The sequence below is a fragment of the Mus caroli genome, unplaced genomic scaffold, assembly GCF_978045245.1.
Source record: "Mus caroli unplaced genomic scaffold, Mus_caroli_1 scaffold_5, whole genome shotgun sequence".
Taxonomy (NCBI): Eukaryota; Metazoa; Chordata; class Mammalia; order Rodentia; family Muridae; genus Mus; species Mus caroli.
Genome location: NW_028227260.1, coordinates 126,093,626 through 126,165,714, shown reverse-complemented (window position 1 = coordinate 126,165,714; position 72,089 = coordinate 126,093,626). Strand labels below are relative to the sequence as shown.

Genomic DNA, 72,089 nt, shown 5'->3' with positions numbered 1-72,089 from the left:
CAATCTTCTGCTATATATGTGTCACGGGCCTCAGACCAGGAAGCATATGCTTCCTATTTGGTGGCTCAATGTCAAAGATCTCAGGGGTCCAGGTTATTTGAGACTGCTGGTGTCTACCTATGGAGGTCACCCTCCTCCTCAACTTCTTCCAGTCTTTTTCAATCACAGGGGTAAATCAAGGATAAAAGAACCTCTGGTGGAATCACCATGCCTGACCTAAAGCTTCACTACAGAGCAATTGTGATAAAAACTGCATGGTACTGGTATAGTGACAGACAAGTAGACCAATGGAATAGAATTGAAGACCCAGAGATATACCCACACACCTATGGTCACTTGATCTTCGACAAGGGAGCTAAAACCATCCAGTGGAAGAAAGACAGCAATTTCAACAAATGGTGCTGGCACAACTGGTTGTTATCATGTAGAAGAATGTGCATCGATCCCATTTGTCGATTCTTGATCTTACAGGACAAGTCATTGCTGTTCTGTTCAGGGATCTTCCCCTACGCCCTTATCTATGCGGCTTTTCCACACTTTCTCCTATATAAGTTTCAGTGTCTCTGGTTTCATGTGAAGTTCCTTGATCCTCTTAGACCTGAGCATTGTACAAGATCAGAATGGATCAATCCGCATTATTCTACATGCTAACTGCCAGTTGAGACAGCACCATTTGTTGAAGATGTTGTCTTATTTCCACTGGATGGTTTTAGCTCCTTTGTCAAAGATCAAGTGACCACGGGTGTATGGGTCCATTTTCCGGTCTTCAATTCTATTCCATTGATCTAGCTGTCTGTCACTGTACCAGTACTATGCAGTTTTTTTTATCACAATTGCTCTGTTGTACCACTTGAGGTCAGGGATGGTGATTCCACCAGAAGTTCGTTTATTGTTGAGAATAGTTTTCCCTATTCTAGGTTTTTTGTTATTCCAGATGAATTTGCAAATTGCCCTTTCTATCTCCATAAAGAACTGAATTGGAATTTTGATGGGGATTAAAATGAGTCTGTAGATTGCTTTCAGAAAGATAGCCATTTTGACTATATTAAGTCTGCCAATCTGTGAGCATGGGAGATCTTTCCGTCTTCTGAACTATTCAATTCATTTCTTCAGAGACTTGAAGTTCTTCCCATACAGAACTTTCCCTTCCTTAGTTAGAGTCACACCAAGTTATTTTATATAATTTAGACTATTGTGTAGGGTGTTGTTTCCATAATTTCTTTCTCAGCCTATTTATCCTTTGTGTAGAGAAAAGCCACTGAATTGTTTGAGTTAATTTTATATCCAGCTTTTTCACTGAAGTTGTTTATCAGGTTTAGGTGTTCTCCGGTTTTCCAGTAGAATTTTTGGATATATATATATATATATATATATATATATATATATATATGCTTGAATTCCTGATCTTTCCAAGTCTATTATCATGAAGGGGTGTTGGATTGTGTAGAATGCTTTCTCAGCATCTACTGAGATGATCATGTGGTTTTTTTTTGTCTTCCTTTTCATTTCTGATTTTGTTAATTATGACACTGTCCATGTGCCCTCCAGGTAATGTGGCTAAGGGTTTATCAATCTTGTTGCTTGGTTCTTTGTATAGTTCTTTTTGTTTCCACTTGGTTGATTTCAGCCCTGAGTTTGATTATTTCCTGCTGTCTACTCCTCTTTGGTGAACTTGCCACCTTTTGTTCTAGAGCTTTCAGGTGTGCTGTCAAGCTACTAGTGTGTGCTTGCTCCAGCTTCCCTTTGGAGGTACTCTGAGCTATAAGTTTTCCTCTTAGGACTGCTTTCATTGTGTTTTTATGAGTTTTGGTATGTTGTGGACTCATTTTCATTAAACTCTAAAATGTCTTTAATTTCTTTCTTCATTTCTTGCTTGACCAAGTTATCATTGAGTAGAGTGTTGTTCAACTTCCATGTGTATGTGGGCTTTCTATTATTTGTGTTGTTATTGAAGATCTGCCTTAGTCCATGGTGATCTGGTAGGATGCATGGGACAATTTCAATATTTTTGTATCTTTTGAGGCCTGTTCTGTCACCAATTTTATGGTCAATTTTGGAGAAGGTACCATGAGGTACTTAGAAGAAAGCATTTCCTTTTGTTTTAGGATGAAATGTTTTATAGATATTTGTTTAAAGCATTTGTTTCATACCTTCTGTTAGTTTCATTGTGTCTCTGTTTAGTTTCTGTTACCATAATCTCTTCATTGATGATAGTGGGGTGTTGTAATCTCCCATTATTATAGTGTGAGGTGCAATGTATGCTTTGGGTTTTTGCAAAGTTTCTTTAATTAATGTCTATGCCCTTGAATTTGGAGTACACATGTTCAGAATTGAGAGTTCACCATGGTAAATTTTACGTTTGATGAGTAAGATGTGCCTTACCTTATTTATTTTGATAACTTTAGGTTGAAATTCAATTTTATTCGATATTAGAATGGCTACTCCAGATTGTTTCTTGGGACCATTTGATTGGAACATTGTTTTCCAGCCTTTTACTCTAAGGTAGTATCTGTCTTTGACCCTTAGGTGGGAATCCCATATGCAGAAGAAAAAAAAAAAGTTGGGTCCTGGTTATGTAATATGTAACCAGTCTTTTAGTCTATGTCTTTTATTTGGGAAATTAAGTCCATTGATATTAAGTGATATTAAGAGATATTAAGGAAAAGTAATTGTTGTTTCCTGTTATTTTTGTTGTTAAAGTTGGCATTCTGTTCTTGTGGCTGTCCTCTTAGGTTTGTTGAGGGATTACCTTCTTGTTGTTTCTAGGGCGTGGTTCCTGTCCTTGTATTGGTTTTTTTCTGTTATTATCCTTTGAATTGCTGGATTTGTGGAAAGATATTGTGTAAATTTGGTTTTGTCTTGGAATATCTTGGTTTCTCCATCTATGGTAATTGAGAGTTTTGCTGGGTATAGTAGCCTGGACTGGCATTTGTGTTTTCTTGGGGTCTGTATGATATCTGCCCAGGATATTCTGGCTTTCATAGTCTCTGGGGAGGAGTTAAGTGTATTTCTGATAGGTCTGCCTTTATATGTTACTTGATCTTTTTCCCTTACTTCTTTTAAAATTCTTTTTGTTTTGTGCATTTGTGTTTTGATTATTATGTGACAGGAGGACTTTCTTTTCTGGTCCATACTATTTGGCATTCTGTAGGCTTCTTGTATGTTCATGGGCATCTCTTTCTTTAGGTTGGGGAAGTTATCTTCTATAATTCTCTCACCACAGAAAACCTTCCCCTACTTTGTTCAGCTAGCATGTGAAGAAGCTCACCAATTTCACTCTTCCTGATTTCACATCACATCAGTTCAGATGACATGTCAAGCTGAAAATAAAATCTCACACTTTTGATTCCAAATTATAAAAAGAGAGAAACTGTTAGTTGAAATTTATATAGAGTTCATGCCTGTTCCAATTATGTGTGGTCAGGATGACAGTGTCATGAAATACCAACATGTAAAGTGTGTGGAAAGACTGTTTTTGAAGAATAATGACAATACATTGTGGATCTGTGGATCCTAGAAATGCTGGATTATTTTGGCATTTTGTCAGAGCAGAGAATGTGTATATCACCCTTGCTTTTTTTGTTGTTGTTGTTTGTTTTTCAAGACAGGGTTTCTCTGTGTAGCCCTGGTTGTCCTGGAATTCACTCTGTAGACCAGGCTGGCCTTGAACTCAGAAATCAGCCTGCCTCTGCCTCCTGAGTGCTGGGATTAAAGGTATGAGCCACCAGGCTGGCTCACCCTTACTTTCTTGTGAGGGAATTTACTTCCAAAATCTTACAGAAAAAAAATATTTTCTTTTATCCAAATCTATCATCAGCTTAATCTCTGGACAGGTTATACTTTTGAAAAATCAAAATGTTATGAACATTTAAATATGCCTTCTGGCCACAATTTTGTCCAATACAAGTGACAATATATCAATTATTGCCCAATATTTTGCCATATTACCTAATACAAAGCATCAAACTTTTGTTCAATTTTTCATATATTTTTTTTTATATTTTGTTCAGAGAGCTTTTTCATTCATGAATAAAGATACCCCTTGTGCTACTGAAGCTACTGAAAGAATGTTTATTGAAGTCTCTGCATCAGTAGTGATGGCTATTTACTATCTTTTGATGCCTGCATTGTCTCTGCTTATAAGCTCCTAGGAAAAAAGGGTTGCAGTCTAATTTTAATCTTCAATTTTCAAGGCAATGTTCATTCAATTTATGCTGCTGCACATTCAGAAAGTCAATTTATCAAGAATCTCTGATCTTAGGCAATAATTACACTGTGCTCCCTAGAGTTACATGTCTTTCATTTGGCTGCTTGTTTAAACTGGCAAGCCTATGTTATTCTTTCTTGAATCTTCTTGTTTTGTTTTATAAGTATAAAACTGCAGGTGATTAAAGAGCTAGTAGGCAGAGTTATATCAATGATAATACATAATTAGAAGGAATATGCACAGGTTTTTGTCTGAAAATAAACTATAACTATATTGAGTTACAGTCTAGTTTGTACAGTTTTTTTTTTTTGTTGTTGTTGTTGTTTGTTTGTTTTTTGTTTTTTTGTTTTTTTGTTTTTTTTTTAGATAACATGACTGATCCACGGCTGAGTAATTCATGGATTAGAATATCATATCAAATGCATTGCATTTAGAAAGTGTTTACATTCAGTTTCATTCATAGCTAGTGACTGAAGTTTAATGCACAATTGTTTCATTGGTGTTTCAAAGACAGGTATTTGTAGGTGTATTTAAAATGGTCACTATTTATTCAACTTCAGCTACATTCCATATAAACTGAAGCATTACCAGTATTAATACTGCTATTAAATTTTCTGGGATGTGTGTTAGCTTAACTGAGTTTCCTCAAATATTTTTAACTTTTAGTCAGAAGTATAACAATTGTCAACTGTTTCTATCTTTTTTATTTCATTTGTTTCAGACTAATATGGACCACTGAGTTTTGCTCCTGTTTCTTCTGGAAAGCAAAATAGCTGAGTCTGAATAATTTATACAGAAAATAAGTTTGTTTTGTTTTACAGTTATGAATATTCAAGAGCGTAGCATGCTATTTTTCTTGGCTCTTGATGAATATCATGGTGGGAGGGCAAGTGTGTGTATATGTAAGAGAAGTAAGAAAAAGGAGTACAGAAGAGCCAAATTTATTGCACAAACAACCACTCTTATAGTAGCTAATCCATTCCATCAACTTGCTCTCTTAAAGATACAATCACCCATTTTAAAACATCACCTCTTAACATTGCTAAAATGGCAGATGAGTTTCATTATAAGTTCTGGAGAGATCCAATATTCAGACCAAAACAGTAAAGGGATTTATTTTCCTGATAGGCATTGGTGGTCTATGCTTATAATCATTGATGGATTCAGAAAATGCAAGAGGAGGTTTACTACAGGTTCAGGGTTATCCTAAATTATAGAGTTACTGTCAGACCAACCTGGGCTACAGAGTGAAACCTTGTCTGGAAAATATATATTAACTGCTTTATTACTTATCCTTTCATTTCCATATATTTGGTTAGGCACTAGCACTATTCAGTGAGGTCCTAGCAGATTGAGCTACTGAAGGTGTCACACAATCAACAGTCCATTGTTTCTCTTTTTGTCTCATTATATAATGCCCATGCATAAGATTAAGATAGTAAAATCCTAACTATGAGACATATATTCTCTTTCTACAGAAATAATATATGACAGTAACCTGCACACACTAACATTTTACTCTAAAGAAGACAGTTAAAATTTCCAGAGTGCGACAAAGAAGGAGTATGAAAGCCCATTTTATATTTCTCATAAACTTAGACCTTTCCATTTAAAATGCTTCAGGTATAATTTTTTTTTAATTTTTAAATTATACCCTTTTGTAAAATGGCTTAGAATCAGGGATAACTATGAAGTTTCTATATTTAACACTTTCTTAGTCAAGAGGAAAATTTCCAAGACAGGTAGTAACACTGTACAGTTTTTGTCCTTGTCCTTGTTGATGATGAGACTTTCTCTGTGGGTTAGGTCCATTAATCTTTTCTAGCCACTTCTTTTGTGAAGAATAATATTTTTCTATGATATTCATCTGTATTAATATGCCCGTCATATCCAACAATCCTTAATCTCAGTTTATGTATAAGCTATCAAAGACCAATGGATCAAAAGGGTTCTTCCTGAAGAAATGTCATAGATTGCTGCCAAGTACTATGAACCAATGAGCAAGTCAGAATCTGGAGACAAGGTCAGGCTTCTAGGTACAAGCACTATAGCAGACAAATCTATCAAGAACTAGATTAATAAAGCCAAGAGCAAGATGAACATGCACAGTAATAGAATATGGACAAGTTCCTACCTGATTATTTTCATGGGGGTTTCATATTCCAACTCAGAGAAATGCTGCTAAACTAAATAAACTTGACATCAAAGACTATTTGTTGTTGTTGTTGTTGCTGCTGCTGTTGTTGTTGTTTTTGAGACAGGGTTTCTCTGTGTAGGCCTGGCTGTCCTGGAACTCACTCTGTACACCAGGCTGGCCTCAAACTCACAAATCTGCCTGCCTCCGCCTTCCAAGTGCTGGGTATAAAGGTGTGCACCACCACTGCCTGGCCCATCAAAGAGATTTAAGTTATATGTAAATATCCAGGAAATTAGAATTTTTAAAAAATGTTTAAATCATATGATCACTGAGATTTGGGGTAAGACTCAAAATGTTATATGTGAGGGATCTGGAAATATTAGGTAGGCAATATTTGCTTCATATGTTTTAGCATACTAATCATCTGTTTTTGAGATTGAATTGAAGATAAATCAGATTACTATGGTTCATAGATGTTAGTTATATTTGATAGTTAAACAAGTAAATACAATGTCCTATTTTTGTTTTCTACTATATTTCTCGATTATGTTTCTATTAATAGTTTCTTCCACATTATCTGCCTTCTTGGTTTCATTTGGACTATTATTTAGGTTAAAATTATCTAATACTCTCAAAATCCAGAGTTATTGCCAGTGTTTCATATGTGATTTGGCATTCATGACATAAGATGCTTTGTGTTTATTGAATAAACCCAACTTTCCAAAATTTCAATTACTTACTTTAAGAAACACAGAAAGCTTTTTTTTTTTTCAGCTAAAATGCAGATTAAGGGAAGAATTTCACCTAAACTACTGTTGAACCTTTTTTTTTTTTTTTTTAATTTTTTGCTCTGTTTCAAATTGAGGAACTGCATAATCCAAATGCCTTTTCTTTGTTCTATTAGCCTATAAACATGTGTGTATGTTTGTGTGTGTGTGTGTATCTGTCATTCTGTCTGTCTCCATCTGTCTGTGTCATGGAGAAGTGGTTGATAACATTATATAGAAAATATCTATGAAATGAGGAAATCTGAACAAAGGTGTTCTATATAATATTCCTGCTTCTTCTTCAATAGCTTTTTCTATTTTATCTGTTGTATTCTGTTAATCCCAAATTTTGGATGATGAGTTTATCAAATACATTATAAGACTGGTAGCAATGAGTAAGGAGGATTGAAATTTCTACTTCTATTCTTTCCCAATTGTAAAAATTCTCTTTTGGAGTAAATAAAGTAGCTGGGATTGTGACACCACTTTTTATATTTTTGGACACTTATATTACTTACATTTGATGTTTTCATTTTAGGTTATTAACATAAGCAAGAAGCATGTCAGTATTATATTGAAGGTACCTTATATGTCGATAAACATGCTAGACACAAAATGTAATATAGTCAAAGAAATATACATTGAGATAATCTTTGCCCTTAAGGACATTAGAAAAAGCTTTTATTAAATAATTCTAAAATGTTGTAAAGTCAATTTCACATGTATTTATTAATACCATGAGATCCAACTAAACCTTGATGATGGGTTGAAATAGAACAGGTGACTGTTCTTTCTGAGATCTTAACAGTAAATAGAAACTTAAACAGCCAGAGTATAAATATTTAAATGCCACATATGTGTAGCATGTAGTTTCAACTACCCTACTTTAAGCTCCAGATGGACGATGCTACAAGTCCTGCTCAGATTCACTTAGATCCATGGATGAAACACACACACACACACACACACACACACAAACTTATTTTTACATGTTTTTAGCTCAATGGCCAGGTTCTTCTAAGCCTTTCACAGCCAGTGTGCCATTGTTTTCACTCCCAGATCAACACCTCTAAAATCTTCCCTCATCTCAGTTGCCAAGTTACCTTCTCCTGCTCATCACTCGAAATCTGCCCTCAGTTTAGTTGCATTTCTAATCTCCCAGCAGCTAATCCAGGCTCAGTAGGGGGAAGCAGCCAATGGCCACTCCACATTAGATCTCACATGGCTAGTAGCCCTCTCTCCCTCCAAGGTATGGTAAAATCTTTTCCTTCCTGCATATTCTAGCCTGCCTGTGGGAAGCTAGAAGACCTGACTCATCCAGCCAGCCATTGGCTTCTAGCATCTTTATTGATTGATCAAGAACCAATTGGAGAACAAGATCTTCAGCATTCACATGCAGACTTGTGATCAAAGTAACAGGACCACTGGGCAGTGTGGCACAGCACTTGGGAGGCATAGGCAGGCAGATTTCTCATTTGGAGGCCAGCCTGGTCTACAGAGTGAGTTCTGGAAAGCCAGGGCTACACAGAGAAAACCTGTCTAGAAAAAAATGAAAATCTAAAACAAAACAAAACAAAGCAACAGAACCACCACTGGTTTTGTATACATATACATTTATAATGTATATAGCTGTATATGTTTGTACAAAATGCCCACATAATTGTGTGTATTTTGATTTATAAATATGTGTTTGAGACAGATAATGCCTATTTTATTTATTTTACTACTTTTTTTCAGTATTTTAAAATTGTTTACTTGTATTTATTTAGCACATAAGTGTTTATCACTCTTATATTATTCATTCAAAAGGACTCTAAATGGCAATTTTACAAACCATCATAATGATAGTCTTTAAGTGTTGTTTTACAGATTTTTTTCTCAAACCCAAGTGTAATTGAAACCACTGGGTTTAAACAGTTCTTTTGCCCAGAATTTGTTAATGTCAAGTTTCCTCTATCTAGCTTGAGTTACAAAAGGCAAAATATATCTAGATATATGAGTACAAAATTCAGCTAAGCTAATGGATCTTAGTCAATTCAGAGCTGTGAAGAAAACCAATTCTAACCTGGGAAATCGATTGGAAATGTGGGAAAGTCAGACGGTAGGAAACCACTGACCAAAGGCACTTAAATTGGGTTAGAAATGGAATTTCAGACTACAAAATGCTTGAAGATTTGGAGGAACTAAGCAATCGTGATTCTGGTGATTCTGCTGGGGAGAAGTGTTAAACTTCCTGGCTACGGAAGGGTAGCGTATCCTGAGGGAAATTATAATTAAAGCACAACAGATTGTAGTTTTCTTTTTCAGAGAAATTGTAAAGAGCAAGATGAATTCAGTGCAGCCTCCCAAAGGACTGTTCAAAGATCTCCAGGTAAAGAAAAATCTGTTCTGGAAACAGGGGAAAAAGAAGAAAATGGAATAAAATAAGAGTCTGCTGCATCAGTTAAGAATTTTAGAGAAAAAGATAAAAGCAGCAGGAAAGTAAAATGATTTCAAGCTCACAAGAGCAGCCAGAGATTAAAAGGGGTATACAGGTAATGGGAAGTCTTTGTTATTATATCATAGAGAGATCAGAAACAAAATGGATTGCCTAATACATTGAAGTAAGTACAATTAAAATGACTATTAACTCTGCCTTTTCATGTCTATATTTAACAGTAATAATGCATTTCTTTTCTAAGAGCTATTTGGGCATGTTGGAAATAATGGAAACTGAGCAAAAAGTGAACAGCCAGAAGCTAGTCATTAAATGAGGAAAGAATTACATTAGGGAATAGAAACTTCTGGTTTGGACTCTTATGTCCTTTTTATTTAATGCTCTAAGTTTTGCCTCCATAGATCAAATTTAGATCTGTTTCTAGGAAGATAAGCATTGTGAGGAAATATCAGTAAAATCAGTTATATCTGTGCTTTAAATCATAGTATTTAAATACAGTTATGTTATAGGGTAAGTTTTTAAATTTTTGTTATGAAACAGACACATAAAAGAAAACAATTGAAATTTCAACTTGAAGGAATAATCATTGGCTGTCTGGCTATCTTCAAAGGATGGCAAGAAATATTTTTCTCAAGTTGACACCCACAAATTGCTATACTTAAGACAGAGAACATTACATTAGACACATTTTTATCTTATATGTTTTGAAATAGCTCAAGGCAAGATGATAGAAAAGATAAAATTGCAGCTGTTTTTACATTAGTTGATTTTTGCATTTGTACCATTTGAAAGTAGTTTTCCATTAACTTCTCTAAACACGCTCTTTATCTAACTCAGATGTACATGTTATATTTATGATAGATTTTAGTTGACCTGGACATTTAATAGAACAAGTTATTAGGAAGGTCTAATGTACTTAATTCCCATAAAGTAATGCTTTATATATTAATATGGAGGAAAATATGTCCATATTCAGATAACCCCTGATATGAAGCTTCTGGATAATAAGTTACAGAGTTAGAACTTATAATCTCATATATCTTGTTCTAGATTCTGAGTTTAAATCATTAACCTTAATTGGTAATATCTTGTACTGAACTGGTATGAAGTTAATAGAAAGTGAATGAGACACTTTCTATTATATAGGATAAGGGAGACATATCTGGTATATCCTTTATTCTAAATGATTTGCATGTATAGGACTAATAACTGTACAAATAGGATTGGTTCTATGTCCCCCACATTATACAATCTTATGCTCAGATTAAGAGCTAATTGTTGACACGGATGAGAGTGTGCACTACAGAAGCTAACAGCTTCTGGGACAGGCAAGAGCCACAGAGCTTCTGAGTCAGCCCCCTTTTTGGACTCCAGACATCCAGCCACCTTCCTGGCCAGAGGACAGGTGTCTGCCCGGCCCGGGAGAGCTTTGCCTCAGCATCAGCAGGAGACATCTTGGACCTGGGACTCCTCCAAAAGTAGTCTGCACAGGTGAGAGTGTGCACTACAGAAGCTAACAGCTTCTGGGACAGGCAGGAGCCACAGAGCTTCTGAGGCAGCCCCCTTTTCAGGCTCCAGACATCAGGCCACCTTCCCGGCCAGAGGACAGGTGTCTGCCCGGCCTAGGAGGGCTTTGCCTCAGCATCTGCGGAAGACATCTTTATTCTGAGACTCCACTGAAAGTAGTCTGCACAGGTGAGAGTGTGGACTACAGAAGCTAACAACTTCTGTGACAGGCCAAAGCAACACAGCTTCTGGGACAGGTCCGGTTTTGGGCCTTCATCTTTGGCCAGGAGGGAGGTCTGAATGCCAGATATCTGTGCACCACCCTGTAAGAGGAGAACTTGCCTGAAGAGAGTGCTCTGACCACTGAAACTAAGAGGAGAGAGCTAGTCTCCCAGGTCTGCTGAGAGAGGCTAACAGAATCATCAGAGGAACAATCTCTAACCAGAAACAACTATAACAACTAACTCCAGAGACTACCAGATGGCAAAAGTAAACATAAGAATATTACTAACAGAAACCAAGACCACTCACCATCATCAGAACGCAGCACTTCCACTTCACTTAGTCCAGGGTACCCTGACACACCCGAAAAGCTAGACCCGGATTTAAAAGCATATCTCACGATGATGGTAGAGGACATCAAGAAGGACTTTAATAACTCACATAAAGAAATAGAGGAGAACACTGCTAAAAAGGCAGAAGAACTTAAAGAGGAAGCACAAAAATCCCTTAAAGAATTGCAGGACAACACAACCAAACAGGTGATGGAATTGAATAAAACCATCCAAGACCTAAAAAGGGAAGTAGACAGAATAAATAAAACCCAAAGAGAGGAAACTGTGGATATAGAAACCCTAGGAAAGAAATCTGGAACCATAGATGCGAGCATCAGCAACAGAATACAAGAGATGGAAGAGAGAATCTCAGGTGCAGAAGATTCCATAGAGAACATCAGCACAACAATCAAAGAAAATGGAAAATGCAAAATGATCCTAACTCAAAACATCCAGGAAATCCAGGACACAATGAGAAGACCAAACCTACAGATAATAGGAGTAGATGAGAATGAAGATTTTCAACTCAAAGGACCTGAAAATATCTTCAACAAAATTATAGAAGAAAACTTCCCTAACCTAAATAAAGAGATGCCCATGAACATACAAGAAGCCTACAGAACTCCAAATAGACTGGACCAGAAAAGAAATTCCTTCCGACACATAATAATCAGAACAACAAATGCACTAAATAAAGATAGAATATTAAAAGCATTAAGGGAAAAAGGTCAAGTAACATATAAAGGCAAGCCTATCAGAATTACACCAGATTTTTCCCAGAGACTATGAAAGCCAGAAGAGCCTGGACAGATGTTATAGAGACACTAAGAGAACACAAATGCCAGCCCAGGCTACTATACCTGGCCAAATTTTCAATTACCTTAAATGGAGAAACAAAAGTATTCCAAGACAGAACGAAATTCACACATTATCTTTCGATGAATCCTGCCCTTCACAGGATAATAACAGAAAAAAAAAAAAAAAACACAATACAAGGACAGAATCCATGTCCTAGAAAAAGAAAGAAGATAATCCCTCAACAAACCTAAAAGAAGACAGCCACAAAAACAGAAGGCCAACTCTAACAACAAAAATAAAAGGAAGCAACAATTATTTTTCCTTAATATCTCTTAATATCAATGGACTAAACTCCCCAATAAAAAGACATAGACTAACAGACTGGCTACACAAACAGGACCCAACATTTTGCTGCTTGCAGGAAACTCATTTCAGAGAAAAAGATAGACACTACCTCAGAATGAAAGGCTGGAAAACAATTTTCCAAGCAAATGGTAGGAAGAAACAAGCTGGAGTAGCCATCCTAATATCTAATAAAATCGACTTCCAACCCAAAGTCATCAAAAAAGACAAGGAAGGGCACTTCATACTCATCAAAGATAAAATCCTCCAAAAGGAACTCTCAATTCTGATATCTATGCTCCAAATACAAGGGCATCCACATTCATTAAAGAAACTTTAGTAAAGCTCAAAGCACACATTGCAACTCACATAATAATAGTGGGAGACTTCAACACAACACTTGCACCAATGGACATATCATGGAAACAGAAACTAAACAGGGACACCGTGAAACTAACAGAAGTTATGAAACAAATGGACTTAACAGATATCTACAGTACATTTTATCCTAAAACAAAAGGATATACCTTCTTCTCAGCACCTCATGGTACCTTCTTCAAAATTGACCACATAATTGGTCACAAAACAAGCCTCAACATATTCAAAAATATTGAAATTGTCTCATGTATCCTATCAGGAAACCATGGACTAAGGCTGATCTTGAATAGCAAAATAAACAGTAGAAAGCCAACATTCACTTGGAAACTGAATAACATTCTTCTCAATGATAACTTGGCCAAGGAAGGAATAAAGAAAGAAATTAAGGACTTTTTGGAGTTTAATGAAAATGAAGCCACAGCATACCCAAACTTATGGGACACAATGTAATCATTTCTGAGAGGAAAACTCATAGCTCTGAGTGCCTCCAAAAAGAAACTAGAGAGAGTACACATTAGCAGATTGACAACACACCTAAAAGCTCTAGAACAAAAGGAAGCAAATTCACCTAACAGGAGTAGCTGGCAGGAAATAATCAAATTCAGGGTCAAAATCAACCAAGTTGAAACAAGAAGAACTATTCAAAGAATCAACCAAACGAGGAGCTGGTTCTTTGAGAAAATCAACAAGATAGATAACTCCTTAACCACACTCACTATAGGGCACAGGGACAGCATCCTAAATAACAAAATCAGAAATGAAAAGGGAGACATAAAAACAGATCCTGAAGAAATCCAAAACTCTATGAGATCCTTCTACAAAAGGCTATACTCAACAAAACTGAAGAACCTGGATGAAAGGGACAAGTTTCTAGATAGATACCATGTATCAAAGTTAAATCAAGATCAGTTTAATGATCTAAACAGTCCTATATTCCCCAAAGAAATAGAAGCAGTCATTAATAGTCTCCCAACCAAAAAAAGCCCAGGACCAGATGGGTTTAGTGTAGAGTTCTATCAGACCTTCAAAAAGATCTAATCCCAGTTCTTCACAAACGATTCCACAAAATAGAAACAGAAGGTACTCTATCCAACTTATTCTATGAAGCCACAATTAATCTGATACCTGAACCACAAAAAGACCCAAAAAAGATAGAGAAATTCTGACCAAATTCCCTTATGAATATCGATGCAAAAATCCTCAAAAAAGTTCTCGCTAACCGAATGAAAGAACACATCAAAACAATCATCCATCCTGACCAAGTCGGTTTCATCCCAGGGATGCAGGGATGGTTCAATATATGGAAATGCATCAACGTAATCCATTATATAAACAAACTCAAAGACAAAAACCACATGATCATCTCTTTAGATGTTTTGAAAGCATTTGAAAAAATCTAACACCCATTCTTGATAAAAGTCTTTGAAAGATCAGGATTTCAAGGCCCATACCTAAGCATGATAAAAGCAATCTACAGCAAACCAGTAGCCAACATCATAGTAAATATTGAGAAGCTGGAAGCAATCGCACTAAAATCAGGGACTAGAGAAAGGCTGCCCACTCTCTCCCTACCTATTCAACATTGTACTTGAAGTCCTAGCCACAGCAATTCAACAACAAATGGATATCAAGGGGATACAATTTGGAACGGAAGAAGTCAAAGTATCTCTTTTTGCAGATGATATGATAGTATATACAAATGACCCTATAAATTCCACCAGAAAACTCCTAATACTGATAAACCGGTTCAATGACATAGCTGGATATAAAATTAACTCAAACAAGTCAATGGCCTTTATCTACACAAAGGATAAACAGGGTGAGAAAGAAATTAGGGAAACAACAGCCTTCTCAATAGTTACAAATAATATAAAATACCACAGTTTGACTCTAACTGAAGAAGTGAAAGATCTGTATGATAAGAACTTTAAGTCTCTGAAGAACGAAATTAAAGAAGATCTCAGAAAATGGAAAGATCTCCCATGCTCATGGATTGGCAGGATTAATATAGTAAAAAGGGCTATCTTGCCGAAAGCAATCTACAGATTCAATGCAATCCCCATCAAAATTCCAACTCAATTCTTCAACGAATTAGAAAGGGTAATTGGCAGATTCATCTGGAATAACAAAAAACCTAGGATAGCAAAAACTCTTCTCAAGGATAAAAGAACCTCTAGTGGAATCACCATGCCTGACCTAAAGCTGTACTACAGAGCAATTGTGATAAAAAACTGTATGGTACTGGTATAGTGGCAGACAAGTAGACCAATGGAATAGAATTGAAGACCTAGAGATGATACCACACACCTATGGTCACTTGATCTTTGACAAGGGAGCTAAAACCATCCAGTGGAAAAAAAGACAGCATTTTCAACAAATGGTGCTGGCACAACTGTTGGTTATCATGTAGAAGAATGCGAATTGATGCATTACTATGTCCTTGTACTAAGGTCTAATCTAAGTGGATGAAGGAACTCCACATAAAGCCAGAGACACTGAAACTTACAGAGGAGAAAGTAGGGAAAGGCCTCGAAGATATGAGTACAGGGGAAAAATTCCTGAATAGAACAGCAATGGCTTGTGCTGTAAGATTTAGAATAGATAAATGGGACCTCATAAGGTTGCAAAGCTTCTGCAAGGCAAAAGATACCATCAATAAGACAAAAAGGCCACCAACAGATTGGGAAATAATCCTTACCTATCCTAAATCAGATATGGGACTAATATCCAATATACATAAAGAACTCAAGAAGGTGGACTCCATGAAATCAAATAACCCCATTATAAAAAGGGGCTCTGAGCTGAACAAAGGATTCTCACCTGAGGAATACCGAATGGCAGAGAAGCACCTGAAAATATGTTCAACATCCTTAATCATCAGGGGAATGCAAATCAAAACAACCCTGAGATTCCACCTCACACCAGTCAGAATGGCTAAGATCAAAAATTCAGGTGACAGCAGATGCTGGCGAGGATGTGGAGAAAGAGGAACACTCCTCCATTGTTGGTGGGATTGCAAGCTTGTACAAACACTCTGGAAGTCAGTCTGGCGTTTCCTCAGGAATTGGACATAGTAGTACTAGAGGATCCAGCAATACCTCTCCTGGGCATATATCCAGAAGATGTTCCAACCAATAAGAAGAACACATGCTCCACTATGTTCATAGCAGCCTTATTTATAATAGCCAGAAGCTGGAAAGAACCCAGGTGCCCCTCAACAGAGGAATGGATACACAAAATGTGGTACATTTACACAATGGAGTACTACTCAGCTATTAAAAAGAATGAATTTATGAAATTTCTAGGCAAATGGATGGACCTGGAGGGCATCATCCTGAGTGAGGTAACCCAATCACAAAGGAACTCAAACAATATGTATTCACTGATAAGTGGATATTAGCCCAGAATCTTAGGATACCCAAGATGTAAGATACATTTTGCGAAACAAATGAAACTCAAGAAAAACTAAGACCAAAGTGTGGACACTTTTCCCCTTCTCAGAATTGGGAACAGAACACCCATGGAACGAATTACAGAGACAATGTTTGGAGCTGTGACGAAAGCATGGATCATCTAGAGACTGCCATATCCAGGGATCCATCCCATAATCAGCTTCCAAATGCTGACACCATTGCATACACTAGTAAGATTTTGCTGAAAGGACCCAGATATAGCTGTCTCTTGTGAGAGTATGCCGGGTCCTAACAAACACAGAAGTGGATGCTCACAGTCATCTATTGGATGTACCACAGGACCCCCAATGGAGGATCTAGAGAAAGTACCCAAGGAGCTAAAGGGATCTGCAATCCTATAGGTGGAACAACAATATGAACTAACCAGTACCCCTCTGGAGCTCGTGTCTCTAGCTGCATATGAACCAGAAAATGGCCCATTCATCCATCAGTGGAAAGAGAGGCCCATTAGTCGTGCAAACTTTATATAGCTCAGTACAGGGGAAGGCCAGGGCCAAGAAGTGGGAGTGGTTGAGGGGGGAGAGCATGTGGGGGATTTTTGGGATAGCATTGGAAATGTAAATGAAATAAATACCCAATTAAAAAATGAAGTATAATAATAAAAAAGAGCTAATTATCAAATTGAAAAAAATCAATAAAACTCTATGGAGTCTTCTCTTTCTTTTAATCTCTCACCCTCCCTCCAGGGACACCATCCCTTTCCTCCACTGATTGTATCCTTTTAGTATTTCAAGGCAAAATTATTCACACTAAAGAGAAAATCAGTTTGCTACACACTATTTATAGATGTGGATCAGCATTAAGATTCTAACCATTCTTAGTAAAGTTTATACCACAGACATAAATGGTAGAGGATTTAAATACCCCACTGTCACAAATGAATAAGTCATCCAGACAGAAACTAAACAGAGAAATAATAAAGCCAACAAATGTTATGAATCAAATGGATCTAAGAGATATCTATAAAACATTTTATTCTTTTTTGGGCATAATCTCAGAGGAGGGTCCCAAGGTCCCCAGAGGACTCTCCACACTGCAAGGACCCTAGCACATACAGGGTCTTGAGATCACTGGTAAGTAGAATTTAACATCTGTTCCAAAAATCACAGAGGGTCTTGTGCTAGCAGGAATAAGAACAAAGGACATCTGCCTGACCAGTGGCTGGTTTCTTTCTGGTCGGCACCACACTGGCGCCATCTTGGGTATGATCGCCAACGAGGGTCCCAAGGTCCCCAGAGGAATATCCATGCTGCAGGCACCCAAGAACACTCAGGATCTTGAGATCACTGGTGAGTGGAACGCATAATCTATTCCAAAAAACTCAGAGAGTCTTGTGCTAGCAGCAACAGTGTCAAAGGACAAAGGCATGCCCTAGCTCACCAAGAATCTTGGTGATCACCGAGACCAGTCTACCCAGGAGAGCACCTGGGCAGCAGAAGCAACAGAGCTTCTTAGACAGGGTCCCTTCAGGCCTTCATCCTCAGCCAGGAGACAGAGCTGAGACCCAGACCCCTTGTCACCTTCACTACCAGGGGAGAGTCAGCCTTCAGTGAGGACTCTGACACCAGAACTCAGGAGGTGGATCTGAGCTCCAGACTTCTGTGCACATTTCCTGTTAGAGGAGAACTTGCCTCGAGAAAGTGCTCTGACCACTGGGATTCAGGAGAGAGATGGTCTCCCAGGAGTGCTGACAGAGGCTAAAGAATTACAGAAGAAACAAGCATGAGCCAGAGACAGCTAGAACGTCTAACACCAGAAATTACCACATGGTGAAAGGCAAAGAATCTTGCTAACAGAAACCAAGACCATTCAACATCATCAGAACACAGTACGCCCACCACAGTGGGTCTTGGATAACCCAACACACCTGAAAAGCAAGATTCTGTTTTAATAATCATACCTCATGATTCTGGTAGAGGATTTTAAGAAGGGCTTTAATAACTCACCTAAAGAAATACAGGAGAATACTGCTAAACAGGTAGAAGACCTTAAAGAAGAAACACAAAAATCCCTTAAAGAATTACAGGAAAACACAAACAAACAGGTGATGGAATTGAACAAAACCATCCAAGATCTAAAAATGGAAGTAGAAACAATGAAGAAAACCCAAAGGGAGACAACTCTGGAGATAGAAACCCTAGGAAAGAAATCAGAAAACATAGATGCAAGCATTAGCAACAGAATACAAGAGATGGAAGAGAGAATCTCAGGTGCAGAAGATTCCATAGAGAGTATGGACATAACAATCAAAGAAAATGCAGAATGCAAAATGGTCCTAACCCAAAACATCCAGGAAATCCAGGACACAATGAGAAAACCAAACCTAAGGATAATAGGAGTAGATGAGAATAAAGATTTCCAACTTAAAGGACCAGTAAATATCTTTAACAAAATTATAGAAAACTTCCCCAAGGTAAAGAAAGAGATGCCCATGAACATACAAGAAGTCTACAGAACTCCAAATAGTATAGACCAGAAAGAAAGTCCTCCTGTCACATAATAATCAAAACACAAATGCAAAAATCAAACAAACAAATAAACAAACAAAAAAAACCAAAGAAAGAATATTAAAAATCGTAAGGGAGAAAGATCAAGTAACATATAAAGGCAGACCTATCAGAATTACACATAAGTTCTCCCCAGAGACTGTGAAAGCCAGAAGATTCTGGGCAGAAGTCCTACAGACCCTATGAAAACACAAATGCCAATCCAAGCGACTATACCCAACAAAACTCTCAATTGCCATAGATGGAGAAACCAAGGTATTCCAAGACAAAACCAAATTTACACAATATCTTTCCACAAATCTAGCCCTTCAAAGGATAATAAAGGGAAAATTCCAACACTACGAAGAACACAACTATGCTCTAGAAAAAGCAAGAAAGTATTATTTCAACAAACCTAAAGAAGATAGTCTCATGTACAGAATGTCAACTCTAACAACAAAAATAACAGGAAGCAACAGCGACTTTTCCTTAATATCTCTTATCAATGAACTTAATTTCCTAATAGAAAGATATTGAATAACAGACTGGCTACAAAAACAGTACCCAACTTTTTGCTGCTTACAGGAAATCCATGTCAGGGAAAAAGACAGACACTACCTCGGGGTAAAAGTCTGGGAAACAATTTTCCAAGCAAATGGTCTGAAGAAACAAGCTGGAGTAGGCATTCTAATATTGAATAAAATAGACTTCCAACCCAAAGTTATCAAAAAAAAAAAAAAAGACAATGGGGGACACTTATCAAAGGTAAAATATTCCAAGATGAACTCTCAATTTCTGAATATCTATGCTCCAAATGCAAGGGCATCCACATTCATTAAAGAAACTATAGTAAAGCTCAAAGCATATATTGCAACTCACACAATAATAGTGGGAGACTTCAACACTCCACTCTCATTAATAGACAGATCCTGGAAACAGAAACTAGACTGAAACAAATGGAAACTAACAGAAGTTATGAAATAAATGGATTTAACATATATCTACTGAATATTTTATCCTAAATCAAAAGATTATATCTTCTTCTCAGCACCTCATGTTACTTTCTCCAAAATCAACCATATAATTGGTCACAAAACAGACCTCAACAGATACAAAAATACTGAAATTATCCCATGCATCCTATCAGATCCACACGGACTAAGGCTGATCTTCAATAACAACATAAATAATAGAGCCAACACTCACCTGGAAGCTGAAGAACAATCTATTCAATGATAACTTGGTCAAGGAAGAAATAAAGAAATTAATGACTTTTTAGAGTTTAATGAAAATGAAGCCATAACATACTCAAACTTATGGGACACAATGAAAGCATTCCTAAGAAGAAAACTCATAGCTCTTAATGCCTCCAAAAAGAAACTAGAGAGAGCATACATTAGCATGACAGCACTCCCAGAAGCTCTAGAACAAAAAGAAGCAAATTTACCCAAAAGGAGTAGACAGCAGAAAATAATCAAACTCAGGACTGAAATCAACCAAGTGGAAAAAAAAAGAACTATTCAAAGAATCAACCAAACCAGGAGCTAGTTTTTCGAGAAAATCAACAAGATAGATTAAACCCTTAGCCAGACTCACTAGAGGGCACAGGGACACTATCCTAATTAACAAAATCATAAATGAAAAGGGAGAGATAACAACAGAACCTGAGGAAATCCAAAACATCATCAGATGCTACTACAAAAGCCTATACTCAACAAAACTGGAAAACCTGGATGAAATGGACAAATTTCTAGATACATAGCAGGTAAATCAGGATCAGATTAGTGAACTAAACGGTTCCATATCCCTATATCCTGTAAAGAAGTAGAAGCTGTCATTAATAGTCTCCTAACAAAAAAACAAAACAAAACAAACAAACAAACAAACAAAAAACCAGGACCTGATGAGTTTAGTGCAGAGTTCTGTTAGACGTTCAAAGAAGACCTAATTCAAATTCTCCTCAAACTATTCCATAAAATAGGAACAGAAGGTACTCTACACAATTCATCCTACTAAGCCACAATTACTCTGATACCTAAACCACACAAAGTCCCAAAAATGATAGAGAACTTCAGACCCATTTCCCTTATGAATATCGATGCAAAAACACTCAATAAAATTCTCACTAACGGAATCCAAGAACACATCAAAAAATCATCCATCATGATCAATTAGGTTTAATTCCAGGGATGCAAGGATGATTTAATAAATGGAAATCCATCCACAGAAACCATTATATAAACAAAGTCAAGGACAAAAGCTACTTGATCATCTCATTAGATGCTGAGAAAGCATTTGATAAAATCCAACACCAATTCATGATAAAAGTCTTGGAAAGATCAGGAATTCAAGGCCCATACCTAAATATAATAAAATCAATATACAACAAACCAGTAGCCAAAGTCAAACTAAATGGAGAGAAGCTAGAATCAATCCCACTAAAATCAGGGACTAGACAAGGCTGCCCACTCTCTCCTGACCTATTCAATATAGTACTTAAAATCCTAGCCAGAGCAATTAGAAAACAAAAGCAGGTCAAGGCAATGCAAATTGGAAAAGAAGAAGTCAAAATATCTCTATTTGCAGATGATATGATAGTATATATTAGTGACCTCAAAAATTCCATCAGAAATTCCACCTAAACATGATAAACAACTTCATTAAAGTAGCTGGATATAAAATTGACTCAAAAAATCAGTGGCCTTTCTCTACACAAAGGATAAACAGGCTGTGAATGAAAATTGGAAAACAACACCCTTCTCAATAGTCACGAGTATTATAAAATACCTTGGTGTGACTCTAACTAAAGAAGTGAAAGATCTGTATAATAAGAACTTCAAGTCTCTGAAGAAAGAAATCAAAGAAGATCTCAGAAGATGGAAAGATCTCCCATGCTCATGGACTAGCAGGATCAATATAGTATAAACATGGCTATCTTGCTGAACGCAATCTACAGATTCAATGCAATCCCCATCAAAATTCTAACTCAATTCTTCCACTGCCATGGACATTCCCCAGTAGGCCTACCTCAATTCATGGAAAAAATCGGAGTTCCAGGTCTGTGGGCAGGAGTCAGCAAGAAATGGGTGACAAACAGACAAGAACACAAGGGATTGTGGTATCTGAATATAATTTTTCAAATCAAGCATCTGACTTTTAATACAGAAGAAAATATCCAAGTTAGGTGACACATCAGCAAGGTACAGTGAGCTTACTGGATGCTTAATCACTCTAACACAAAACAGAGGAATGCAAACACAAAGACTAGCAGCAACTGGGCAATAAAACAACTGAGACAAAGTCAGCTCTATCTAAGGTTAGCTATATTCATAGAAGTCAGGTGTGAGGTCTTAAAACTCCCAGGGCAAGGGCTTTCACACCCAAGTCATGGTTCTAATTAGGGAGTTCCACTCTAGCTAACCTTCTCATGAATAATGCAATAATCTAAAAGGACAACCTGATCTACTTCCTAAACCATTGTACATTCCTCTATATGGGAGCAGCTTGGCTTTATTCTAAGTGATAGTGTTGGGAGACTTTCTACTAATAATTAATGTAGTCTGCCATACATAAATATAATAAGAATTATAAATTTACCTTGCTAAGCTTGCGCTGAGATTTCTAACTCTAAGTAGTAGATAGTAATGCCTGATTTCTTTCACTTTCTCTCTTACAATACTAGAGTCAATTCTGAATAGGCAACATTCTTACTGAATTCCAAGCCCAGGGTCTGCTCAAGAACTAGCTAGGGCATTGGTGAAGGCCAGGAAGCAACGTTCAATTTTGCTTAGGTATTTGGCAAGTCATTGCATGGAGGCACCTATAATAAAACAATACCAAAAGAAAGCACAGAGATCCATTCACAAGGACAAGATAGGAGCATTTTTTATAATGGATGCCATGGTTCCAGGAGACTAAGTTTCCATGAACTTTTGCCTTGGGACTGCGTCCAGGCTTTTGGCCTGTAACTACTGGAGTGGATGTAGCATTCAACGAATTAGAAAGGGCAATTTGCAAATTCATCTGGAATAGCAAAAAACCTAGAATGGCAAAAACTATTCTCAATGGTAAAAGAATGTCTGGTAGAACCACCATGCCTGATCTCAAGCTGTACTACAGAGCAATTGTGATTAAAACCTGCATGGTACTTGTACAGCTATAGACGGATAGACCAATGAATAGAATTGAATACCCAGAAATGAACCCACACACCTATGGTCACTTTATCTTTGACAAGGGAGCCAAAACCATCCAATGGAAAAAAAGACAGCATTTTCAACAAATGGTGCTGGCATAACTGGCAGTTATCATGTAGAAGAATGCGAATTGATGCATTCTTATCTCCTTGTACTAAGGTAAAATCTATGTGGATCAAGGAACTCCACAAAAAAACAGAGACACTGAAACTTATAGAGGAAAAGTGGGAAAAAGCTTCGAAGATATGCGCACAGAGGAAAAATTCCTGAACAGAACAGCAATGGCTTGTATTGTAAGACCGAGAATTGACAAATGGGACCTCATAAAATTGTAAATAAGGCACTGTCAATAAGACAAAAAGGCCACCAACAGATTGGGAAAGATCTTTGCCATTCTAAATCAGATAGGGGACTAATATCCAATATATATATACTCAAGAAGATGGACTCCAGAAGACCAAATAACCCTATTAAAAATGGGGTACAGAGCTAAACAAAGAATCCTCAACTGAGGATTACTGAATGGCTGAGAAGTACCTGAAAACATGTTCAACATCCTTAATCATCAGGGAAATGCAAATCAAAACATCCCTGAGATTCTACCTCACACCAGTCAGAATGGCTAAGATAAAAAATTCAGGTGACAGCATATGCTGGCAAGGATGTGGAGAAAGAGGGACTCTCCTCTATTTTTGGTGGGATTGCAAGCTGGTACAACCACTTTGGAAATCAGTCTAGCAGTTCATCAAAAAATTAGACATAGTACTACTGGAAGATTCAGCAATTCCTGTCCTGGACATATACCCAGAAGATTTTCCAACTTGTTATAAGGACACATGCTCCACTATGTTCATAGCAGTCTTATTTGTTATTTATAATAACCATCAAATGGAAAGAAATCAGATGTCCCTCAACAGAGGGATGGATACAGAAAATGTGGTACATTTACACAATGGAGTACTACTCAGTAATTTAAAACAATGAATTTATGAAATCCTTAGGCAAATGGATGTATCTGGAGGATATCATCCTAAGTGAGGCAACCCAATCACAAAAGAACACATATGATATGTACTCACTGATAAGTTGATATTAGCCCAGAAACTTAGATATCCAAGATTCAATTTGCAAAACACATGAAACTCAAGAAGAAGGAAGACCAAAGTATGGATAATGCATTCCTTCTTAGAATGGGGAACAAAGTACCCATGGAAGGAGTTACAGAGACAAAGTTTGGAGCTAAGACAGAAGGAAAGACCATCCAGAGACTCCCTCACCAGGGGATCCATCCCATATACAACCACCAAACCCAGACACTATTACATATGCCAGAAAGATTTTGCTGACAGGACCCTGACATACCTCTCTCTTGTGAGGCTATGCCAATGCCTGACAAATACAGAAGTGGATACTCACAGTCATCTATTGGATGGAACACAGAGCCCCTAATGAAGGATAAGAGGAACAACAGTATGCACTAACTAACCAGTACCCCCTAGAGTTCTGTCTCTACTTGCATATGTAGCAGATGATGACCTAGTTGGCCATCAATGAGAGGAGAGGCCCTTGGTATTGTGAAGATCATATGCCCCCAGTACAGCGGAATGCCAGGGCCAGGAAGCGGGAGTGGGTGGGTTGGGAAGCAGGGCACGGGGAGGGTATAGGGGGCTTTGGGGATAACATCTGATATGTAAATGAAGAAAATATCTAATAAAAATCATGCCTTAAAATGGCTTAATTTGGATGTGAGCAGCACAAAACAAAACAAAGAAAAACAAATATTTTTACTCAAACAGCATAGAATATTCCTTCATTTTATCACCTCACAGAACCTTGTCTAAAATTAGTCATATAGTCTGTCACAAAGCAAGTCTCAAGAGATATAAGACAATTGAAATAGGCTTCTATATTTTATCATGCCACCATGGATTAAAGGTGGACTTCAACAACAACAAAAACAGCAGTAAGCCTAAAAACTTATGGAAACTGAACAACTGTTTCGTCAATGACATGGGACAAAAAAAAAAAAAAAAAAGAAAAGAAAGAAAGAAAGAAAGAAAGAAAAGTCCAAGACTTTCTACAATTCCCATAGTATGTCCAAACCTTGGCCTCCCATAACCCCTCCACACCACCCTCCAGGTCTTTTTTCCTGCAATCAATTGTTTGGATTACCAGGTGTTGACTATCTCCCCATAGGAGTCTCTCCTTGAAATTTCTCTTCCCATTTATGTAATAAGACCCTGTATACAGTCAACTGTGAAATAGTTATTCTTTCAGAAAATAACAAGGTAGAAACCCTTAGCCAAACCAATTAAAAGGCAGAGAGACAGTACCCAAATTAAGAAAATCAGAAATGAAAAGGTAGACATAAAAATGGACACTGAGGAAAGTCAAAGAATCCTTAGGTCTTATGTCAAAATGCTGTATACAACAAAATTGGAAAATATAAACAAAATGGATGATTTTCTAAATATATACCACCTATAAAGTTAAATCAAAATCAAGTAAACTATTTTGTAGTCCTATAACCCCTAAGAAAATAGACGTAGTCACTGAAATCCTATTCCCTCCCTCCCAGAAAATAATCTCCGGGCCAGATGGTTTTATTTCAGAATTCTACCAGACATTCTAAGAAGAGCTAACACCAATACTCCTCAAACTATTCTGAAAAATAGAAACAGAATTATGATTGTCAAACTCATTCTATGAGGCCACAGTCACCCCGATACCTAAGCCACACAGACTTAACAAAGAAAGAGAATTTCAGATCAATTTCCCTTATGAATATTGGTGCAAAAGTATTCAATAAAATACTCACAAACTGTATCTAAGAAACTACTAAACCATCATTCATCATAATCTAGTAGGCTTTATTGCAGGGATGCAGGGGTGGTTCAGTATATGAAAATATATCAACGTAATCCACCATATAAACAATTTGAAAGAAAGTGACCACATGATCACGTCATTTGATGCTAAAGAAGCCTTTGGCAAAATCCAACACCCATTCATATTTAAAGTCTTGGAGAGGTCATAAATATAAGGTCCATACTAAAACAAAATGAAGATAATATACAGCAAGCCATTAGCCAACATCAAAGTAAATGGAGAGAAAGTTAAATTGATTCCACGAAAATCAGGGACAGGACAAGTCTGTCCACTCTCTTCATATCTATTCTTTATAGTACTTGACATTTTAGCTAGAGCAATTACACAACTAAAGCATATTAAGGGGGTGAAAATTGGAAAGGAAGAATAAAAGTGTCACTGTTCACAGATGTTATGATAGTACACATAAGTGTCCAGAAAAATTCTACCAGAGAACTCCTACAGCTGTAAACACCTTACTTAAAGTGGCTGGATAAAAAATTAACTAAAAATACAATCAGTAGCCCTTCTTTATTAAAAACAATAAACATGGTGAGAAAGAAATTATGGAAACAACACTCTTTACAATAGCCACAAATAATTTAAAATATCTTGGTGTAACTCTAACCAAGCAAGTAAAATATCTGTCAGACAAGAATTCCAAGTCTGTGAATAAAGAAATTTTAAAAGACGTCAGAAGGTAGAAAAATCTCTTCTGCTCATGGATAGGTAGGATTAACACAGTAAAAATTGTCATACAAAAAGCAATTTATAGATTCAATGCAATTATCCTCAAAAGTCTAACATAATACTTTATAGACCTTAAAAGGACAATTCTCAACTTCATATGGAAAACCAGAAAACTCAGGATAGCTAAAACAATTCTGTGCAATTAAAGAACTTATGGAGTTATCACCATCCCTGATTCCAAGCATCATTTCAGAGAAATAGTAATAAAAACTACATAGTATTATCATGAAAACAGATAATTTGACCAAAAGAATCAAATCAAAGACACAGAAATTAACCCATAAACCTATGGATATTTGATGGAAAAAAGAAAACATCTTCAGCAGATGGTACTTGACTAACTGGATGTCTACATACAGAAGAATGCAAATAGATCCATATCTGTCACCTAGCACAAACCTCAAGTCCAAGTGGATCAGTTTTTTTTTCAGCAGAAAACTATATATTAAATCTAATGGCCATCTAAATGGCTAAGATTGAAAACTCAAGACACTGATCATGCAAGCAAGAATATGGAGCAAAACAGAAAAGACCTCCATTGTTGGTAGAATTGCAAACTTGTGCAACCATTTTGGAAATCAATGTGACAACTTCTCAGAAAATTTGGAATAATTCTACCCCAAGAACCCAGCTATACCACTCATAAGCATATATCCAAAAGATGCTCCATTATACCAACTATTTTCATAGCAGCTTTATTCATAATAGTCATTAACTAGAAACAACCCAGATGACCTTCAATTACCTTCAATTGAAGAATGGATTCAGAAAATGTGGTACATCTAAACAATGGCATATTACTCAACTATTCAAAACAATGACATCATGGGATTTTCAGACATATGGACAGAAATAGACCAGATCATTCTCAGTGAGGTAACACAGACCTAGGATAAACATGGTATATACTCACTTATAAGTGGATATTAGCCATAAAACATAGTATAATCATGCTATAATCCACAGATTCAAAAAAGCCAATTAACAAAAAAAGTCTCCAGGGTTGATGCTTGAAGGTCATTAAGAAGGGAAAATAAAATAGACATAGGAAATTGATGGTGGGAAGGAACAGTTTGGGAGAAGGTGTGAGAACTAAACAGAAGGGTTCAAGTCTTGGGACAGAGGGAGAAAGAACTGGAATTGGTCTAAGGGCATCTCTGGAACAAGCTAGAAACCTAGGACAATGGAAACCCCCAGCAACTTATGAGAGTAACCCTGGCTAAAACTATTAGAAATATGGGATATAGAACTTGAAATTGTTACCTCCTGTAACCAGACAAGGCTTCCAATTGAGGGGTGAGGACACCAACACAATCAAAATCCCTAGACTCACAATTTGTCTTGCCTACAGGGATGTACATGGATAAATATGGACCCATGAGGGAATGACCAAAAAGTGATTGGCCCAACTTAAGACTTATACCATGAGAGAGCTCAACCATGAAACTATTAATGGTATTCTGCTATACTTGCCGACAAGAACCTAGCATAATTTTATCTAAGAGACTTCACTCCACTGATGATGGAAACAGATGCAGAGACTCACAGCCAAACATTAGGCAGAACTTGGAAATCATGTGGAAGAGCAGGGTTAAGAATTGAAGGAGCCAGAAATGTCTAGTACATCAAAGAAAACCTACAGAATCAATTAACCTGGACCCATATGGTATTATATGACTGAGCCACTATAGTGATACCATACATAGGGCAGACTTACGCCCCATAGACATATATAATAGATGTGCAGGTTGGTCTTTATGTAAGTTCCCTAACATCAGGAGCATGAACTGCCTCTCAATCTAATTAATACCTGCCTTTGTATCCCTTTCCCCTAATTGGGTTCCCTCTTTTAGACTTAATATAAGGGGAGGTACCTAGTCCTATTGCAATTTGATATTTCAAAACTGGTTGATATCTATAGGCAGTTTCCCCTTCTCTGAAGAGAAATGGAGGGAGAACAGGAGGGTCAATGATAGAGTAGGACAGGGAGGAGAGGAGATAGGGAGCAGTGATTGGGATGTAAAGTAAATCTATAGATTAATAATAAGAAAATCTAGCTGTTGATACACACAGAACCTAACTTCTTCAATAATTCCATCCAAATAATATTTAGTTTTCCAGATACCTTACTGTTTCTTTAGCCTTTTTTGGAATAATTCTTGTCTAATTTCCTTAAACTATTTCTGGATAAATTATTTCAAGTAGGTCTAATTTAGCAAATTCTCTATGATATGATATGATATGATATGATATGATATGATATGATATGATATGTGATATGATATAGAAACTGGATATAAGCAAAAATTTCTTGGTTTTAAATATTTTGAAGGTTTTATAAAAACTTCAAAGTGTCAACATTGGTTACTTATTTGTACCAATTAATTTGTACTACTTATAATATACTTCTCTATTATCATTATTTCAAGGCTGTAATACCATTTCCTTAATAATATTAAGAACTCCTGTCTTATCCATGTGTAACCCACAGATCCTTCCAATATACCTTGCGTCCTAATTTTTGCCACTTGTAAAAACGACCAAAAGTTAAGATTATTATATTTTACTTGAAAAGAGGTGATATTATTGAGTCTGCTTCTTTATATATCTGTCAATTTTCAAGCTTTGCTTATTCATGTTACATCCAGGCATCCTATTTTTTTTTTTACATTTTTTATTAGGTATTTTCCTCATTTACATTTCCAATGCTATCCAAAAAGTCCCTAATACACTCCCCCCGCCCCACTCCCCTACCCACCCACTCCCACTTTTTGGCCCTGGCGTTCCCCTGAACTGGGGCATATAAAGTTTGCAAGTCCAATGGGCCTCTCTTTCCAGTGATGGCCGACTAGGCCATCTTTTGATACATATGCAGCTAGAGTCAAGAGTTCTGGGGTACTGGTTAGTTCATAATGTTGTTCCACCTATAGGGTTGCAGATCCCTTTAGCTCCTTGGGTACTTTCTCTAGCTACTCCATTGGGGGCCCTGTGATCCATCCAATAGCTTACTGTGAGCATCCACTTCTGTGTTTGCTAGGCGCTGGCATTGTCTCACAAGAGACAGCAATTTCAGGGTCCTTTCAGTAAAATCTTGCTTTTGAGATGCTATATGTTCACCTTTTGTAAAAAAAAAAAAAAAAAAAAAAAAAAAAAAAAAGGCTTTTGGTAGCACTATATTAGTGGAATATTTTGTTAGTATTTATTTATATAACTTCTAATTGCACTATCAAAATGCATTGGAATTTCAATGATGTTTCCCAAAATCTGTTAAGACTTAGTAAGTTGGCAAAGATCTCAAGGCAGTAGGCTGCTTTGAGGTATGAAACATGTACTTTCTGTCTCTGTTAAATTCAGTACATGAAATATCTGTCAGTGCCCTCAGAGAAGTATTGCTATTCCTCCCAAATCATATCTCTATGTTTTTAGTGACTTTTCAAAATAAACTATGGACAGAGATTGCTTATGTGGTGGATTTCAACTAGTAGGTTTATATCTAATATATGTTGTATACAAGTAAGAAAATACTATGTTATTTTCTAATATCATAGAGCTATTCCAAAGGTAATGCTGTATGTAAATATTGACTTTTTATATTATCTATTGAATAATAAATATACAATGATACAGTTTTGGACATGGTTTCTTTTCATGTCAATTTTTACAGGTTATTAAGTATCAGGAATCAGGCATGTACATTAAACCATTACTCTGGAAGTGTTACTTAGATGACCATAGAAGCTAATACAATCTTGAAAAGGCTAGCAAGCAAGGAAGAAAACAACCAAAAACAAAACAAAACAACAACAACCAAAAAAAAACTCCCTTCTCCTCAAACTGCTAAATAAAAATAGAATATTGGGCCTAGGTTGCCTTGAATCCTTGAATGGCTATCGATATCATTTCACAGTATATAGCAGGATGTGGTTGCTTATAGCAAAGTCCATGACAAAAGAAACTCATGGAAAGAAAGGTTTATTTTCCCTCTCAGTTTAAATGTATCTATCATTCACCAAGCAAGGTAGTCCTGATGACATAGGCTTGAAGCAGCTAATTATATTGTGTCCCCAACCAAGAAGCAGAAATGGAATGAATGCTTGTGCATGGTTTACTTTTTTTTTTAAGTTGGTACTGAGTGACCACAGGCAAGACCACATTTATGGTGGGTCTAGAAAAATAACTAACTTAATTTAGATAATCCCTTACAGACTGGTTAAGTGATTTGTTTTTATGTTGATTCAAAAATACCATGGAAACTAACCATAATAACTTTCTACCTTATATTGTTGTGGCATCTAAGCATATCGCTTTTAAGTAAGTCTACTTTCTATAGTCATCTCATAATGCATAGTGCAAAATGTAGTCTAATATGAATATGCCCCCAAATTCTTCAACAGTTTCAAGACTGTAAAAGTCAGTATTATCTGATACATGAGACTATGAGACAATATCTTTACTCCTTTTCTATATAATTAAGATTGATCTGGAAATGATAGAGCATTTAATGCAACCATCTGGGCTCTAAAATCTATTTTAGACCCATCTGTCCCATCCATCTATCCATCCATCCATCCATCCATCCATCCATCCATCCATCCATCCATCCATCCATCCATCTATGCTATATCTAATATGCATAGCCTCTCTCTTGAGCAAGCTTGGGTTCATACATGTAGCCATCTACAAAAGACACACCAAGGTCTTTACATCTTCAATATCACAAAGTATACTCATTTTCATAACTTTATATAAGGCCTTTCAGTACCTCACTGCAAGGACTCAGATACTGTTACATATTGCATATTTTGGAGCCATCATACCAGATACAATGACATCTTTAGTCCTGTAACTTTTATGCCAATAGCCTATAAAAAATGTTGATAAGTTTTGTTGCCAACTTGTAATAAAGCCTGTCTCTTATGGTCCACAGTTGTGTTAGTTCTCTGTGCTGAAGCTAGAGAGATGTTCTTTTAGGAAGTTACTTCAAATTGCATGTTTTTAAACATTTTTCTGCTTATCGTTTTGCTTCTTCTTGGATTGTCACAAGTAGTAGCTATGCTACAGCCTGAATTGTAGCCTGTCTTGAAATTTCCTGTCAAAGTATTACCATTACACCTATATTCAGGGTCCATTAAGTTTTCAAAACATTGACAGAATGCAACCATATTCTTTGCTAGAGTATCACACAGATGACCTTAAACTCAGTTCCTGATATAGTCCTTGTTCATCTTAGAAATTGTGTAAATTTGGCTCTTTGAAGTCTCCAAACACTGGTAAAAATAGATCTTTAATCTCTGCTAGTGCTTTGCTGAGCAAAAGATTCACATTCTTCTACATTCCTCTTATAAACCAGGATCAAAGACCTAAGACCCATACGGTTAGTTTTATCCTAGTAGTTTATATCTACCTAGACATTACTCAGTTGTCTTGTGGCTGCAACAAAATATCCAACAAAAGCACCTTAAGAAATGAAGCATTTATTTTTAGCTAGAAGTTTGTGCATAATGTTCTCCAAGGAAGAGAAGTCATGGCTGCAGGGGCTTGAGACAGCTGCTCACATTCTGTCCACACTTAAAGGAGAGAGATGAATGCTTGTACTCAGTTCACCTTCTCATTTTTATTCTGTTCAGAGTCCTAGCCCAAGGGTTGATATCCTCCACATTTAGGGTGGATCGTCTCACCTTTAATGAACATAAGTAGATAATCTCTCACAGACATGCTAAGAGATTTGTTCCCGTGGTGATTCTAAATCTCATCAGTTTGACAATCATGATTAACAATTACAGTTTGTGACTTCCTTCAAGTCTGTTAAATACTTTATATATCTGTTGTTTCTCTTGAGTACACCTGATATCTGGAATTTATCACTTTGCACAAAGGTAAAGCTTCCAGTGAGCTCATAAGCTTTAAATAAATATGTTCTATGCTGTTAGCAATGATAATAGAAGCTGTGGTTGGGATTTTCAAGATATTTTCAAGTAGTATTAAAAACTAACTATTGATATTACATCCATAATTTGTATCAGACAAAACAGGTGAAAAAATATATGCACACTATTGTATGAACTGAGGATTTAGAGGGAGGAAAGTAAGAAATATAATCTAATTTATATTTGAAATTGAATTGAAAAAAAGAAAAAACTTATAGAGATGTCATATATTAATGACATTGTTTATCCACAAAGTTTGACTTAATTTTGGATGTTTTTATTAAAATTATTACAAAATAAATAAACATGATAGTTATATATAATCACTCGAGATATATTTTTCTCATAATTTCTATGAAATTTATTTCTTAATAGTTTTATACATGTATAAAGTATTTTCTGATCACTTTCATTGCCTCTATTAGTTCATTACAACCTTCATGGACTCTCCTTTTTTTGCAGATTTCATTTTTACATTCATGTCTATTTTGTTTTTGTGTTATAACTCACTGCCTTTAATCACAGCTGTCCACTTAGTCTCATGGGTTCACTCAGGTATGCACAAGTTAAAATGATGACTGTTCTTCCCCCAGAATTCATCAGTAGTAAATATTTCAGCAGAATTTGTGTGGTCCCATGAGACCCTCCCTAATCCATGATTGATAAATGACAGGACCGGTTTTGTGTGGAACCAGTAGTCAATGCTACTGTGGCCTCATGATTTCAATGGCTATGTTACATCAGGAAGGTGACATTTTATAAATCCTTCCTCTATCTCCAGCTTTTACAGCTCTTCTATCCCATCTGGGATATTCCTTGAGGCTTAGAGGGGACTGATATCAATATCTTGCTTGAGGCTGACCACTCAAATATCCCTTATTCTCAATAACTACAGCAAACATCACTCTCTACATTCACCACTGTTAATTGCAAAGAGAAGGTTGTCTAACTGGTACTTAGAGTAGGATTGGGCTATGTGTACTAACCTAAACATTTAGAAGGCAGTTGAGGGCAATGTCAATATAGCTACACAAGTATATTAAATTGTCTCCTAGGACCTTAAGACCTCAGCCATGGGTTTTTCACTAGGTTTAGAGTACTAGCCAGAAATTACCCTCTGTAGAGTGTATAAAATCCAATAAGTGACTGGTCAATTATCTGACTTTCCATACCATATAATTACTCTTTCCATTGTTGATACAGGGGTACATTGTGCCTGGTACATTGTCATTACAGTTTGCATGGTTCATTGCTGGTTAAATCAGGAAATGTCTTTTCTCCTCCAAGGAGCCTGCATAGATAGCATCATCTAGAAATATGAAAGACAATAATTATGGAGAAATCTTTCATGCTGATTTCTCTATATCTTGCATTGAGAGCATGTGGCATCATTAGTAATAGTGGTCTTTAGAAAATATAATTTTATTTTGTGTGTATGCCTCTTTCTTTTTTCTCTTTCTCTGCCTCCCTCTGTTTCCCTCTTTCTGTCTCTGTCCTTGTCTGTGTGTGTTGGGGGGGGGAGCGTGAGTGAATATCATACATGAGAATATGTCTACAGAGACCAGAAGAGGAGCTCAGATCTGGTTGTAAACCAGTCAACATCATTTCTGAGAATTGGATCTTGTCCCTCTGGAAGAACCTCAAGAGCACTTAAACACTGAACAATTCTTAGAGTCCCTAAAAATTGACCTTACCAACCAGTTCTGGTGAACAACAAAGACAAATGGCAAAAGACTAATTTCTGGGGAACCCGTACTGGCTAGTTTTGTGTCAACTTGACACAGCTGGAGTTATCACAGAGAAAGCTTCAGTTGAGGAGATGCCTCCATGAGATCCAACTGTAAGGCATTTTCTCAATTAGTGATCAAGGGGGAAAGGCCCCTTGTGGGTGGTGCCATCTCTGGGCTGGTAGTCTTGGGTTCTATAAGAGAGCAGGCTGAGCAAGCCAGGGGAAGCAAGCCAGTAAAGAACACCCCTCCATGGCCTCTGCATCAGCTCCTGCTTTCTGACCTGCTTGAGTTCCAGTCCTGACTTCCTTTGGTGATGAACAGCAGTATGGAAGTGTAAGCCAAATAAACCCTTTCCTCCCCAACTTACTTCTTGGTCATGATGTTTGTGCAGGAATAGAAACCCTGACTAAGACAGAACCTAAGGGTTTTCCTTGACCAAAAATTCATAAAGAATACCCCACACATGGAACTTGTTTTTTGTTCAAAGCCCTTGGCATTATCAAGCCATGTAAAATTGCTTCTTTATAACACTGTCTTGTAACATAAACAGTCAAGTTTGCTTACAAAGTAGGAGGTTTCCACATAGGTTTTTCATATAAGTTTCATTTCAGTTACCATTTTTACCACCCTTTCACTTTCCCCATGTGTCCAACTGCATACATGCTTAAACATTTCCACCCTCAGTTTTTCTCTTCTTTATGTTCACATCATTAAAACATACACTTGTTTTTCTGTCTAATGTGATCAATCTAATGATGAATCTTCATTCTCATTTCATAGTTTATCTTAGAGATAGTATTGTAAGTTTTCTCTATACAACCTTAGTCACCTGAGTGTTAAGTACAACCTAGTTTCTAAATGTCTTTCTGTATTTCATTTCTGATAAACTGTGAAATTTTAATATGGATAAATTATGCCTTTGACTAACTATTTCATTGAAGTAAATTTAAAATATGTCAGTTATGGTTCATGAATAGAGAGTAGGAAGGTAGATCTTGGAATATTATACATCTGTGTTCAGTGAGGTATTTTAAAGACAGAATTTTCAAGCATACTCAAATTTTCTAATATTTTTAATTTATGTCCTCAATATGCAGGAATGATAGAAATAAACTGATGATAACTAGAACTAAAAATCCAAAGAATGATAATAAATTCATCTTGGAAAACTTTGGATAAAATTATTAACGTACAAATGGTGGCACAAGGATGTTTTGTGGCCCAGTTTACAATAAGACTAAGTGGCCATAGCAAGATAGTTAAAGGCTGTAGAGGAAATGTTTTAAGTCAGAGAGGGAATCATTGTGTAAAATATCCAAATCAGACATCTTTGTGGGCTATTTATATAGATGATGGAGAACTGGTAGCACATCCTAAACAGAGTTAGATTGACAAGATAGGTAGTTATTATTTATTTGAATAATTATTTTATTTCTAGGGGAGTGTTGCCTAAATGTAAGTTTGTGTACCATGTACTTTCCTAGTGCCCAGAAAGGCCAGAGAACAACAAAGCAACACTATCAACAATAAAAAACAAACAAAACAAGCCAAAACAAAGCTCGAGAATGGCATCCTGGTTGATTTTCTGTACTTAGTACTGAAAGTTTGTGGTGTCATCAGAAATAGTGTCTGTTAAAAAATAATATTCTCTCTCTCTCTCTCTCTCTCTCTCTCTCTCTCTCTCTCTCTCTCTCTCTCTCTCTCCCCATCTCTGATGTGGTGTATGGGGAAGGAAGGGGATGCATGAGGGTGTGACTACAGAGATCAGGAGGGTGTGTCAGATCCCTTAAAGCTGCAGTTACAGTTGACTAAAAGTCACTCACTGTGGGTAGTGGGAATTCAATCTGGATTCTCTGGTAAAGCAGCCAGTATTCTTAAAACTCTGAGCCATCACACCAGCATTCATTCATTTTACTTTTTATTTGGAACAAATACTTTAACCTTGAAATACCATGAGAAAAATTCTGTGTTATTTTTCCTGTAGTAAGGCCAGGCATAAAAATGGACCTCCCTTATTAAATTACCTGCATGGCTTGTGGCAAGAAGGCCTTTGTTGTGAACACAATATGTAAAATGCAGAGCAACAGAGTCAGATATTCATTTCCCCATGGTACAGGGGATTGGACCTACATCCAGATTCTTCTGTTTGCAGTTATGACTACTATAGTCAAAATCAATTTTGAAAATAAAATTAAGCCTAGAGGACTGCAAAGATTATTTATGTGCTATTGAAAATTGATGCCTTCTATATATGCAGCTGAATCAAAGTTGCTGGGAATGAATATATATATCCATACCATCGGTTTGCAAACTTTGCTAAAGTCAGTGTTTACCCAAGAGGAAATGTAAGTCAAACTTTTTTTCTTTTGATTGGTGAGTAAGTTGTAAATCTAATGTTAATAAGTATCTACCAAGGGAAACTCATGTTCTGAAATTCGCAATCATGCAATAGGCAGAAGTGATTTTTAATAGCAAGATATCTTGTGAATGTCAGCAGGATGCATTATTTCAACAATAAATCCTTGTTTGTGTTCCTTATGTTAAAATGAAAGGAAAAGTACATGTGAATGTCTTTGACAACTGTTTTCTAATCATAATAAATAATCTTATATGTAGAAGTATCTCTGATATTTATATTTTGTTTACAATTTCTAGAATGTGTGAGAAAGTCAACGGCCTGCCAAATTAGTTGACTCTCTGTTCACAGTTACTATATATTAGATACATTTTATATCCCTCTCTTTCTTGAAAGTATCTGTATGCATGTCTACATATATGAACATTGAAATAAAAAATAAATTCAAGCAAAAGATTCATTCAGCAAATGGTCTGATGAATACTTTCTTGAATTATTTATTATAACTAATAAATAGAGGAAACTATGTAAAATTCATGACTGGCCCTTGGAATTAGGACCACATTTCTTGGGTTTACTAAACCAAAGGAGCTCCTTGGCTGTTCAACATAGAGCCTTCTTCCTGGAGATGCTTTCTTGGCTTTATCTCTAGAGTCTTTGGGAAGAGTTATGGGCATGTAAAAATGGATTTATAATTCTAAAGTGTTATTTTTATTGAACTTTAATAATAATATATATTTCTTCCTTTATTATAAAATATCTCCTCTTACAAAGTCCGATAGTAAAAATCCATTGAAGAATTATATTTTTCTAAACAACAAATCCTTATAAAATTCTTGAAGTCATACTGTCATTATCATTAGGATGCTTTATATAATCTGCAACTTATGATAGATAATTCATGTAAAAACCCTACAAGTTTCAGAAAAAAATGTGGTGAAAATTATGTTCTTGAATAACCGGTCAAATTTAGTGAAAATACCAGATTGTACATTTGTTTCCTTATACATCTAACAGGAGAAATTCCAGATCTGGGACTAGATCTCTCCTTATCTTGAAAACGCATCCAAACACGGAGCCAGTGCTTCTTTCAAAAAACAGTGTTTAAGTCATTTTTTAACCTATTGGGAAATATTATGCACAGCTTTCTCATGTACAGAAGTATATACAAGGTCTCTATAATATCTATTATAGTAATAGATCTATAGCCTTAATTTCTCTCTAGTTATTTGAGGAAGATCTTACCAAATATCCTTCCAGTGATGCTGTGGAGGCTAGGAACTTATATTTTGTATATTTGAATGTAATTATGTGTTTGGTAAAATGGAATACAAAAAAGGTACCACTCACTGAATGACTTAACTAAAAACATATACAGGACAGTTATCTATACAAATAAAATAGTAGACAGTCTTAGTAGTATTGAATTTAAAGATAGAAAAGTACTTCTGTCTTCTTGGTTCTATATGTGATATTTTTCAGAAAATCAGTGGGGTTTCAGGAGAAGTATACCAATGTAGTGTGCTTGGGAGTGATTATCTTTTTTAGTGGGAATTAATCTCCAAAGACATTTGTTAAATACTCATCAGCATTGATTCATCTTCTTCACACTCTGAGCCATGGTAAAGTGCCTCTTGAGTAGAGTAATTGTTTTGTTTGTGCATTCACTCCTGCAAATGCAAGGCGGCTCCAAGTGATATGTCTAATTGCCTTTTTCACTACCAGACTGCTGCACACTTTTCAATGGCTTTATCTTTAAACAGACTACCTCAATCTGTTTCTCTAATTGAGAGTGAATCCCATCTTCTAATTAAGAGATTTGTCAATACGAGCAATGTGTTCTTAATGTGGACTTTGGGGCAGGCAGAGCTTTAACCCGAATATAGATCCTATTCATTCCTTTAGTATTGGGTCACATGATCATGTATATTTATTTAGGATGATTTTTTTTTAACCCATCATTCTTTCCTTCATGTGAGACGGTCACTTTGGTACTAATAAATGAGGGCCAATTCACAAAGCATCAGTTACTTATTACCATTGTGAGAGCAAATTTTTGTCTATAACATTTAGAATAGCTCAACCTTGAGTACAGTGAATCTAGAGCCAAGAGGATATTAGAATGAAAACTAAGAAAGCTTTAATTGTTAATTACCTGCATTTTTTGTTATATCCATCTCAAAATGTTGAAGCAATTGTGATGGGTACTATACATTGTTTGATTAGACTTTGAAACACTTAGTGTATACACCTTTATTCCTGCTAATGAGGATGGGTTCAAAGACTTTTAACTGAGGATGGAAGACTCATCCTGAAGAAGGGCAGTACCATCCTATGAATTGGGGACCCATTTTGAAAGAAAGTGGGAAAGAGAAGGAGAAAGCCAACTAAGTTTCTGAACTCTTTGTTTTGCTTCTTGTTTTATGGACATTTGAGAATCACAGCTGAAAGATGCTTCCACTCTAGTGTCTCCCACTCCTTGAGGGACTGTATTTTCATACAGGATTGGGCACATTCAGGATGATGTGGCTATACATGATGGCTGGTATTGCAAACCATATGATGAAATAGATATATTGTTAAACAAATTCATTATAATACTAAATATATATGATCAACAAAGAATTCTAATCTTATTCTTACAGCTTGCAATTCTTATAATCATCTTTGGAAACAGGAACTGGTTGCACCTCTTTTAGAAATGAGATCACTGTGCTTTAAAGGGAGAATAACCACGAGTACCCTCAAACTCAGAAAGACAAAAACAACATGGTCTCTTTCATATGTGTCCCCTAACTTCTAAATATTAAATGTTATTTAGGTGTAATCAAATAAGACTAGAGGACAGGAAGTATTAGTAGGAAGAAAAATGACATAATTACAGGAAAATGTTGATCAAAAATAAGGCAACAGAACATGTAAGATATGATAAAGAAGGGGAAATTACTGAGAGAAAGGGAAAACTGAGAAAGAAGGGTATCTGAATAAAACTTGTACTTTTTTTCCTCAGTAATACAAGTATGTAAAATTTATATTGTCTTGGATAATATTAATAATAATGAAGGTCTTTAGTTGGCAAAAATATAGTTAAAACACACTTCTCAAGCTATAGTTTACAAGTGAATCTAGATAAATGGAAATTCCCATTCTTAGGTTTATGATTGAGCTCAAGTTTCTGCATTTCCAAAGACCAGCAATAGAACTTAAATTGCTGCAATAAATAAGTATTGTTCATAGGATGAGTAGCCAGTGAACATGCCAGATTCAGATTCTTTTTCCATCCAAACCTACTCAATCATAATTCTGTAAATGAGAATCAATGTCCTAAACTGCATGCGATCTAATGTTTATTAGGAAAATTAAATGCATAAAGTACCTGTGGAGTACATTATAAACCAAAAGTGCTATATAAATTTTAAGATGTCATTGTTATTTTATAGTTGGTACGATTATTGCTTGCCAGGGGCATAAATTTCATCTATGTACCACTCCAAATTTGGCTGTTGGTTGAGAGGACTGCTTTTACTAATATATATCGACAGCAGATCATTCCTCATTAAATCACTAAACTATTATTGTGGAGATATTGCAAGAATATTGTAGTAAAATATGCATCCACTGTATCTTACAATGAAGCTAACATACATGAATTTTAAGCATAGTACATATAATCTCCAGTAACCTAAAACTGTTATACTCTCCACTGACTTAATTGGTAGAAAATTGGGGAGAAAAGTAATTCATATTCATATCTGGTACCCTGAAATAAAGACCCAGAAATTCACTTGATTCTAAAAAATTAGTAAGATTATTTATATATAAGTTTTGAATTCTTAAAAATGAATTTGAGCTCTTGTCTCTAGCTGCATATGTATCGAAAGATGGCCTAGTCGGCCACCAATGGAAAGAGAGGCCCATTGGACTTGCAAACTTTATATGCCCCAATATAGGGGAATGCCAGGGCCAAAAGAATGGGAATGGGTGGGTAGGGAAGTGGGGGGCGCTATGGGAGACTTTTGGGATAGCATTGGAAATGTAATTGAGGAAAATATGTAATAAAAAATATTAAAAATTAAAAAAAATGAATTTGAGGATTTCAGTAAAAATCATATTTTTTCCTTAAATTGGGGAAAAAGTATTGTATATCACATCTTCCATACATTTTTGTATATGTTAGTAATGATCTGATTATTTTAAAATATATTTTATGGTTGAATCCAGGTTATTTCTGAATTCAATATCTGTATATAATTATATACTATTTTTCTTTTTTTTTTCTTTTTCTTTTTTTTTACTATTTTTCTTATATTAAAATAGTCTTTTGGAATTGTTCAGTAAACAGTACTGTTTATCTAAATGTAAAAATATTATAGATTTTAGGTTATTTTATTCAATGCCATAATTACAAATTCTGTCATAGGATTAAGCTATAGCTTTGTTCCTTTATGGCTTCTTTTTTCTCTTCCTTGATTTCTACATTGTTGACCTCCTGAGAACAAATGAGGTTAGATTTGATATCATGTAGTGTGTATGTAATCTGACATAAATTTTGCACTTAGCTTATGGAAGAGATGTCATCTCCCAGTCGATTCCTATTATTTTTCACTGAAGCAGGTGAGTATACCACTTTTCAAAGCTTTGAGATTAATTAGCAATGGCTATTACAGAACATGGAGAAAGAGTAGAAACATACATGGCCAAAGTTCTCCACCTGAGTGCTTGACATTCTCTTCAAGAGTTTAAAAGCCTGGCTTTTGGAGTCATAAGTACTTTCATTAAAATATCAGTCTATGGTCATGTTACATAACCCATTAGAGCTCATTTTCTACATACATGAAATGAAAATACAGCATGCTAAGAGTGTTGCCGGGAGTAATAAATGAGGTGACCCAAGGAGATTAACTCTAATTCAACCGGCACTATAATATGCAGTGCCTCCAAGAAGAGCAGATTCAAATTAACCTCTGGTTAGACACATTTGCCACCTCTGCCTTAGAAGGTTATCTGACAATTTGCATAACATCACTTAGCAAATCCTTGAAACAGATGTCTTTTAATTGGTGCCCCTGAAGAGAAGATCTAAGTTCTTATCTAGAGTTTTGGACAGGGAAGTGGTGAACATTATAAGGTATCTGGGATCAGGTCAGTAACTTGACAGCACTGCTTCATTTGTTTTGTTTTTGTTTTTTGTTTTCTTGCAATATATTCTGTTCAGAGTTTCCTTCCACTATTTTCTCCCAGACCCTTCCCACTTCCCTACTCCCTTACTACAAACACTCTTTAGAAACACAAACACCACACAGATAAACACAAATAATCTCTTCCTTTGCAACTTGGAAAATAGTCTCAGAGGAAGTGGTAAATGGGTCATTATTTAATTTGTATATGTCTTTTTTTTTTTAAAAGGATTGAGTGACCTGAAAGGAGCACTGCCTTCACTGGAAGCCCAAAAGAGTCAACTAACCTGGACTTTTTGGGACCACCAGAAACTGAACTACCAACTAAAGAGAAAACACTGGCTGGACCTAGGTCCCCTGCGCATATGTAACAGATGTGCAGCTTGGTCTTCATACAGGTCTCCCAACAACTGGAGTAGGAAGTGTCCCTGAAATGCTTGCCTGTCTGCCTGCAGCTCCTGTTCTCCTAACTGGGCCACTTAGTCTGGCTTCAGTGGGAAAGGATGAAACTAGTACTGCAGTGATTTGATGTTCCAGGGAGGTGGGAAAATGAGGGATAGTATGGGACTGGAAAAGTATGGAGGAGTGGAAGGGCAATATACATAAGGGGGTACTGGGAGGAGGGGGGTTTGATATTAGGATGTAAAGTGAATAAATTAATTAATTAAATTAAAAAGGAAATCATTTACAGCAGCTCCCAATGCTATAGTAGTAAGATATGTTTTTTCCTTACAAACAAAACTGTATGTCAGCCTACATGAGAAAACTTCATTTAAATTATCCACACATATTTATACACACATCTACATGTACTGTAGAGGTTTGTAGGTAGATAGCTAACAGTAGAATCCCAAATGATTTCACCAGCATTTGTAGTTTAATTTTACTCTCATTTCACTGTGTTTCCCCCCAGTTTTCTTACCTCTAATTAGAACCCCCTCTTTGTCTCATTTCCTTTTTCATATCACTTTTATCCTGCTAGTCTCCCCTCTATTACCCCCTTAACAGTCTACTCCCAAAATGATCCCTTGGGATGACAACGTTCTTTCTAATAGTCAAAACAAAACCAAACAAAACAAAACAAAGCAAAACACCTGAGAGAATCATGGAAACTGAGACTAACAATGTTTGAAGAACACAATAAAAAATTTTTCCCTCTGAAAAGGTCACACCTATGTTAAAGATTCTACAAGTTGATTGACTAATGATTTTTTTGGAATGTATTATATTAGAAGACCATCAGCTCCCACCAAACCACAGGCAAGAATGCACATAAAGCCTGTTTCAGAGCTTTGTCACTTTGCTATAATGTCCCTACTCAATGTTTCTATGAGTGTGTTCAAAATCAGCTCATCTGATTTATGGATTTTTAAATGTGTAATTATATACTTACAACTGGTTTCACTTTGGAATATTTTATTGGGGCAACCTGAACCTCTGTTCATTATTCATGGCTTCTCATTATTTCCTAAGAATAACCTCTTACTTATTCTCTTCAAGGCCAGAGCTGTGTTTTGTGTTGGTCAAAACAAAAACAACAACAATATCAACAACTTCTAGGAGTATAGAACATACATCCTAAATCTTCCAGGAGAAATGTTAGTTATATTGTATTCTCATCTCTCTCTCTCTCTCTCTCTCTCTCTCTCTCTCTCTCTCTCTCTCTCTCTCTCTCTCTCTCTCTCTCCATATATATATATATGTCTATCTATCTATCTATCTATCTATCTATCTATCTATCTATCTATCTATCTATCTATCTCTATCTCTATCTCTATCTCTATCTCTATCTCTATCTATATATCTATCTCTATCTATATATCTATATCAATATATCTTTCCTTTCTAGTGTCTAGGCTCCCTATTTCCAACTGTGAAGCAAGGAAATCTGTAATATTTTTCTGACTACAAAATCTCCCTCCCTATACATTTTGTACTCACTGATAAGTGGATATTAGCCCAGAAACTTAGGATACCCAACATATAAGATACAATTTGGTAAACGCATGAAATACAAGAAGAACGAAGACCAAAGTGTGGACACTTTGCCCCTTCTTAGAAATGGGAACAACAAAAGGAGATAAAAGGGATACAAATTGGAAAAGATGAAGTCAAAATATCACTCTTTGCAGATGATATGATAGTATATATAAGTGACCCTAAAAATTCCACCAGAGAATTCCTAAGCCTGATAAACAGCTTCGGTGAAGTAGCTGGATATAAAATTAACTCAAACAAATCAATGGCCTTTCTCTACACAAAGAATAAACAGGCTGAGAAAGAAATTAGGGAAACAACACCCTTCTCAATAGTCACAAATAATATAAAATATCTTGGCGTGACTCTAACTAAGGAAGTGAAAGATCTGTATAATAAAAACTTCAAGTCTCTGAAGAAAGAAATTCTAGAAGATCTCAGAAGATGGAAAGATCTCCCATGCTCATGGATTGGCAGGATCAACATTGTAAAAATGGCTATCTTGCCAAAAGCAATCTACAGATTCAATGCAATCCCCATCAAAATTCCAAATCAATTCTTCAACGAATTAGAAAGTGCAATCTGCAAATTCATCTGGAACAACAAAAAACCTAGGATAGCAAAAACTCTTCTCAAGGATAAAAGAACCTCTGGTGGAATCACCATGCCGGACCTAAAGCTCTACTACAGAGCAATTGTGATAAAAACTGCATGGTACTGGTATAGTGACAGACAAATAGACCAATGGAATAGAATTGAAGACCCAGAAATGAACCCACACACCTATGGTCACTTGATCTTCGACAAGGGAGCTAAAAACATCCAGTGGAAGAAAGACAGCATTTTCAACAAATGGTGCTGGCACAACTGGTTGTTAACATGTAGAAGAATGGGAATCGATCCATTCCTATCTCCTTGTACTAAGGTCAAGTCTAAGTGGATCAAGGAACTTCACATAAAACCAGAGACACTGAAACTTATAGAGGAGAAAGTGGGGAAAAGCCTTGAAGATATGGGCACAGGGGAAAAATTCCTGAATAGAACAGTAATGGCTTGTGCTGTAAGATCGAGAATTGACAAGTGGGACCTCATGAAACTACAAAGCTTCTGCAAGGCTAAAGACACCATCAATAAGACAAAAAAACCACCAACAGATTGGGAAAGGATCTTCACCTATCCTAAATCAGATAAGGGACTAATATCCAATATATATAAAGAACTCAAGAAGGTGGACTCCAGAAAGTCAAATAACCCCATTAAAAAATGGGGCTCAGAACTGAACAAAGAATTCTCACCTGAGGAATACCGAATGGCAGAGAAACACCTGAAAAAATGTTCGACATCCTTAATCATCAGGGAAATGCAAATCAAAACAACCCTGAGATTCCACCTCACACCAGTCAGAATGGCTAAGATAAAAAATTCAGGTGACAGCAGATGCTGGCGAGGATGTGGAGAAAGAGGAACACTCCTCCATTGTTGGTGGGATTGCAAGCTTGTACAACCACTCTGGAAATCAGTCTGGCGGTTCCTCAGAAAATTGGACATAGTACTACCGGAGGATCCAGCAATACCTCTCCTGGGCATATATCCAGAAGATGTCCCAACCGGTAAAAAGGACACATGCTCCACTATGTTCATAGCAGCCCTATTTATAATAGCCAGAAGCTGGAAAGAACCCAGATGTCCCTCAACAGAGGAATGGATACAGAAATTATGGTACATTTACACAATGGAGTACTACTCAGCTATTAAAAAGAATGAATTTATGAAATTCCTAGCCAAATGGATGGACCTGGAGGGCATCATCTTGAGTGAAGTAACACAATCACAAAAGAACTCACACAATATGTATTCACTGATAAGTGGATATTAGCCCAAAACTTAGGATACCCAAGATATAAGATACAATTTGATAAACGCATGAAACTCAAGAAGAATGAAGACCAAAGTGTGGACACTGTGCACCTTCTTAAAATTGGGAACAAAACACCCAGGGAAGGAGTTACAGAGACAAAGTTCGTAGCTGTGATGAAAGGATGGACCATTTAGAGACTGCCGTATCCAGGGATCCATCCCATAATCAGCTTCCAAACGCTGACACCATTGCATACACTAGCAAGATTTTGCTGAAAGGACCCAAATATAGCTGTCTCTTGTGAGACGATGCCGGGGCCTAGCAAACACAGGAGTGGATGTTCACAGTCAGCTATTGGATGTATCACAGGGCTCCCAATGGAGAAGCTAGAGAAAGTACCCAAGGAGCTAAAGGGATCTGCAACCCTATTGTTGGAACAACATGATGTACTAACCAGAACCCCGGAGCTCTTGTCTCTAGCTGCATATGTATTGAAAGATGGCCTAGTCGGCCATCAATGGAAAGAGAGGCCCATTGGACTTGCAAACTTTATATGCCCCAATATAGGGGAATGCCAGGGCCAAAAGAATGGGAATGGGTGGGTAGGGAAGTGGGGGGCGCTATGGGGGACTTTTGGGATAGCATTGGAAATGTAATTGAGGAAAATATGTAATAAAAATATTAAAAATCAAAAAAAAAAGAAAACATATTCATGGAAATAAAGTACAAATGAGAATTTAAAAAAAAAGAAAAAAGAAATGGGAACAAAACACCCATGGAAGGAGTTACAGAGACAAAATTTGGAACTGTGACGAAAGGATGGACCATCTAGTGATTGCCATATGCAGGGATCCATCCCATAATCAGCTTCCAAACGCTGACACCATTGCATACACTAGCATATTTTTGCTGAAAGGACCCAGATATAACTGTCTCTTGTGAGACTATACCGGGGCCTAGCAAACACAGAAGTGGATGATCACCGTCAGCTATTGGATGGATCACACGGCCCCCCAATGGAGGAGCTAGAGAAATTACCCAAGGAGCTAAAGGGAAATGCAACCCTATAGGTGGAACAACAATATAAACTAACCAGTACCCCGGAGCTCTTGTCTCTAGCTGCATATGTATCAAAAGATGGCCTAGTCGGCCATCACTGCAAAGAGAGGTCCATTGGACTTGCAAACTTTATATGCCCCAGTATAGGGGAATGCCAGGGCCAAAAAGGGGGAGTGGGTGGGTAGGGGATTGGGAGGGTGGGTATGGGGGACTTTTGGGATAGCATTGAAAATGTAAACGATGAAAATACCTAATAAAAAATAAATTAAAAAAAAGAAAAAGAAAGAAAAATAACTATGGAGAGTAAAGAATATATAAAGAATATGCCATACCACAACCCTCAAGTCCCTTTAGCTGAGTGCTTTTGAAAAATTAGTGAGTATATTGAACACTGGAAAGCTATTTTATTTTAGTATATATTTCATTTATGGCACTTACCCTTTCTGGAATGTTTAGTTGTTTACTATTCAATATACTTATTCTTTCTAATCATTTTGGTATTTTTTAGGGAAATACATTTTACTCAGCTTTTTCATTCTGTCATCCAAAATGAAGAGACGTTCAGTGCACATTTGTGTAATTCAATTGTGTGACACTTCCTTTTGAACAATTAAGTATAGAGTAAAATGGGAAAAAAAGGCACAATTAAAAATTAACTCAACTACAGGTTGTTAATGGTCAACTCAATAAGATTTCATATTGTACTCAAAATTATGTTCATGACTTGAATATTTTGAGGGCTGTTTTTGAGCTAAAGTATCCTCATTGGTTTTTAATATACCAATTTTTTTCCAGCTGATTTCCTTTTGTATATAGTTATTTGACCCACCGTAATGCATTTCTCCATCTGTACATCTGTTGAGCTTCTTAGGCTTGAAATAGATTACAGATTTAAATAATGAAGAAAAAGCAGGATTTATGTAAATTTCATTGCAATAATACTTGTATTTTGGATGTCTATTCCAAGACTCCAATGTATATAGATATTGGGTATCAAATCCTATGTAAATTTTATTTATTCTTGTATAAGCATGCTTACTAAAAATAAAATTTAATAAAAAGGTAGAGCTTAGCCACAAAAAGTTACCATAGGTATTAGAAGACTCATAAAGTCTTTTGTAATTTAAATAATATTTCTTAATTTGTTCATATTATGTATTATAATTATATCCATCCCTCATAAATGTTTTATACCCACACCTCTCTCTCTCCTCACCCAACTCTATGTTTTTTTTTTAATTACATAAATTCCAATTTGTGGTTTTTAAGTGTAAGTTCATTACCTGGATTATAGTTCACTGACCAGGGGTCCTTTTGCCTCTCCCAAAAGCTATCAGTTGCCTGTAGCTCCTCAGTTAGGGGTGGGACTCCATAGCAGCCTCCTTACCCAAAACAGGGGGGTTGTCTGGGTTGAGGTGGGGCAGATTTTGTTCATGCTCTTGTAAATGCTGTGACTTCATGTGTGCATCGGTCCTGATGTATTCAGAAAACATGATATTTTATAGTCGCACACTGCTTCTGACTATTCCAATCTTTCTGTTTCTCCTTACATCAATCTCTGAGACTTAGGAGGAACAATATCTTATTCTTTGTGTGTTGGCCTATTGAGTCCATGTTAAACTGAGAATTTTAAATCTCATAAAGGAAACACTTTATAATTTCCCATCTGACATATCTAAATGGTAAACATACTACCATTGTTTTGAGGGTCATTATTAATTGAAAATGATGGTCATAATGAATATAAACTCTGTATGGCTGTATCCTTTCAATTGATAACTGAGATATGTACTAACACATTAATGCTCAGATAGTATATAAGTTGTAGATATATTGTACAATGTGATAATTCTCATATTGAATGGGTTAATGTAGACTGGTATAAGGTTCTATCAGACTCTTCATATTAACACTCAATTTAAACTTTATAACTTTGTTTCTAGAAATTTCAATTTAATAATTTTATAATTGTTGTCTGGTGTTAACTAAAACTCAAGAAAGGAAAACTGCAAACAATGGGGCACAGCTACTTAATTAAATATAGTGTGGCTCCTAGATATTTGATTTCTCAAATTATTTAAAATCTATATGCTAACTTCTCAAAGCAGTATCTCTAGTGAAGATTAAGTTTGCTTTTCTGACATCTAGATAAATTATAGTGAATACATGTTCTGAACTTTGAGCCTTTGTTTTGGAACATTAGAATAATGAGTACTGCCTCATCAGTAGTTAAGTCTATGGGCTACATTTGTCTTCTATGCCCAAGGATACTTTTTGAAGTGCTAACCTACTATCCTGTTCCTTAAAACTAGCAATGTTGTGCATTTTTTATTAATATATTCATAGTCATCTCATGTTTCTCAGCTCTCCAAAGCTGGATATTTGCCAAGCACAGACTGAGCCTTCTTTAGCTTTGGGAAAACATAAAGCAAGCCTATGCATTCATTAAGACTGAACAGTCTTTCCTGGGGGACTCCTGGAATTGCACCATGTAGAGTAAAGAGTGTCTGACCAGAATAGATATAAATGTCAAGTCTACTTCATGTTCACCTCAAGTCTAAAGAGTAATAAAAGGTGATCCCATTTATAGATTTTATAAAAAATGGAATTGCTACTGTGTGTAGCTATCATTATGCACGTATATAGTGTATCCTTGATCTGACATAGCTGCAGCATTCCGATTTCAAGGTGTGGGAGATTCTTCCAACCTTCAGTGCTTCATGTATCTGCATTTTAACATTTTTCTAATGACATGTCAGTAACTTAACACCTGAAAAGCTAGCACTATTAAGCCTAGCATTTTTTTTCACTTCACCCCCTCCAATATCCATTGAAATAATAAAAACATGAAGTTGTCAGAGATAACTATTTATGTGGTAGAACTTGTGCTCTGAATATGGTTTACTAAAAGATCCTTCATGGCCTGATTATTTGATATAATATGGAGAAAGATAATATTACATATTGAGTATTTGTATGTTTTTATATTTTTGTTGCAGTTTTTAGTACAGAATGCCATTACAACTAGGGACCATATTGTGCAACAGAACATATTTTTCTTTTAAAATGACAAATATCGCCGGGCGTGGTGGCGCACGCCTTTAATCCCAGCACTCGGGAGGCAGAGGCAGGCGGATTTCTGAGTTCGAGGCCAGCCTGGTCTACAAAGTGAGTGCCAGGACAGCCAGGGCTACACAGAGAAACCCTGTCTCGAAAAACCAAAAAAAAAAAAAAAAATGACAAATATTTCACAATACAATTAATTTGTGTCAACAGAAAAACAAACAATGAAGTTACAATACCATGTGACAGTATATTTTTTTAAAACATAGCATCCATTGCAGGTGAAATACTTTTGCAAATCAATTTTTAGTACTTCTATTTATTTGTATTATTTTTGTTTTGTGTGTTTGTATGTGTGTGTGTTGTGTGTGTGTGTGTGTGTGCCACAGTGCAGGTGCAGAGGTCAGAGGATAAATTCATATAGTTGGTTTTCTCACACTACTTGAAATGGGCTGCAGAGATCAAACTTGTGTTGTCCAGCTTATGTGACAAGTACCTTCCCCCACTGAGACATCTTACCAGCTCTGAAAATAAATTTTCATTATAAAGGCATTGCCTATTGATTTAGCCCAATATTAGCTTAGTATTGTCATTCCTCTAATCCATTTTAGTATTTATATTCCAGTTCCTAGTGTAGGAGTCTGAATTAAAGACAGTAAGTGAAACTAGTGTCTATTATATTATTACATTGTTTAAACTGCCGAAATTCATTGTTTTCAAAAAGCAATAAATTAATCTTGTATATTCTTGTAGCCCTGAAACATAGCTCCTCAATTTTCTATTTTAGAGCTATTCTATTTACACATGTCTGTAAGTTAAAATTATGTTTTGATAAAATATTTCATCATTTTCTCAGTATTTAATTATAGAAAAATAGCATTCATTGCTAGTCTCATTAAAATAAATTGATAAAATATGCTGCAAATGTTGCTTTTATTTCCTCAGATGATGGGGTGAGTTGAGAGCCATACCTAGCCTAGTCTTCACAAAGTCCAGAACATTTCTTTCTCTGTTTTCACTATCCTTAGGCTTAGTCCTGGAAGATACTATCCTCCATAGAATCTAATCTTCCTACATGACTGATTCAATCAGGCTTCTCTCAGCTTCTGACTGAATTGCTCTGCTTTGTAATTCAAAATTTGGAAAAAATGTTCTAATCTTATGGCTTCTTCCCATTCTATGACTTGTTCTGTCTTCACCTCTGTCTAGTTTGTTTTCTCAACAACCAGTGTCTGGAGTTTGGAGCTAGGATGAAAGGATGGACCATCCAGAGACTGTCCCACCCAGGGGTCCATTCCATAATCAGCCACCAAACGCAGACACTATTGCATATGCCAGCAAGATTTTGCTGAAAGGACTCAGATATAGCTGTCTCTTGTGAGGCTATGCCAGGGCCTAGCAAACACAGAAGTGGATGCTCACAGTCAGCTATTGGATGGAACACAGGGCCCCCAATGGAGGAGCTAGAGAAAGTACCCAAGGAGCTAAAGGGGTCTGTAACCCTATAGGTGGAACAACAACATGAACTAACCAGTACCCCCCCCAGCTCGTGTCTCTAGCTGCATATGTAGCAGAAGATGGTCTAGTCAGCCATCATTGAAAAGAGCGGCTCAGTGGTCTAGCAAACTTTATATGCCCCAAAATCTAGGGACAAGAAGTGATAGTGGGTGGGTAGGGGAGTTGGGGAGGATGTGGGGGACTTTTGGGATAGTATTTGAAAAGTAAATGAAGAAAATACCTAAAAACAAACAAACAAACAAACAAACAAAAAACAGTGTCTGTAAACCTGCCCTGGTGAAACTGCCATAAGCACACACCAGCACTATCTTTTTTTCTCTCTGCATGCTCTTAACATATCCTATCTGACTCATTCTGTCAAGTCTTTTTCTGATTATCACTTTGTCTGCTCCTCAATTAGATGCCACTTTCAAATATGGGACTTTCTTCTACAAACTAACCTCTCCATTCTTAGGGATTAAAAGTATGTACTCAGTACATGGGATTCCAGCCAGATCGCATAGACCTAGAAGGTCTTTCGATGTGATTCTTTGCCAAAGCAGCTAAATTGCTGGATTAAGATTCCTCTCCAATAAGCCCTAGAAAAATTACTTTAAAAAGCTTCCTTCCTTCCTTCCTTCCTTCCTTCCTTCCTTCCTTCCTTCCTTCCTTCCTTCCTTCCTTCCTTCCTTCCTTCCTTCTTCCCTTCCTTCCTTCCCTTCCCTTCCTTCCTTCCTTCCTTCTTTCCTTTCCTTTCCTTTCCTTTCCTTTCCTTTCCTTTCCTTTCCTTTCCTTTCCTTTCCTTTCCTTTCCTTTCCTCTTTCTTTCTTTCTTTCTTTCTTTCTTTCTTTCTTTCTTTCTTTCTTTCTTTCTTTCTTTCTTTCTGATTTTTTTGTGTATGCTTGCCTGAAATTATGTACATCATGTGTATGAAAGAGCTCCCTGAGGCCATAAGAGGGCAGCAGATCCCTTGTAACTGGAGTAACACATTTTTGTGAGCCACCATGTGGTGTTGGGATCTAAACTTGGGTTTCATTCCAGAGGAGTAATTACTTAACTGATGACTCATCTCTTCAACCCTATTAAACTTACTTTTAAGGAGAAGGAATTATAGGAAAGGACTTTTTTGTTTGTTTGTTTGTTGTAAGTTTGATTTCACAGTATAATAATATGCCTAATTTCCTATTGTTATAATCTCCAGAGTTTGGTGTTGTCTCCCTTTTTATCCAGAGCTTTATCCTTTCTAGAATGAGAATCTGTCTGAACATTACTGGGGCTAATAAAAGTTCAGTGTTATCTTAGAAAAGCATTTTACTGAGCAATTAGATAGCACTTTCACTTTGATCTACTAATTTGCTTCAATACTTCTGCTGTTGCTTGCTTTCCTGTGACCAAACCATCACCTCCTTTCTAGCCATGATGTTTCTCTGTGTTCTAGTCATGTTATCAGAAACATGCGTCTTTGTCCTCCAATTTTCTAAGTAATACTCTTCCTACTTAAGAGACTGCTATCTATTACCAGATTTGTAGGACAAAAGGAACCATAAGTAGATGCACACACATATTGAAGAATGTGTACATTTTACTCCAGAAATGTAAAAGAGCCACATTTTGTTGTTTTCTCTTAGGCATTCTTAAATCTTTTAGATATAAAAAATATTTGGTCTGAACTTCACTAATTTAATGCTATTTTCCAATGACTGTTTACTGACTGGTTTCTAATTCTAATTCTGATTTTCAGTTCCCTCTATTTAAATCAGAGATCAAGCTTAGATATGGACCTTGTTTCCAGTATTTATCTATAAATTAATGCCGATAAATTTGATCCAATATACTAGCTGATAATCACAAAATCTGGCTTCTTCCTCAGCTCTGCCTACGAGGTGGCTGCCATCTGTTTTGTGGCATCTTGGCTGCCCTCTGGCCTCTGGTGAAGCCCAAGATCGTCAAAAAGAGGACCAAGAAGTTCATCAGACACCAGTCAGACCAATATGTGAAAATTAAGCAAAACTGGCGGAAACCCAGAGGCATCAACAACAGGGTGTAGAGAAGGTTCAAGGGCGAGATCCGGATGCCCAACATCGGTTACAGGAGCAACAAGAAAACCAAGCACATGCTGCCCAGCGGCTTCCGCAAGTTCCTGGTCCACAATGTCAAGGAGCTGGAGGTTCTGTTCATGTGCAACAAAATCTTACTGTGCTGAGATTGCTCACAACGTGTCCTCTAAGAACCGAGAAGCCATTGTAGAAAGAGCAGCACAGCTGGCCATTTAGAGTCACCAATCCCAATGCCAGGCTATGCAGCAAAGAAAATGAATAGATGGCTTGTGTGCATGTTTTATGTTTAAATAAAATCACAAAACCTGCAAAAAAAATCACAAAATTTGTCAATTAAAATTTCCCTTAAACAAATTATCCACACTGATCACATGAAAGGATGATTATGCATCACTTAATAGCAATTGTTATGATTTCAACCTTCAGATGTTTGTTCTGCAAAAGACAACAGTTGATTAAGACAATTTGTGGCATTATTACTTAAACTATTTTCTTTGATAATTTCCAACAAGAATATAATGAATTCTGGTCTCATTCATCGTCCTACTTCTGCTTCTCTTTTCCCCCACACCAATCCTCTCTTTTTCATCTATTATACATTCAACTTTCATGTTTTTTGCTTTGTTTTTGCTTTTGATTTGTAAAACATTCACTGGTGGCTACATGACTAATGACAACAATGACTACCTCTCTTCAAGCAATTCTCAACTGCCAATAGCATGTCCTCATCTATGACTGAATTCTAAAGTGTTCTTTCACAATTTCTTTATATTTAAAAAGTGCTTCAATAGCTGAAAATGTTCTCTTCTGTAAATTAAGGTAATATTATACATTTAACATGAGATAAAATAAAAGATACCAATGATTAGAACCACAGCAAACACTCAATAAACTTTTTATCCTTACTTCACATTGTGCATTTGTACAAATAAAGTAAGATGTACATGTAAGTAAATCTCGTGAAATTATCTAATGTTTTAAAAGATTTTAATACATGAAAGGTTAAGAAGGAGGATAAAATATGGAATAATTTTGTTTCAGATACTTATGCATATGCATATATACATATAAGGGGTTCTTATGTAATGGATGCTGTATAATAGGGCTTAGTCTCCAAAATAAAGTGATTCCCACTATCAAAAGACAAATTAAAAACAATAACAAAACTCTTCTAAGCCTTTAAATTTTGAATGGAATGAATTAAAGAATCATCTATTTGACTAGCAATTACAGTTTATAGAAGAGTTGGAATTTGTAATTTTCACAAATTCTACAGAGAAATCTTCTTAAGGAAAACTATATTAAATGGAAACAGTGGTTATGTTGTCATATTGGATTAAAAAGAGGTTCAACTTGAACAATTATGACCTTACAATTCTAACAATGTTGATATTGTCAATATTCTACATAAACTTAGTAGGTCATATGAATGATTAGAGTTGAGTTGTCTCACATGAAACCAAATTCTTACTGTTTTACTAAAGCCCACTTTCAGTATACTGAATAATTTGAGGTTTTGACCATGGTATTCAGTTATAGAAGAAGTAAAAAAGCCAAAGGCAATGAAATCTTCAATCATTATACTTATCTTGATGTTTAGATTTCCTCTGGAAATAACTTTATCAATCTCAGGACAAAACCAAATCAAATTGAGCAGTAAAAAAGCCCCCTTTTTAGAGGACTGAATACTTCAGAGATTGTATAATTTGTTTACATATTCCAAGTTATTAAGTGCCTACATAATGCTTTAAAGAACAAAGATGTATCCCTGTCTCCTCAAAATGATATTTCAACTTCTTAAATACCTAGTAGCAAATAGGTGAATATTTCTAGATGGTAGTCACATGAATGTTCAGGGTTAACTTGCCTTTCTTATTTTTTTTAAATATTTTTTTTATGTATTTTCCTCAATTACATTTCCAATACTATCCCAAAAGTCCCCCATACCCTTCCCCCCACTCCCCTACCAACCCATTCCCACATTTTGGCCCTGACGTTGTCCTGTACTGGGGCATATAAAGTTTGCCTGTCCAATGAGCCTCTCTTTCCAGTGATGGCCGACTAGGCCATCTTTTGATACATATGCAGCTAGAGACAAGAGCTCCGTGTGGTACTGGTTAGTTCATAATGATGTTCCAACTATAGGGTTGCATATCCCTTTAGCTCCTTGGATACTTTCTTTAGCTCCTCCATTGGGAGCCCTGTGATCCATCCAATAGCTGACTGTGAGCATCCACTTCTGTGTTTGCCAGGCCCCAGCATAGTCTCACAAGAGACAGCTATATCTGTGTCCTTTCAGCAAAATCTTGCTAGTGTACGCAATGGTGTCAGCGTTTGGAAGCTGATTATGGGATGGATCCCTGGATATGGCAGTCTCTAGATGGTCCATCCTTTTGTCTCAGCTCCAAACTTTGTCTTTCTAATTCCTTCCATGGGTGATTGTTTCCAATTCTAAGTAAGGGCAAAGTGTCCACACTTTGGTCTTCGTTCTTCTTCAGTTTCATGTGTTTTACAAATTGTCTTTTATATCTCGGGTATAATAAGTTTCTGGGCTAATATACACTTATCAGTGAGTACATATCATTTGAGTTCTTTTGTAATTGTGTTACCTCACTCAGGATGATGCCCTACAGGTCCATCCATTTGCCTAGGAATTTCATAAATTCATTCTTTTTAATTGCTGAGTAGTACTCCATTGTGTAAATGTACCACATTTTCTGTATCCATTCCTCTGTTGAGGGGCATCTGGGTTCTTTCCAGCTTCTGGCTATTATAAATAAGGCAGATATGAACATAGTGGAGCATGTGTCCTTCTTACAGGTTGAGACATCTTCTGGATATATGCCCAGGAGTGGTACTGCAGGATACTCCTGTAGTACTATATCCAATTTTCTGAGGAAACCCCAGACTGATTTTCAGAGTGGTTGTACAAGCTTGCAATCCCACCAACAATGGAGGAGTGTTCCTCTTTCTTCACATCCTCACCAGCATCTGCTGTCACCTGAATTTTTGATCTTACCTATTCTTACTGGTGTGAGATGGAATCTCAGGGTTGTTTTGATTTACATTTCTCTGATGATTAAAGATGCTGAGCATTTGTTCAGGTGCTTCTCAGCCATTCAGTATTCCTCAGGTGAGAATTCTTTGTTCAGTTCTGAGCCCCATTTTTTAATGGGGTTATTTGATTTTCTGGAGTCCACCCTCTTGTGTTCTTTATATATATTGGATATTAGTCCACTATCTGATTTAGGATAGGTAAAGATTTTTTCCGAATCTGATGGTGGCCTTTTTGTATTATTGAAGGTGTCTTTTGACTTGCAGAAACTTTGCAGTATCATGAGGTCCCATTTGTCAATTGTCAACCTTACAGCACAAGCCATTGATGTTCTATTTAGGAATTTTTCCCCAGTGCCCATATCTTTGAGGCTTTTCCCCACTTTCTCCTCTATAAATTTCAGTGTCTCTGGTTTTTTGTGGAGTTCCTTGATCCACTTAGATTTGACCTTAGTACTAGGAGATAAGAATGGATAAATTCACATTCTTCTACATGATAACCACCAGTTGTGCGAGCACCATTTGTTGAAAATGCTGTCTTTCTTCAACTGGATGATTTAAGCTCCCTTGTTGAAGATCAAGTGACCATAGGTGTGTGGGTTCATTTCTGGGTCTTTAATTATATTCCATTGGTCTACTTGTCTATTACTATACCAGTACCATGCATTTTTTATCACAATTGCTCTGTAGTAAAGCTTTAGGTCAGGCATGGTGATCCCACCAGAGGTTCTTTTATCCTTGAGAAGAGTTTTTGCTACCCTAGGTTTTTTGTTATTCCAGATGAATTTGCAGATTGCTCTTTTAATTCGTTGAAGAATTGAGTTGGAATTTTGATGGTAATTGCATTGAATCTCTAGATTGCTTTTGGCAAGATAGCCATTTTTTACAATGTTGATCCTGCCAATCCATGAGCATGGGGGATCTTTCCATCTTCTGTGATCTTCTTTAATTTCTTTCTTCAGAGACTTGAAGTTTTTATCATACAGATCTTTCACTTCCTTAGTTAGAGTCACACCAAGATATTTTATATTATTTGTGACTATTGAGAAGGGTGTTGTTTCCCTAATTTCTTTCTCATCCTGTTTATTCTTTGTGTAGAGAAAGGCCATTGACTTGTTTGAGTTAATTTTATGTCCAGCTCCTTCACCAAAGCTGTTTATCGGGCTTAGGAGTTCTCTGGTAGAATTTTTAGGGTCATTTATATATACTATGATATCATCTGCAAAAAGTGATATTTTGACTTCATCTTTTCCAATTTGTATCCCCTTAATCTCCCTTTGTTGTCGAATTGTTCTTGCTAGGACTTCAAGTACTATGTTGAAGAGGTAGGAAGAAAGTGGGCAGCCTTGTCTAGTCCCTGATGTTAGTAGGATTGCTTCCAGCTTCTTTCCATTTACTTTGATGTTGGCTACTGGTTTGCTGTAGATTGCTTTTATCATGTTTAGGTATGGGCCTTGAATTCCTGATCTTTCCAAGTCTTTTATCATGAATGGGTGTTGGATCTTGTAGAATGCTTTTTCCGCATCTAAGAGAAGATCATGTGGTTTTTGTCTTTGAGTTTGTATATATAATGGCTTATGTTGATGGATTTCCGTATATTAAACCATCCATGCATCCCTGAAATAAAACCTACTTGGTCAGGATGGATGATTGATTTAATATATTCTTGGATTCGGTTAGCGAGAATTTTATTAAGTATTTTTGCATTGATATTCATAAGGGAAATTGGTCTGAAGTTCTCTATCTCTGTTGTATCTTTCTGTGGTTTAGGTATCAGAGTAATTGTGGCTTCATAGAATGAGTTGGGTAGAGTTCCTTCTACTTCTATTTTGTGGAATAGTTTGTGCAGAACTGGAATTAGATCTTCTTTGAAGGTCTGATAGAACTCTGCACTAAACCCATCTGGTCCCGGGCATTTTTTGGCTGGGAGACTATTAATGACTGCTTCTATTTCTTTAGGGGATATACGACTGTGTAGATCATTAACTTGATCCTGATTTAACTTTGGTACCTGGTATCTCTCTAGAAATTTGTCCATTTCGTCCAGGTTCTCCAGTTTTGTTGAGTATAGCCTTTTGTAGGAGGATCTGATGGTGTTTTGGATTTCTTCAGGATATGTTGTTATGTCTCCCTTTTCATTTCTGATTTTGTTAATTAGGATGCTGTTGCTGTGCCCTCTAGTGAGTCTGGCTAAGGGTTTATTTATCTTGTTGATTTTCTCAAAGAACCAACTCCTCGTTTGGTTATTGCTTTGAATAGTTCTTCCTGTTTCCACTTGGTTGATTTCACCCATGAGTTTGATTATTTCCTCCTGTCTACTCCTCTTGGGTTATTTTTCTTCCTTTTTTTCTAGAGCATTTAGATGTGTTGTCAAGCTGCTAATGTGTATTCTCTCTAGTTTCTTTTTGGAGGCACTCAGAGCTATGAGTTTCCCTCTTAGAAATGCTTTCATAGCCGGGCGTGGTGGCGCACGCCTTTAATCCCAGCACTCGGGAGGCAGAGGCAGGCGGATTTCTGAGTTCGAGGCCAGCCTGGTCTACAAAGTGAGTGCCAGGACAGCCAGGGCTACACAGAGAAACCCTGTCTCAAAAACCAAAAAAAAAAAAAAAAAAAAAAAAGAAATGCTTTCATTGTGTCCCATAATTTTGGGTATGTTGTGGCTTCATTTTCATTAAACTCTTAAAAAGTCTATAATTTCTTTCTTTATTCCTTCCTTGACCAAGGTATCATTGTGAAGAGTGTTGTTCAGTTTCCACGGGAATGTTGGCTTTTCATTATTTATGTTGTTATAGAAGATCAGCCTTAGTCCATCCATGGTGGTCTTATAGGATACATGGGACAATTTCAATATTTTTGTATCTGTTGAGACCTGTTTTGCGACCAATTGTATGGTCAATTTTGGAGAACGTCCGGTGAGGTGCTGAGAAGAAGGTATATCCTTTTGTTTTAGGATAAAATGTTCTGTAGATATCTGTTAAGTCCATTTGTTTCATAACTTCTGTTAGTTTCACTGTGTTCCTGTTTAGTTTCTGTTTCCACGATCTGTCCATTGATGAAAGTGGTGTGTTGAAGTCTCCCACTATTATTGTGTGAAGTGCAATGTGTGCTTTGAGCTTTATGAAAGTGTCTTAAATGAATGTGGCTGCCCTTGCATTTGGAGCATAGATATTCAGAATTGAGAGTTCCTCTTCTAGGATTTTAACTTTGATGAGTATGAAGTGTCCCTCATTGTCTTTATTGATAACTTTGGGTTGGAAGTCGATTTTATTCGATATCAGAATGGCTACTCCAGCTTGTTTCTTCAGATCATTTGCTTGGAAAATTGTTTTCCAGCCTTTCACTCTGAGGTAGTGTCTGTCTTTTTCCCTGAGATGGGTTTCCTGTAAGCAGCAGAATGTTGGGTCCTTTTTGTGTAGCGAGTCTCTTAGTCTATGTCTTTTTATTGGAGAATTGAGTCCATTGATATTAAGAGATATTAAGGAAAAGTAATTGTTGCTTCATTTTATTTTTGTTGTTAGAGTTGGCATTCTTTTCTTGTGGCTGTCTTATTTTTGGTTTGTTGAGGGATTACTTTCTTGCTTTTTCTAGGGGGTGATTTCCGTCCTTGTATTGTTTTTTTTTTTTTTTTGTTTTTGTTTTTTTTTTTTTGTTTTTTTTTTTTCTGTTATTATCCTTTGAAGGGCTGGATTCATGGAAAGGTAATGTGTGAATTTGGTTTTGTCGTGGAATACTTTGGTTTCTCCATCTATGGTAATTGAGAATTTGGCCGGGTATAGTAGCCTGGTCTGGCAATTGTGTTCTCTTTGTGTCTGTATAACATCTGTCCATGCTCTTCTGGCTTTCATAGTCTCTATTGAAAAGTCTGTTGTAATTCTGATAGGCCTGCCTTTATATGTTACTTGACCTTTCTCCCTTACTGCTTTTAATATTCTCTCTTTATTTAGTGCATTTTTTGTTTTGATTATTATGTGTCAGGAGGAATTTCTTTTCTGGTCCAGTCTATTTGGAGTTCCGTAGGCTTCTTGTATGTTCATGGGCGTGTCATTCTTTAGGTTTGGTAAGTTTTCTTCTATAATTTTGTTGAAGATATTTGCTGGCCCTTTAAGTTGAAAATCTTCATTCTCATCAACTCCTATTATCTGTAGGTTTGCTCTTCTCATTGTGTCCTGTATTACTGGATGTTTTGAGTTAGGATCTTTTTGCATTTTGTATTTTCTTTGATTGTTGTGCTGATGTTCTCTATGGAATCTTCTCCACCTGAGATTCTCTCTTCCATCTCTTGTATTCTGTTGCTGATTCTTGCATCTATGGTTCCAGATTTCTTTCTTAGGATTTCTATCTCCAGAGTTTCCTCACTTTGGGTTTTCTTTATTGTGTCTACTTCCCCTTTTAGGTCTTGGATGGTTTTATTCAATTCCATCACCTGTTTGTTCGTGTTTTCCTCCAATTCTTTAAGGGATTTTTGTGTTTCCTCTTTAAGGTCTTCTACCTGTTTACCTGTGTCTCCTGTATTTCTTTATGTGAGTTATTAAAGTCCTTCTTGATGTCCTCTACCATTATCATGAGATATGCTTTTAAATCCGGTTCTAGCTTTTCAGGTGTGTTGGGGTGCCCAGGACCAGGTAGGGTGGGAGTGCTGCGTTCTGATGATGGTGAGTGGTCTTGAATCTTATGTTTGCCTTTCACCATCTGGTAATCTCTGAAGCTAGTTGTTATAGTTGTCTCTGGTTAGAGCTTTTTCCTCAGGTGACTATGTTAGCCTCTATCAGCAGACCTGGGAGACTAACTCTCTCCTTAGTTTCAGTGGTCAGAGTATTCTCTGCAGGTAAGCTCTCTTTTTGGAGGGAAGGTGCCCAGATATCTGGTGTTCGAACCTGCCTCATGGCAGAAGTTGTGCTCCACTCACCAGAGGTTTTAAGATCCTGTGGAGGGTCCTGTGAGGACCTTGGCAGTGACCAGAGACTCTGCACACAAGGAACCCTGGTGCTGGAGTGGACAGGAAGGGACTTGTGGCCCTGATCAGGCTGGGTTATCTGCTTCCCTAGTTAATGCAGTCTCAGGTCCCACGTGATTGGATTGGAGCAGACACTGTGTTCCACTCACTTGAGATCTTAGGATCCCGTGGGGGATCCTGTGTTGGTCCTTGTGGGTATCCGGAGACTCTGCAGGCATTAACTTGCCTTTCTTCACATAATTTAATTTGCCTTTACATATCTATGAAACACATAAAAAGCCTGTGCTTTTTTAAAAAGTTCATCTCTCATTGAAGTTTACTGAACATAGAGTTGGTGCAAAGTTTCCAAGTAAATTCCTTGGATGGGGACCTTAAATACACACTAAAGTTAAATTGAGGCACTAGTTGCCTAATTCATATTACTTTTTATGATGTCATAATAAAACATATCACATGCTAGTCTGTCACACACTGTGGTCGAGTCAGCTTGACAAGCTGAGAGGCTTAGACACTACTTATGAAGAGGCAAAAGAGTTTTATGAAAACTCACTCCTGGAGTCTAGCATTCTCTCTAACCCATACATTAATGTTCCATTCTCGCATTAGTCCAGTGTATGGATTCATGTGCTCTCTTTTAGTATTATCCTATAATAAGTGCCTTTTAAGATTGAATCTTGACATAGCTAAAGCCTTCGCCAGTGTTCTAATGTCCTAGAAGTCCTTTTGTAGACCATGGGCTTGGAATTCAGTAAGAATGTTGCGATTCAGTGACATTTAGAATTGCCTCTGGTACTACACTATCACTTTAAGTAAAAGCTAAGTCACTGCCCTACACAGGAATTTACCATCACCTAGGAAGAAGGAAATTTCAGACCTAAGGAGAAACCAGAGTAGATTTTTAGAAGTATAGATAGCTTAGTTACACCCATACACACTTATTTACAATGGCCTAATGGAAAGGTGGACTATACAATAGACTAAAATAGGAACTATGGCAAGGGCATGAATCCCTTGACCCTGGCTTCTAAGATTAAGTGAATCTTAGGTGGAGCCCCTGTTGATCCCAGTTGTTAACAATGAATTCTATCTCAGGTGGTTCCTGTTAGATCTTTTGTGTTTGCATTTTTCTGTTTTATGTAAGAATCCAGTAACCTCTTTGTATCTTGCTGGTATGTCACCCAACTTCCTTATTGTCTTCTGTATAAAAAGTTTGATGCTCGATTTGACAAATTACATTCAGATTATACACAACCTCTCCTGTGTGCATCTGTCTGTCAATTCATCCAACGATTTGCCCACCTGTGACTAGAGACCCATTCCACGCAGACAAAAGGGGCCCAGAGGGTCTGCAGCACTAGTCCTTTTGCTTATTGTTTGAAATTTAATCTATTAAGTCACTATATTCCTCCCATTGAAAAGTCAGTTTCACAAGTATATGTATTCTATTTATATTTGCCCATTTTTCCTGTTATGAGAAGAGAATTGAACTTCTAGCCTCACAGCAACAGCTCAGTACTCTATTACAAAACCATGATACTAGCTCATTAACTATAATTCAGTTTCCCTTAGACATTTTATTTTCTCTCTTTCAAGTGGCTATTGTCAAGGAAGACATGGTCATTTCTCTGCAAACTCAATCAATGCTCAAACAATTTCCTTTTTTACATAAAAAACAAGTATTTTAAAGATAATGGGGTGGATAGCTAATTATCTTCCTTTCAAACCATGACAAGCTCAAACTATAGTGCTCTTTTAATGTCTAGGGAAAGAAGATGTGAGTAAGCTGATGTGCGGAGATGACTTGTCACAGTAACTCATATAACAGAAGGATGTAAGATAAAGCTCAGAGTTACAGAACTGATTAAAGAAATAAAACTAAAACCATAGAAAAAGGGTCCAGCACAAACAGAAACTGTCAGCAGCCTGTAGCTGTTAACATTTAGTTGACATCTAATAGAACACACACTTCCTAGAAACGGGAAAAGATTTAGGATTAAACATTTCCAGTGCTTTCTTTCATAAAGTTAACTAGTTCTAATGCTTGTTGACAATCAAAGCAGGCATTCCCTTGCAACTAATGCTGTTTCTCTGCATTTCTCTTGATGATGGAATTTTAGTGAGTTTCAGTGCTGTTCACTGTGAAATTCCTGTAATTATTCACTAGTGGAAAATGCTCCCCAACAATTCATCATGAGTTATCCCAAGATACCAAGTTAGTCCTCAGGCAATGGATAGTTCATGTGGAGGAAATGGCATGCTGATTTGCAGTTATAATTGAAGAAAATTACTTGAGAGGATTCTGACAGCACAGAAAATAGACCAATTAGTTATCCAACTCTCATCCTCCTGTGATTCATGATTGTCTCCATTTAATTTTGCTGTCACTTATGAAGTGAGGTTAAGAATAGATTAGCTTCTTTTAGCCACATCTTACAATTAGCTTACTGCTTTGCTTTTTCTTTTTCATTTTTAACAGTATGATTTGGTTTAAAACCAGTGGTCCTTAAAACTATATTTAACAGTCATTCATCACAGAGAACTAGCTAATGTTTAAAGGCACCTCACTCTTCACAACCTGGAAATCAGTCATATAGAGTTGTGGTTTTTCCTCACCCCCCAAAAAATCAAATGATAATTTGTAGTAATTAAAATTATAACCAAGAAAATATAGTAAGATTAGGTCACAGAACTTGATACAAATTTTCTTCACTTAAAAAAAGCATTACATGAAAATACATCAAGATACAAGAATACTATGGAAAAACACAAGTACTTGTAATAAAAACTAAAATAATATTTCCCATAAGTCCACAATTTAATTGTGTTAAAACATGTCTTTCCTTTATGATGAGAAATAAAGCATGTGACAATAATATTTTATAATATTTTACCTCTGTATATATTTTAACATCTTTTCTAGCTGAGTTTAAACTGTGTGTATATATGGGAAATTATTTCTCCAACTAAATGAAAACTGGAAACCAGAATATAACATTTGCTTATTTTCAGTGTCACTCAAATTATCTAATTTGCTTCTTAGTTCACTTACTTATTTTACAAACTAAAAATATTTGTTGGGTGTAGATAATTAGCAAATGAACATTTGACTTTTACCTATTATATATTTCCTATTATGTCTAAAAGAAACAATGCTATTTTGTTGTTTCTTGAGATGAAAGTCTCCCTATACATAACCCTAGCTGTCTTGGAACTCATTATATACACCAGACTGGCCTCAAACTCACTGAGGTCAGTTTACCTCTGCCTCCCAAATTCTGTGATTATAGGCATGTACCATGCTGAACTAGTGATGCTCTTTTTAACATTTCAATTCATTTGTACATTGTGTGATGAAAACTAGTTTGGTTTATTTAGTGCCCTCCAGAAAACTTCAGAAGGAAATTATAATACTATGGAGTTTTATTTTTCATGAAAATATTTTCAGCATCTTTCTGCCTCCCTACACCTCTTTTATTCTCTCTCTCCTTTCCTCTGCCCCACCTCTATCCCACATCCTGTATCTGCCTGACTTCAGCACTAGATTAGGACTAACAAGACATCCATCATCATAATCTGAGTGCTGACCGTGTTTTCAGGGTCCAAAGTATGGGGACAGAAGTTATAATACAACCAAGAGTCTGTCCTGTAGGATTATATTAATATATATTAATTTTATTAGTTATACTCATACTGAGAACTCTACCCAATATATCTCATCAATTGAACATCTTTGTATACAATTTCAAACTCTTTTTAAATGCTTTGCTATATTCTAGGATAACAAGGAGTGAAAAATATGTTAAGTGACTTTTGATTTCTCTCTCAATTACCTATTTATTTAGGGTGTTATGATTTGAGTTTTGTAGACCAGTACGTATAAAAAAAGAGAGAAAGAATGAGATTCTGAAGGTATTGCTTTTGTTGAAAATGAAAAGTCAGGCATATTTATGATAAGTATGAAAATTTGTGATATTTATAAAATAAATTATTACTTATTATCTATATTCCTCTGAGAAATCTCTGAACCAAGTCTGTTCTTGATTTGTGGATTTTTTGCCTCAGAATATGTGGTGGATATCTTATATATTTCTGGAGAGTAAATACAGCATTTGACTATTAGTGAATCCTTGTAGTCTTTCAAAAATGTCTAGGAATGATCCATTTATTCAAGCTCAGACAACAACAAAAACATCACCATCATCATCTTACTTCTCAGGACTTTTTTTGGTAAGATATAGAACAAAACATTGTGGGCTAAAATATCTTTTGAGAAAACATTTTAAATACCATCTGCAAAGCTTTTGAATTTTAACATTTTACAAGGAGGCCACATTTTAAAATTTGAACAGAAGCTCCAAATAAGCAAGAAAAACCAATTATGCATCTTTATCAATTTCACTTTTCATCTTTTTCAATTATAAAAACACATTATGGAACAGACTACTCAACAAGAAAAAGAAACAAATTGCTAAGCAGTTATATTGCAAACATTTTAAAAACATCTTGGATCTTAGGAAGAACAATTTCAAAGAAAATGCTTTACAATATGAGTTAGATATTTCCTTTTTTTATGTTTTACTATTTTAATAGCAGCTTTCTGCAAACAGGACTATAACTTATAGAATGCATGTGGGACTCACTTTAATTCATTTTTCAGGTGGCTTTATCAAAAATTGCTTCCCACTTGTTACATAAATATCTAAGTTTGGCATGGTTATTCTTGGAAACAATCTAAAATAATGGAGTTTATTTGCAGGTTCTTCAAAAGGTAAGAGGGGCGAATCCAGTTTCATATCTTCAGGAAAATAAGTCAAAAAAGTCAATATTTGACCCTCAAGGGTCCAGGCTAGTTGACTTTATTGCTCTTACGGTGGAGTTCCTACCCTCTTTGGTTCCCTCAGTCCTTTCCCCAACTCTTCCAGAAAACTCCCTGAGCTCCATTAACTGTTTTGCTATGGGTCTCTGCATAAGTTTTCATTGGCTGCTGGGTGGAACCACCCAGAGGACAGTTATACTAGCCTCCTGTCTACAAGCATAATGATGCCATAAGAGTATCCTTAATAGTGTCAAGGTTTGGTGCTTGCCCAGAGAACGGGTCTCAAGTTGGGCCAGTCATTGTTTGGCCACTTCCTCACTCTCTGCTTCATCCACCACTCCCTGCATTTCTTGTAGACAGGATAAATTTTGGGTTGCAAGTTTTGTGGGTGGGGGCTCCTGGAGACTGAACCACCAACCAAAGAACAAGCATGGGCTGGATGAACCCTACCCCCACTAATACATGGCAGATGTGCAGGTTGATCTTCATGGTTTCTGGCTATTACAAATAAAGCTACTATGAACATAGTGAACCATGTGTCCTTGTGGTATCTTCTTTTGAATATTTGTGCTCAGGAGCAGTATGGCTGGGTTTTCAGGTAGAACTATTTCCACTTTTTAAAGAAACCAGCAGAATGATTTCCAGAGTTGTACCAGCTTGCATTCCCACTAGCAATGAGGAGTGTTGCTCTTTCTCCACATCCATGCCAACATATACTATCACTTGAGTATTTGATCTTAGCCATTCTAATAGGTGTGAGGTGGAATCTCAGCATCATTTGATTTGCATTTTCCTGATTAGTACAGATGTTGAGCACTATGTAAAAATGTTTCTAGGCCATTTGAGATTCCTCTGGGGGAGAATTCTCTATTTAGCTCTGTACCCCATTTTCAATAGATTTATATGTTTTGTTAGAGATCAAATCCACTTCCCTTCCCTTCCCTTCACCAATTTATCCACGTTCTTTCCCTTATCTCCTCACTTAAAATTATGTTTGCCCAGATTGGCCATTGGTATCCAGTCTTTGTTGACTGAACTATTTCTAGGAACAGGGACTTCCCTGGGGTGTGATGAGTAAACCAGGAATAACTCCATTGAAGAAAATTGACTTTTCTCTCTAGATAGATCACATATCAGTAGTCCTTCAGTTAGGAGTGGGACCTGATTCTCACCTTCCCTCCTTCATGTCATGAATTTTCTTTGGCTTGGGATTGTTAAGGCCCTTTTCCCTGCTGCTGCAATTGCTGTGAGTTTTTTTTAATTGGATATTTTATTTATTTACATTTCAAATGTTATCCCCTTTCCCTTTTTCCACTTTGCAACCTGCCTATCCAATTCCCCCTTACCTTACTTCTATGAGGGTGCTTCCCCACCCACCTACACACTTATTCCTCACTACACTATCATTCCTCTACAGTGGGGCATCAAGCCTTCATAGGACCAGGGGCCTCCCCTTCCATTGATGACATATAAGGCCCCTTAAGCTCCTTCAGTCCTTTTCCTAACTCTTCTACTGGGGACCTTGTGCTCGGGCCAATAGTTTGCTGTGAGCATCTGCATCTGTATTGTTCAGGCTCTGGCAGAGTCTCTCAGGGACAACTATATAAGGCTCCTGTCAGCAAGCACTTCTTGGCATTAGCAATAATTGTGCCTGGATTTGTAGGCTGCATATGGGATGGATCCCAACATGGGGCAGTCTCTGGATGCCCTTTCCTTCAGTCTCTGCTCCACACTTTGTCCCTGTATTTTCTTTAGACAGGAAAAATTCTGGGTTAAATTTTTTGAGATGGGTGGGTGGCCTCATCCCTCAACAGGGGGTGGGAATGGGGTAGGCAACCTAACCTCTGGATATGGTCTCAATTGGTTCTCTCTCCCCTTTTGTGGGGGTATTTCAGCTAATGTCATCCTTGTGGGGTCCTGAGAGGATCTTGCTTTCATAACATCTGGGACTTTCTGCTTGATATCCACAGTTCCCCATCCCCCATTGCTACACACTTCTGTTTAATTTCCTGACTGTCTGTACATCTCCTCCACCTTCTTGATATACATTCCTTTCATTTTCTTAAAGAAGGTACTTATTTTTATTTTATTTTAGGATGTTTTGCCTGTATGTGTGTGTGTATGTATGTATGTATGTATGTATGTATCTGTCTATCTATATTTATCACATGTATGCAGTGCCTCCAGAGGCCAGAAGAAAATTTATATACCCAGTAGCAAGAGATAATGATAGAATACAGTGCCATAGTGTGCTGAGAACTAAATCTGGGTCCTCTGTAAGAGCAGAAACTGCTCTTAACCACCGGGCCATTTCTTAAGCCCTGACCGCTCATTTTAAATTGGTTAATTTTGGTGGCTAATTCTGAACTATTTATCATGTATATTGATAACTTTAGAAAATATTTTTCCTCCTAACTTGAATTTAAGGTGAAAAATATACTTCTATGATTTATTTCCAAATGCCTAAATGAAAGGATTTTTTCCCTAAGACTAACAGAAATAAGGACAGCTTCCTTTCAAAATCAAATTATGTCAACAAGAAAATACATGATTTTTCTTTGCTAAACCTGAATGCATTTGCTTCATTTTAACTTCCAAATGACAAACACATGACAGATGGAGGCATTTTGTAAATACTCAGACAGGTAGTTGTTATTCCCAGGATAGATCATCCCTTCTCTCTTATCAATACAAATCATTCATTCGCAACATCTCTCAATGTTTTCAACTACTGTATTTTTTTTCCCAAAAGACAAGAGCGAAATTTGGGATAGCACATTTCTGTTAAATAAATTATCACTTGTACATTCATAATGTAAACATGGTAAAGCCAGGCTTCCAAAAGCATGCCTTACCCAAAATTATTGAATTAACTGAATTATAGAACAAAGTATTTGGTTTTCACAGGGTTTTTTTTTTTTTTTTTTTGACATTCTTTTCAAGGACTGACATACATCAGGGAAGGTGCTTTTATTTTTGCTGAAGTTTAGGACACAGTTGCAGTCATTGAAAGGTCAGAATGTATCCTGATGCATCTGTTATTTTAGTAACTTGGAACACAGTTGACTTCATTTGATCAATTATCTTCTTTTCCTTATTTGTGAAAATTCAATGATTTCACTCCCCAATTTTGACACAACAGACCAAAATCCTAAAGTAAACAAGGAAGAAAGTCAAGTGATACTTGGAAAACTTGGAATTCACTGTTTTTCTTTTATGCTATGCTTTATGACTTTTTAAAAATACACTCCTTTGCTCACATCAAGTGAAGGATAATTTCTCCTGATGAGAGGCAAATGTTTTTGGATGGATATTTTGTTTTAAGGATTCAGACCTGTGGTCATGTGTCCTGCAACTGTTCCCTCTCTTTCATTGTCTGTGAATTCCATGGACTGAAGATAATACTTGATTAGACTTTAAGAAATCTTAAGATATTGATGAGTGTAATGATTACATGCTAACCAAACTAAACTATGAAAGAGATCTCTACTGTGGAGAGTTAAATGACAAGTTTAGATCAAGAGTAGTAGAATCACTATAAAATGAGGGGGTCTGAATTCTATGTCATTGTTGCTACTGACAATTTCATGTTCATAAGTAAGAACACATGCATCTGTAATACTATGAGATGAGGGAAAGGGCAATGGATTTATTCCTAGACTAGAGACTTATTATTAAACCCTGAAGTACATTTGGATTAGCAAAATTTTGATTTTCAGGATAAAAAACAAGGAGAGGAAACAGTACATCCAAATTTTAGCAAGTTATTTCTCATGCCATACAATAAAAATTAAAGAGGAGAACAAAAACAACTTTTGATTTGAAGAAAGTTAATGGTGTTTCATTAACAAACTGTAAATAGTAACAGCATAAGCTGGATGGGAAGCTGCTTTCACAGTCCATAAATGCTTAATGTTTATTACCAATAAAAGTCAAAGGAGCATTTAGTAAAGCAGTTTACCAAACAAACATTAAATACTTTAATGCATTAGCTTCAGTGGACAGAATCTGGCTATTTAATTAGCAATGAGTAATCTGTTAAGCTTTGATTCTCCACAAATGATCTGCAGCTTAATATAGGAGATAGTCTTTGAAAGCAAGTGATGAGGATAAAGGCCAGTTTGCGGACAACAGACTGATACTAGTTAAAGGAGGAGAGAAATATATAAAGAACAAACAAATTTAGAACCTTACATAAAACTGAAAGTAGAAGATTGTTAAATTAAGTCCGATTTCATTGTGTTGCTGTGAAGAATGATAACAGTTATTGTTCTATTTTCATAGTGACTAGATGTAAATAATACTACTTTCCATTACTTAACTATTCTATCTCCTATAACTTTTTAAGATGCTTGTTTTTACTATAAGGATTAGACATTTAATGAAGAAACTGGTTAAGCTTTTATATTCTGTTGTGACTAGAAAAATAAAATAAAATAACTGGTTGTCTTTGCTGACAGTTGTTGCAAGGGTACAGTGGACATGACATTATTCAATAATTGTGAACAAATACCTCATATTTCTAACAGTGGAATATATACTTGTCCAGTGTACAGAGAAAACTATATATTCAATATCACTAGGAACATGAACTTGAGCTAATTTTTATCCTTACTTTACCAGCTTTATTTTCTTCTAAATAGAGCTTTTGATTGTGATGGTTAATTTGAATCCATTATAAAAGAGTTATGCTCACAACACTTCAAAAGCAATAGGTGATTCCTGTACACAGATAATCAGTGCGTTTATTCTGCTTATACCTTTTTCCCCTACACCAGTTGGCACTAATCAGGTTTTCAAATTTTCTTAACTTCTGTGGTATATAGGATATACATGAAAAAGCAAGGACTATTTTATATTTATATGTGCATCCTCCAAACAACCTGGTATAGTTCTGACCTACTGGGATCAAGGATAAAAATTAAGATGCACTTTGCATACCAAATCTTTAAATGGATATTTACATGGTAGTAAAAATTGATACCAAGATTGTGAAAATGTAAAGATACATAAAGAGTCATAAAGACTCATAAGAGATTCTAATTCTGTGAATTATGTGTTAGTACTATTATAAATCATATATCTAATAAATCATGTGTAAATGTGTAATAAATAATGTGTAAATCAGGCAAATGTGAGATATTATTCTGTGAGGCCATATGTAATTGTAGACACTGAAGTATATATTAGGACTTCATTTCAGATCCTCAGATGTTACCAGTGTCTGTTATACTCTTTGTGTCAACCTTATATATTTCTTGAGTCAAGTGCACTTTGTGTTGTCAGAGATGTGAATAAGTAGAAGTTATCCAGGAAATGTATGTAGCATTCTTCTAATCTATAGCTTAAAATTTGAACAGAACCCTACATAATTTCTCCATTGAACGAAAAGTAAACTTAGAGATTTTTCAACATCTGGAATTTCTTTTTTCCCTTCACTTGTAATGTACATTTGCAGGGGAGATGAAAAATAAAGTAAAGTATATCCTCCATCCTGACATTACAATTTTTGAAATATTCAGTAATTTTGTACTCTGTACTTCAATTTGAGTGTTTACATTTTTTTCTGTTGTTTGGGGGGGGTGTTGTGTATTTCTGAGAAAGTATCAACACTGACATTTTGACTCTCAGTACATTATATGGATGTTTCCACAATGTGAAAATA

At 36.4% G+C, this 72,089-nt stretch overlaps 1 pseudogene; it reads left to right on the top strand.

The window, feature by feature from the left end:
* Positions 1 to 27,688: 27,688 nt before the first annotated feature.
* On the top strand, positions 27,689 to 53,903 carry LOC110287136 (large ribosomal subunit protein eL32 pseudogene; annotated as a pseudogene).
* The last annotated feature ends 18,186 nt before the right edge of the window (positions 53,904 to 72,089 follow it).